Source organism: Haematobia irritans, chromosome 5, assembly GCF_050003625.1.
Source record: "Haematobia irritans isolate KBUSLIRL chromosome 5, ASM5000362v1, whole genome shotgun sequence".
Lineage (NCBI taxonomy): Eukaryota > Metazoa > Arthropoda > Insecta > Diptera > Muscidae > Haematobia > Haematobia irritans.
Window position 1 is genome coordinate 53,933,228 of NC_134401.1, and position 72,089 is coordinate 54,005,316.

Consider the following 72,089-nt stretch of genomic DNA (forward strand, 5'->3'; position numbering starts at 1 on the left):
TGAGAAATTGTTGAGAAAATCGCGATCTCAACAAAAAACAGACATTACCCTCAACAGTAAAATTCAACACAATAGCAATAATTTCTCAATTGTAATCCTCATTGTTGCGAATACTTTCAAACCACAATTTGTATGAAAGTCAATCCTAGTTCTAACTGAAAGTCAATACTAAATTACAAAATGTAAATTTTATTATTTTTTTCGTTAACAAATATAATAATCTTAAAAATAACATTAATAATATATAAAAATAATAATATAATACCAATCAAAATGTAATTATCTTATTAAACGTATTAATAAATAAAACTATGAATACAACTTTAAATATCTTAAACATTTTTACATGTATAATTCCATTTCCTCCATAATGTTGGTGTCAAATAACTATTAATTAATATGCTGGCAATTTGAAATAATTACTATCGAGGAACTTGCTGGCTTGTGTGTTAGAATAGATTCCAGCAAGAGGAAATCACAAAATATCAAACTGATGACGGGATGTAAATTGATGTAATGCACATTTTCATCCAGAAGTTCTTGATATAGGAATTGTTGCACTTTGTTTTAATTGGTTGAACTTTGTAAGTTTTCTGAAAACTTTTCTTTGTTGTTCCCTTCATAGGTTTTTCATCGGCCAACATCTTCCAAGAATATACCATCCAATGATTTTAGTTTTCTGCAAAACAATCGAGTTTTGTGATTTCCATTATGTTTTCATTTCACTTTTTATTTTGACTTACCAATGTGTATTTCTTCCAACTGACCACGTACTTCGTGATTTCCTCAAGAACGTTGGTGTTACAAAATTGTTGTTATTAAAATACTGGCAATTTTCAAGAACTTGATGACCAGATAATTGGAATAAATTTCTAGCAATTTCAATTCACAAAATAACAATTAAACCGATGATGCGATGTAAATTAAACTATCGATGTGATGTGAATTATCATCCAGTAGTTGTTGATATGGAAAAGCATAAATACCAAGTTTTTTTGGTTGCACTTTGATTTATGGAAACTTTCTCTTTCGATAAGCCACTATCATTTTTCATCGGCCAGCCTCTTAATGTGTCCAAGAATCGGCATCCAAATATTTTAGTTGTCTGCAAAGAGATTTGAGTTTAGTGACTTCCTTAAAGTTTTCATTTCGTGTTTTAGTTTTACTTACCAATTATTATAAGCAATTTCAATTGATTATTAAAAAATTTCCACATTTTGTATTTCTTCCACGAACTTTGTTGTCCAAAGTAGTATTGAAAACCATGTGGTTTTTTCGTTGCATTTCAGGGTAGTGTTTTGTCAAAGTTTTCTCCAATTATCTTCAACACATTTTCAAAGTTTTCGTCAACATTTTGCCAAATTGGTTGTAATTCGCAAACAATTTGAAGATGTATTGAAGATGAGCTGTTTCAAGTCAAGTTGAATTTATGTTGAAAATGATATTTACCCTCAAACTGAAAAGGTGTTGCATTTGAAAAACGCTCATCCTGTGTTTATTGGGCACTGTCATCAGCTGTTTAAAAACAATCACAGAAAAGAAGTGAAATCTTGCATTTTTAATGTATGCAATGCTTCAATTAGTAATAAATATTTACTGCTGCGATTATTTATGACACTGTATCACTTTGAATTTCATGTTTTTCGGTAAAATAGTCACAATAAATTGCTATTGTGAATCGAAGAAGCGTCACTTTATCCAACTACAATCTGGCAACATCGGCGCGAATTTCAGTGATGAGATGTTCTGGATAGAACACCAGTGCAACGATGTTCTGGATAGCCCTAATAAAGCAACTAAAAGTAGTTCCACACTTTTCCCAGCTAAAAATTGTGAGTTGTTCTAAAGGCATTACTTTTAAAGCACTTCTAAAACTGTCCTCACAAAGAAGTTAATTATTTTGCTTAACTACACAGGAAGTTTTTTACTTAATTTTTTTTTTATATTTTAATGTGTATTTTTTGTTTTCTTTTTTTTTCAAATAGTTTAAAAAAAGAGTAAGAATAAATAAAATGGTATAAATTATTCAATTTTTTTGCAGCATTATTAAGATATTAATTTATGAAAGAATATTTTTAACAGGTTGGCTGATAAGTCCCCGGTCTAACAAAGAAAAACACATTTTTTTGTCAAAATTCGTTTTTATTATTCAATGTAGTTCCCTTCAAGAGCGATACAACGATTATAACGAGCTTCCAATTTTTTGGTACCATTTTGGTAGATTCCTTCGATTTTGCCTCAAAATAGGCCTCAGTTTCGGTGATCACCTCTTCATTGCAGCCAAATTTTTTCCCTGCGAGCATCCTTTTGAGGTCTGAGAACAAGAAAAAGTCGCTTGGGCCAGATCTGGAGAATACGGTGGGTGGGGAAGCAATTCGAAGCCCAATTCATGAATTTTTGCCATCGTTCTCAATGACTTGTCTGTGCGTTGTCTTGGTGGAACAACACTTTTTTTTTCTTCATATGGGAAAGTTTTGCCGCGATTTCGACCTTCAAACGCTCTAATAACGCCCTATAACATAATAGTCTGTTGATGGTTTTTCCCTTCTCAAGATAATCGATAAAAATTATTCCATGCGCATCCCAAAAAACAGAGGCCATTACTTTGCCAGCGGACTTTTGAGTCTTTCCACGCTTCGGAGACGGTTCACCGGTCGCTGTCCACTCAGCCGACTGTCGATTGGACTCAGGAGAGTAGTGATGGAGCCATGTTTCATCCATTGTCACATGTCGACGGAAAAACTCGGGTGTATTACGAGTTGACAGCTGCAAACACCGCTCAGAATCATGAACACATTGTTGTTTTTGGTCAAATGTGAGCTCCCATTTTGCACAGAGCTTCCGCATATCCAAATATTGATGAATGATATGACCAACACGTTCCTTTGATATCTTTAAGGCCTCTGCTATCTCGATCAACTTCATTTTACGGTCATTCAAAATCATTTTGTGGATCTTGTTTTTTTTTGTTTTCGTCGGTAACCACCTCTTTCGGGCGTCCACTGCGTTCACCGTCCTCCGTGCTCATTTCACCACGCTTGAATTTTGCATACCAATCAATTATTGTTGATTTCTCCGGGGCAGAGTCCGGAAACTCAAGCCAAGTTTTTGCTTCCACCTTATTTTTCCCCTTCAGAAAACAGTATTTTATCAAAACACGAAATTCCATTTTTTCACAATAACAAAAGTTGCTTCACAAAAGACGCTCTATCTCACAAACTATTTTGCTTACAGACGTCAAATTTTGACACGAATCGTTTGAAGGTTGGTACTATATAAAAATAATATGCATTTAATACTAGCAACGCCATCTATGTGTCAGACCGGGGACTTATCAGCCAACCTGTCAACTGCATTACATTTTGAGAATAGTCATCACAAGTTACTGAGTAGTATTTACTATTGTCATTATAAGTTAGCCATTATAACTCATCGCAATGTGTAATGAGAGTTTTACTTTTGGTAATGCAAATTGTAATGAATTGTGGTTACTTAGTTTTTGCTGGGTTGTTCCGGAAACCATTGAGGCTGTGCGCCAAGAGATATTGCAAGATCGTCATGTGACCTATCGTAAGATTGCAACATACTTAGGCGTTAATAGGACCAGCATACACCAAAAAAATTTCACGAAAATTTTTCAATTTAAAGTCTTAATTGAGTTTATTTCATTTCATTTTTCATTTATTTTGGGTTCCTAATACACAAGATATATATCTTATAATGAGTATTGGAATCAATAATGCTATAATAAATATAATAAGTAGAAAGATATTTTAAGAAGTATAATAATAATAATTATGAATAGGAATTACATATAATATGGTTATGAAGTAGATATTAATATTAATATTTTTGTTTGTTATTTAATCGCCCTGAATTAGATATTTTGTTAGCTTCGTCTTGAACTGCGCTGTGTTGTATATACGTTGAAGTTGATTGGGTAACTGATTCCAGAGACGAGTCGCATATATATAAAACTGCCGCTCAGATAACTGACTGTCGAGTCTGTATCAAATTGTTACCACGGTTGGATCTAGAGAATGTTAATCGTTCGTAGAGGTATGATGGTTCCTTTGTGTGTATAATTTTTTGGAGGAATAACAGTTCTGAGTTGAACGTATTTGTCAAACGGGATACCAAAAATTTTGTTCGCAAAAAGTGTCACACTATCGTAACGTTTCAATCCGAAGACATAGCGGGCAATATTGTTGAACGTGGTTATTAGTCTTTTTAAGTCGGTGGTGTTACATCCATAGAAAATTTCACAACAATACAAAAAAGTAGGGAGGACATAGGATTTGGCCAACAGCAGTCTTATACGAAAAGGTGTAAACGCTTGAGTATACCAAAGATTACGCAACATACCGTATATTTTACCACAGTTAGCATTAATATGATCAGACCAAGTCAAATTCTCATTAAAAGTTACTCCAAGATTCTTCACAAGTTCTATTTGGCAGTTACCCAGAAATATGTTAACATTGCCCAGACTTGTGGATTTCTTATGAATCAAAATTGCCTTCGATTTATTGGGGTTCAGAGCTAGGCCATTTCCATTCGCCCAATCCAGGATCTTGTTGAGATCATTGTTAACATTCATTACGCACCTATCGATTGCATCAGTAGTGGTAGATGTATATAACTGGACATCATCAGCATACATTCTTATGTTCTAGCTGGTTCGGTAAATCATTCGAGTACATCGTATATAGCAAGGATCCAAGTATGGACCCCTGAGGAACGCCCCATTTTGTTGTCATCTGTGACGATGCATTGTTACCAGAAACGGTCAGTTGCTTTCTGTCTTCCAAGTAGCTAGACATTAATCGTACAGTAGATTCAGAGAATGAAAACAAGTGGATGAGTTTATAATACAAAGTCGGATAGTGGACAGTGTCAAAAGCTTTCGAATGATCTAACAGTACCAAAATAGAGACTTAATTTTTGTGAAGATTGTTACGTATCGATTCTACAACGTCAACTAAGAGTTTTAAAAAATATTCAATTAAAAATTTAATGTATTCAACAATTTTTTTAATTGAAACAAAAGTTAATAGTATCAATAAATTTTTAAATTGGATCAATTAATTTTTTAATTGACGTTCAAGATGAGCCAAATCCAACAAAATAATCGCGCGCGAGGCAACGAGAGCTCTCACACATCGGCTCAAACAACAGCATTTTTGAGCACTTATGATGGGTCATCCGCCGTATATTCCTGTCTTGGCAACGAATGACCATATTCTGTTTATTCTACACATTTACAATTTAAGGTATATTTAAACACCAAAAAATTGTCCCTAATAGGTGGGATCATTCGTTCATTCGAAAAAAATATTTTTCCCATACTAACTATAAATATTTGAACAAAAACTTCAAAATATAGTTTTTTTTTTTAATTTGGTAGATTGTGGTAACATTTTCTTAAAATTTTGGTAGATTAATTTTGGCACGAGTGGCAACCGTGCTCGAAACGCATTATCTGGAGTGATCTCGTGTCATTAATAGGAAAGACGTCAACTCAGGAATAAAGAACTACATCGAAATGTATAACTCGCAAAGGTTTAATACATCAACAAATTAATCAAAAAATGAACAATGTCAAATGAAAATACAACGCGAGTATTTTTGGTTGTCCTCATGGCTAAATTTTTTCAATTGATTTCATAATTAATCACAAATATGAAATTCTATTATTTGATATAGTGACTTTTTATATATGCAGTGACATCTAGTTAAAATTAATCAAGAAATGAACAATGTGAAATGAAAATACAACACAAGTATTTGTTGTCCTTTTAATGGCTAAATTTTTTCAATTGATTTCATAATTTATCACAAATATGAAATTCCATTATTCGATGTAGTGAGTTTTTATATTTGCAGTGACATCTAGTGCTTCAATTATACAACGGCAAAACAGTCTCTTGTTCGAAATTGTCTTTGATTCATATGAACAGTGTTGCCGCAGAAAACTTTCAAGAAAATGCTAAATGACATAAGAAATTATCTGTATAAACAATAGGAGAGGATGGTCAATACTAAAGGGTGATTTTCTAAGAGTTTGCTGATTTGAAATTAAAAAAAAAACATGCTAAACTATGAAAGGACAAAAAAATATGTTTATTTGCTTGAGAAGTTTTTGTCATTTAACATTTAAATATAATTTCGGGCCACATTTACATCGAATTTTGCTTGTTGACCTATCAATTCAACCAAAAATGGGCCACATCACGGAAGAGAATTTTGCGGTAAAAAAGCGGATCTTCCTGTAATTGATTAAGTGAACAAGCGACTGTGTTTGAAAATAAATTTCCACGATTTTATAAAAGTCATAAACAAAATGGATTGCGTTCCACTAAAGACTGTTATCCATAATCTAATTACTTGGAATGTGGTAATATTTACAGGTGGAAAGCTATAGTTTTATGCCTTAATATTGTCTTCTAAATTATACGTTAGTCAGTATGGAGTCCAGCGTTACCGTTGGGAATTTTAAAAAAGTGGCAAACGTCGAAAAAAGTGACACATTTTTTTTTGAAAAGTGGCGCAAAAAGTGGCACATTCTTTTTATTAGCTTATAAAAAACAAGTATATACGGCCGTAAGTTCGGTCAGGCCGAATCTTATGTACCCTCCACCATGGATTGCGTAGAAACTTCTACGAAAGGCTGTCATCCACAATCGAATTAATTGGGTTGTGGTATCTTAAAACTTCTTAACATCGTTTTCTAAATTGTGAGTTAGTCCATACGTGGTATATATTAGACAAAAAAGGTATGTATAGGTAAGTCTACAAATAATTACGAATCGATATGGACTTTTGCACGGTACGTAGAGAGCCAGAATTGAAATATGGGGGTCGCTTATATGTGGGCTATATACAATTATGAACTTGATATAGACCAATTTTTGTGTGATTGGGGATCTATTTATCTGAGGGCTATATAACTATAGACCGATATGGACCTATTTAGGCATGGTTGTTAGAGACCATATACTAACACCATGTACCAAATTTCAGCCGGATCGGATGAAATTTGCTTCTCTTAGAGGCTCCGCAAGCCAAATCTGGGGATAGGTTTATATGGGGGCTATATATAATTATTGACCGATGTGGACCAATTTTTGCATGGTTGTTAGAAACCATATACCAACACCATGTACCAAATTTAAGCCGGATCGGATGAAATTTGCTTCTCTTAGAGGCTGGGCAAGCCAAATAGAGGGATGGGTTTATGTGGGAGCTATATATAATTATTGACCGATGTGGACCAATTTTTGCATGGTTGTTAGAGACCATATACCAACACCATGTACCAAATTTCAGCCGGATCGGATGAAATTTGCTTCTCTTAGAGGATCGGAAAGCCAAATTTGGGGGTCCGTTTATATGGGGGCTATATGTTAAAGTGGACCGATATGGCCCATTTGGAATACCATCCGACCTACATCAATAACAACTACTTGTGCCAAGTTTCAAGTCGATAGCTTGTTTCGTTCGGAAGTTAGCGTGATTTCAAAAGACGGTCGGACGGTCATGCGCAGATCGACTCAGAATTTCACCACGACCCATAATATATATACTTTATGGGGTCTTAGAGCAATATTTCGATGTGTTACAAACGGAATGACAAAGTTAATATACCTCCATCCTATGGTGGAGGGTATAAAAATACTACTATGAGGTAAAGTTAAAATATATTTTGCGAATTCATACAAATTGGAACACAAATGCTCTTTAAAATTAATTTTTAAGCGTTTATAAAATCATCGGGCCTTTTGATTATATCTTTAAAATGATTTTCGATATCAAAATAATTCATAACATTATTGGTTGTTAAGTAATGCGGATTTAAGAATTTTGTATTATTGAATTTTTTGTTATATATGCCAATTCATGATAAAATTTGACCACAATTATAGGGTAAAATTTTAAAATATTAGTTTTAACTGTAGTAATACCAGTTCCAGGGATGCTTTCTGAAATAATTTGTGATTTAGCTTTGTGGCCTATGTATATCTTCGTATTTTCTTTAATATTAGAATTTAAGAATTATTATAGTCGGTATCTTGAAAATCACTAACTGCAATATAACTGTTTTTTTAATTAATGTATATTCCCTACGGGAAATTGATGCAAATTGCCACTGACTGACCTATCACAGGACTGGCACCGGCACTCCAGTTGGTCACAATTTTTAAATACTCATAATTTATTTATTTCCATTCATCAAATCTTATTGGATCTATACATTTAGTGGAATAGAATTATCAGAAAAACCTATTTTTAAAAGTATTTCAAAACTTTTTTTATTTCTGTTGCGATTCGGGTGCCCAAAATGAAATTAATTCCTAAGAGTTTGTCCAAGACATGTTTATGAGTATCTGTCTATGGCAGAGCTTCCCAACCCAATTTGCTTCGCACCCCTAAAAGTGACGAAAATGAATTCAAAATTTTTAAAATGTGTGAATACAAAAGTGGGTACTGGATCTGATATTTTAGCAAGAAATTTAGCCGTTGTAAATAAAGTGAACGACTAATAATGGAAAACCCACAACAAATTATAGAATATCATGTAACTTCTATTATTTTCTTACTGTGGTTATAAATGAACATTTCGCATTTTTATAGTATATTATTGATGTTTTGTTGAACTTAACAATTAGTGTTGTTTTAACACCGAAAAAAAGTGAACTGTTTTATAGGAAGAATGAACGCACGAAAATTGAACTAAATTTTACTCCACATTTTGAGATTTCCACAAAGCGTTGTTAAAACCAGGAAATTTTAATGCCCTGTTGTACTTTTTAACTGCAGTTCACGAAATTACATCATATCATAGAAGAAAAAATGAACTAAAAGTAAAGAAGAAAATCATTGGCGCCAAATCATGACCATTTTAACCATATACACCCTCAAAAAAAATCGCCTCTCTAACATATGTTCCAAACATATTTTGCAGGAAGCATATATATTATTGGATACTGCCGAAACATTAATATGTTTGTTTAATGTGAACATATTATATGTTTGGAAGCATTTTGAGCCCAAAAATATTATATGCTTAGAAGAATTTTCCCCAAGGAAGATTGTGCTCATTCCCTAACATAATTTTCACTTCCACGAAATTTTTTAGTTCTTGGCACCTTTTTCTGTAATACAAATAATGTTGAAGAAATTATTCAATTTTACAATTTTTTTAAATTTTACCTTTCGCCTGGACGGAGAATCGAACCGAGGACCATACAGTTTGTAAGCCAACACACTACCACTGAGCTACGTAGCTGTTATAGTCACCAGTAGACAATTATCGTTATAAGTTACATTTATATAGCATAGTTTGCAGCGCCCACGAGCCCATGCAAACATAACATTATTTAACAGAAACACACATGTGTTGGCAACGTGGAGCAGTGGTTAGCATGTCTGCCGTACATGCAAAGGGTCGTGGGTTCAATCCCTGCTCCGACCAAACACCAATTGTTTTTTTTCTTTAATTTACACATTTATATAAATTTTTATAATGAAATGTGGGTTATTAAAGATTTACAGTCAGAAACAGTGATTGATATAGACGAAATGCACTGAGATTTTGGATAAAATATTATTTTTTATTGCAAAAATAACAATTTTGTAATAAAAACTGTTTTTGGTATAAAAGTTTGAAATTTTGGAAGGGATTCAAAAACTCTAACAAAATAAGAACGAGTCGAGTATAAACATAAATAAATAATTTTATAATATACACATAAATTTATTTAGGCGTGAACAGTTTTTTACTAGCAATTAACACCATTTTAAATGCATTTAAAACTTATTATGTTTTGTACTTAATTTAATTTTTAACTTTAAGGCCGGTATTAAGTTGGCATTATCGCTCTAAAATGACCCTGTTTTGCCTTTTACTTTTCTTTAATAATTCATTCTAAAGAAAATAATTTTTTTCAAATGTTTTAGCTGCAAAACTCGAACTTAATGCCCTCTTTTATATTTGAAGGTGTCCGTCAACTCCTCTTGGACTACTTATTAATAAAGAGAAACTAAACTTTGTTCTTATACATTTTACTTTTTAATTTTTCACTATTTCCTCCTTTTTTCATTTTACTGTCCCAACTCTAAAAAGAGTATAATGCCCTTTCGTTATTTTTATGAATATCCCTTTGTAATTTGTGTATATTTTCCACCTTTTTTTTTTGTAATTTGCTTTGCCTGAATATTTTGACTTACCCCTCGTACGTTCCGGGTTCTTTTAACGAACCAAGAAAAATAGTGTACCCATAACGGCAAAATGATAAACAAAACACATGTCCACACATACGTAAAATGCTGCTTTCAAGACGAAGCAGCATTTGTCTATTCTCTTGGTTCTGAATCTCTATTCTCTTTATTCCGAATACTCATTCTAATGTTCAAATTAAATAATATTTAGACTTAAGCACATAAAATTTTTGGCCTTATCATAAAGCAGTTTCCGAAACAACATATAAGCGGTTTCACAGAAATTGCTCTCTTTTGATTCTCTCGCTGTGCTAATTTGATATCTATCGTCAACCCTCCCGGTTTCTATCTCTATTTGTCGCTCTCTGAATAAAATATCACAACATATATATGTTTACTCGAAATTTGTAAAATTATATATGTTTATATTCACACATATAATTTTTATGAGACATGTATGCCCCAAACATAATATATTCTAACATATTAACATATGTGTTCCAAACATTTAGTGTTAGTTTGGGAACATTACATGTTTGCACTTAAATATATTATGTTTAAAAATTGTGCCCGAAACACATTTTGTTTATATCGAAACATATGAAAAACATATTTTTCTAACAGTGTACGAGTAGTAGTTCATTCTTACTATTTTTGGGAATAGTACAAAAATGTTAATTTGTTTTAGTTCATATTGAACTTATGTGTACGGTTATTGAACTTTATACTCACGTTTAATTCATGAACATTTGACACATACTTAAAAAAGTAAGATTTCATTTAGCTGTAGAAAATTTCGATAAAAATAATAAAATTTAACTACAAGTAAATAATTTTTTTCCAATAAAAATAAGTTAAATTTAGCGTTAGTTTAACTATTTGTTTAGCTATTTGGAGCCACCGTGGTGCAATGGTTAGCATGCCCGCCTTGCATACACAAGGTCGTGGGTTCGATTCCTGCTACGACCGAACACTAAAAAGTTTTTCAGCGGTGGATTATCCCACCTCAGTAATGCTGGTGACATTTCTGAGGGTTTCAAAGCTTCTCTAAGTGGTTTCACTGCATTGTGGAACGCCGTTCGGACTCGGCTATAAAAAGGAGGTCCCTTGTCATTGAGCTTAACATGGAATCGGGCAGCACTCAGTGATAAGAGAGAAGTTCACCACTGTGGTATCACAATGGACTGAATAGTCTAAGTGAGCCTGATACATCGGGCTGCCACATAACCTAACCTAACCTAACCTAACTATTTGTTTCTGTGAACAAATTTAATGATACAAAACCTGCTCAACCAAAAAAGGCGCGCGCCCCCCATTTAGGAAGTTCTGGTCTATGGAAAGCTCTGGTCTATGGGGTGCTCCTATAAAATTGTCCCAGGACGTGGAATCAGTCCAAGACGTGTCCTAAAGTGTAAATTTAGCCCGTCAATGACAAACCCATGTTAAAGTGACCGGTCTCTTTTATAGGTTTTGACCAGAACTGGGACTGGTCCATACACACTAGGCACTTGTCTTGTACTGATCCTGTGGCTGATCCATTTCCCGTAGGGTTTGTTAAAGAATATTTTTTGTTAAATACTCGTATATTATATCAAAAGTCGCACTACAAACTTTAAACATTTCCATAATATAGAAACGATATTTAACGCTACAATAAATTTGACATAACCTAGATTGAATTGCATTAATGGACGATAGCAGTTTATCGTTGGTGCACAATATTCAATTATCTGAGTAATGCATCGCTTTTGATGTTAACTTCCCATAAAATTTAAACTTTTGAAAAAGTGGCACAAAATCGTAATAAGTATTAAATTTAGTGGCACAAGAAAAACGTGGCACAGAAGTGGCAACGGCCAAAAAAAGGCAATTTTGCCAATAAAGTGGCACAACGGTAACGCTGATGGAGTCTATAGTTTCTGTATGTCGAACGAGCTCTATCGATCGACTAAAATGCATAGAAACAGCTGATTTTTGGTTATAAATTCAGCTCTTTATTTCCATTTCTGTTGATCGATAGAGTTCGTTCGACATATAAAAACAGGCTGTAATAAGTCTCTTTGGTTTATATAGAACCCATAAATAATTATGAACCGATATGAACCAATTTTCGCATGGTAATTAGGGGGCCAAATTTCAACAGGATAGGCAAAAAATTTGTTCTGCGTGGGGCTTCAGAAATCAAACCTGGGGGCGGTTTATATTGGACCTCATTTAATTATGGGCCAACATGCACCAAAGAGGTCTCATATTTACAAAACGTACCAAATTTCAACCTCATCGGATGAAATTTGCTCTTCCAAAAGACTTCGGAAGGTAAATCTGGGAATCGGTCTATATGGGGGCTATACATAATTTTGGACCGTTATTGACCAATGTTTGCTTGGATGTTAGAGGGCATATACTTAGATCACGTACAAAACTTCAACCTTATCGGATGAAATTTACTCTTCCAAGATGCTTCAGAGGTCAAATAATTATGGAACGATATGGACCAATCTTTTCAGGGTTGTTCAACCAATCTTTTCAGGGTTGGAGACTCGCGAAGTCAAATCTGAGGATCGGTTTATATGGGAACTATATATAATTATGGACCGATATCGAAATTTTTGCACTATTGTTAGAAGGTGTATACTATATAAACTAATTGTAGCAAGTTTCAAGTCGATAGCTTGTTTCGTTCGGAAGTTAGTGTGATGTCATCAGACGGACGGACGGAGATCACTAGATCGACTCGGAGACCTATATTTCGATGTGTTGCAAACGAAATGACAAAGTTAGTATATTTATATATATTTTTTCAAATATGAACACTTGAGATATTTAAAGAGATTTTGGTGCTAAAAATTTAGTTTTCGTACCTGGGGTGAATTTTCGATTTTTTTTGTTAGTCGATCGATTTGGGTCACCATGAAAAGTGGATTTTAGCATAAATAACTAAGTAATAGATGACCCATCGCTCTCCGACCAGATTGCGGTTTTGGTCACAATTTTTTGTGCAAATATAAACTTTACAATATTTAATTTGATTATAAATCATCAGGGGTATCAAAAATGTTAAAATTGTGGATATAATAGAAAAATTGTAAAAACTAATCTCAGAGAGAATTTGTAATTCCCCCTATTTTCTTCGTTTATTCCTCATTTTGGGAACTGTCAGACGGCGTTTGACACCGATGGGTCATCTATTACTTAGTTATTTATGGATTTTAGCTATAGTAAAAGTGCGGTTAATCAATTTGCCCGATCCCTACCTGACGACAGGGTTGCATATTTTTGTTTTTACTTTTTTATCGATAAAAATCCCAACTAACATAATTTTTGATCTATTTTGATGAGTAAAAACAATAATTGAATAATACCATATGTTAGTCGTTGTTTTTTTTTTGATTTTTTATTGTTAAGTTGCTTTTGTTATTGTATTTTTGTATATAAAACTAAGTATATGCATGGCACTTCATCTTCTTTCTATATTATGTATTAATATTTTCACATAAATAATAGCAGTAATGATAGAAATTTTCTACTAAAGTTATGTATTAAGCATTACATAATGGTTGTCTGAGTGACGGTTTGTTTGTCTGTCTGTCTGTCTATATCCTTCCTCATACTTCCATAGATGTTGTACTTAATAGCTTAATTAAGTGTAAATGTAGCCAAATGTTGGTGGATTGTGTTGTATTGGTATTTTGTTGGTTATGGTGTTATTCTCAGGTTGTTGTTGTTGTTGTTTTGATTTTTTTTTGTTTTTTTCTATATAAAATTCTTTTAATTAAATTATATATATAAAGTATAAAAAAATGTTTGTATATATATATATATACATGTATATATATATAGAATAATTCGATATAATCGTTTCTAAATGTTCCTCAACAAGAAATATTTAAAAAAAAAGTAGAATAAAAATAAAATACATATGTATTGTAATATTTTCATATATATATATGATCTTATATATAAAAACGTTCGTAAGTTTAAGGGTCGTAACTTTCATATGTAAGTTTTGGTTTTGGGTGCGCGTAGATTTAGTTTTCCGCGGTTTTTTGTTTGTTTTGTTTACAATTGGGTTTCGTTTTCTTTGTTCGTTTGTGAATTCATCATCATTTTTGTTAAATCTACAAAGTTTCGTTTTGGTTTTTTATATTCGGTTTTGTCGTTGTAGTGGTAGTTTTCGTAGGCGATTGAAAAAAATAATGGAAATGTTTTTAAGCCATAGTCAAAGTACCAGCACCTAGACCGTAACCTACACCTTTGGGACCAAAGTTACGACCATAACAAGCCTTGCAATAGATATCACCATCGGGACCATCATTCAAATTGGTTGAATCCAGAGATTTGCGGCAATCGGCACAATGGAAGCAGCGTTTGTGCCAGATACGTGATTTGCTGATCATTTGTTCGGCAGCGAAGACAGCATAGCCACAACGGGGACAACCACCAGAGGAACGGGCACCGCAAAGGGGTTTGCCATCAGCACTACAATTATAGTAGAGAAATTTGGTAAAGAAATCGAGCATATGGTAAATACCCTTTATAAACACTTACTAGAGATTCGTAGATGTACCATCTCCAGTGGAAACCAAAGTGGGAGTGTGACCAAAACCGAAACCTTTTGGTCCATAATTCTTGCCATAGCAGGCCTTGCAGTAGATCTCCTTGTCGGGGGCATCACAAGCCAACATCGAATCAAGAGGACGATGGCATAGACAACAATTGTAACATTTCTTGTGCCACATACGGCCCTTGGAAAGTTGTTGTTCAGCGGCAAATACAGCACCACCACAACGGGGGCAACCCTCTCCTTCGGGAGCCAAAATTGATGTAGTACTTGGTGGAGCAAATGGACGAGCAGCAGCAATTTGTTCCTCACTAAATAGTGTAATAAAAAATCATTTATTTCTCGAATATTCACTATAGTTTTCAAATGTTTTTCACAAAGACTTACGTTAAACCATCGGTTTGAAGGAAACCAGAACCACAAGCAAATCCATAACCATGAGGTCCCCATTTCTTGCCATAGCAAGTTCTGCAATATACTTCCTTATCGGGACCATCACAAGCAATAATTGAGTCCAAAGTTTTGGTACAGTCACGGCACTTGAAACATTTCCTATGCCATTCACGGCCTTTGGACAAGACTTGTTCAGCTGCAAATACTACACCTCCACAACGGGGGCAACCTTCTCCTGGACGAGCTTGAATTTTGCTTACGTCAATGACAGCGGTGCGTGGAGCCATGTCACTGGAACATAAGGTTAATACACAGTTAATAATGTCATCCAAGATTGAAGAATACAACAACAATCCTATCTGAACGATTAACAATACAAGACGGGGATATAAATGCATAAGCAGAAAAATAAGACAAAAACTTTTGAACATTGGTGTTACAATAATAATCGGAACCTCTAATATTAACTCTGCCCTAAAAAATTGTCCGAGTCAATTTTTTAAAATACTGAAATCGAGCCTTGAATAATCGAACTTTTAACCAATGTTTCTTTAAACATCGAGCCAAGTGGATTAATCGAACTTTTAATCGATTTTTTCCCTTTTTTAAAATCGATTTGGCTCCAATTTTTTCCTTTGCCGATAGACTTTTGACGAAAAATCGACTTAAAATTGTAAGCGGAACGTTATTTAGATTTTTTTTTATCCTGACAATTGATAAAAAAAAAATCCGATGTCAAAACCCGAATTTTCAATAATCCTAAAATTTTACTTTTCCAACTTATGAAAAAGTCGATGTTTTTCTTCTCATTACAATAAGTCGGCTTCAGTAACATTTGTGGTGAAATAATTTCTCCTCTCTGATTTTCATAATTCACAATGACTGTTATGTCTTAAAGAATTTTCAATCTATACCAGGGTACAACACAAATTCCCCTTGTTAATATGTGTGCTTATGTGTGCATAGACCAAGAAAATATAGAGACATACTTTGATTATTAACCATGGTTTTGTTTATTTTCAGTGCGCAGTCGTTCCACTCAATTGCGCAGTCAAGTGACTCCATTTCTTTTTGGAAAACAAGAATTACCGTACAAATCAGTCAAATTGCATTACAAAAAAGGTGTGGATGTATAGAATTTTACATGTTTTTTTTTCAGAAAAGAAAGCCAAATTACAGACGAAAAAGAGCCCTCTACGGTGTGCAGACAAACTACAGCGCTGTGAATTCACTTGAGATGTCTATACCTTCCTTGGTCTATGATGTGTGCAGAGTACAGAGTACTGTTGACAGGAAGAATTCTGTTACAATAAAAAAATTGAAATCGTCTGGCTTTATGATTCTACCTTATATGTGTAGCCTGAGTTCACACTAGGGCTGTCGTTCGGGATCGATTTTTAAAAATCCCGGGATTCGGGATTTCAAAATATTGAATCCCGGGATCCCGGGATTTTTCGAGATTTTTTCCGGGATTCTTTAAATATTTTAATTAATTACAATTTACAGCGCCAAAAAATTGTTGTACATTAAACCAATTTATTTAATTAATTCAATTTTATTAACAACAAAAGAACATAAGAGTAAATTTAAAAGCAATTTTAAATTGCTATCATACTTAGCGAAAAAAAAAAATAAATGAAAAAAGCCATTTCTTATCGCAATCTTACTCAGCAAACATTTTAAGGATTAGGTTAGATTAGGCGTATTTTCGTATACTTGTGATAATCCTTTTGTACTTCGATTTAAGTAAAAATATCGCAGCATCCAAATTTTTGTCAGATAATCGCGATCTTGTCATATTTTCGACGGACCTTTTATCATTGCTTTTTATTTTATGTGGCACGAATTCCATTTCACATGAACTCATTATTCAAAGGTCCTTCTCGTTTATTTCGATTTTTGATGAAATTGTGCTCTTTAGTATACCTCATGTATAATAAATTCTTACTCAAGATGTTTATTAACTCAATTTGTCGGTTATGAAATCTAAGGGCCGTTTACACTGAGTGAAGACTCCAATTTATTAATAAACAATCTTAAAAAACCACATTTTTATCACATTGGTATTATTTTTTCGGGATCCCGAAAAATCCCGGGATTCAAAATAAAAAATCCCGGGATTCGGGATAAATCCCGTCCCGAAAATCCCGGGATTTCGGGACGGGATTTATCCCGAGTGACAGCCCTAGTTCACACAAAAAATTATCACCAAAATTTTTTCAATTAAACACTTAATTGAATTTGGAAACGGATTCAATTAATATGTTAATTGATTCAATTAATTATTTAATCAAATCCGAATAAAAACCAATTAAAAAAATGATTGATATTTGTTACGTTTCCAATTAAAATATTAATTGATTCAATCAATTTGTTAATCAATTCGGAAATAATTTTCAATTACAAACGTGATTGAAATTTTTTCCGTTTCCAATTACACATGTGATTGATCCAATCACCTTTGTGATTGAAAATGAATAATTTTGAGCATTGGAAAGAGCGAAAAGAGAACAAGAGAATGGGTATTTATTCAACAATGTATGATGGAGAGAGTAACTCATAACGAACGGTTGGGTTTTTGTTTTTCGCGTAAATTGAAAAACATGATTGGCGACATTCTGTCTGCTGCATTCAAAATGTGGGCATAAATTTTTTGAACGCAACAACAAATCATAGCAAAGGGTTGAAATAAATAAAGTGTGCAACAACAAATGGCCACGTGGTAAAGGTTTGAAAAAATATATGGGAGAACGCATTTGAAATTACCTGCGTTTGTGTTTTGTGGTATTGTAAAAATGGAAAACAGTCTACGTTTATTGAAGGCAAGAAATTGTGAAATGTGAATACCGTTTTCCATTGAAGCTTGTTTACATTAAACGGAGTAAACTTATATATTTTTTTATTCATTTCTTTTAGTGACCAATTTTATTTCGTGAAATTGACCAATCAATCCCATCAACTCGATCATTTTATCAAATATATAAGAATATGTTTGCAGTCAAAAGGTGGGTACCGTATTGATCTTTTAAAATTATAAATATTTTTCACTCCTAGTCTTCTTAACACCAAGAGCGGTATGGGTTCGTTGGAAGATTCACCTTGAAGTTGCGAAGTAGCGTTGGCATTAAATTGCATTTTTGTTTTACTTGCTTTTTTCAGTTTGAACCCAAATAGAGAGCAGTATATCTGATATATAAACTAATGAGCTGAATTATGTAATGGCAAAAAAGTTCTTTCTTTTGGATTTAAAAATATGAAAAATATCCGAAAATAATAAAAATATGTATTTTCCATTTATATTTTTTCTATTTCCAGAATTTGCAAAGTATCATCAATATAATACCAAATATTACATTGCTTTCCCATTATTTTTGCCTTTTATTGGTTCAAATTTTAATAGACGATTTCAATGTGTGGAAATTTTGGAAAGGAACTGTTACTAAAATTAAATTACCGAGCTCCTTAATACACCTTTTTAATCTAAAAGACTACAACTGCAAAAGAAGATTATAAATTTGCAATTTGGAACTAAGAATTGAACTTGATATTCTATGAAAGTAATGTTTAACAAAATTAACTTTTAATTGAACAAAATTAAATTCGAATTATTCTGCTGATTTATTGGAAATCTAGGCGCATCTACATATTAGAAGGAACATGCTAACATTGTTATTATTATAAGGAAGATAATGATTTATATAATTTACTTTTTCATCCTATAGTTGTTATTGATAGTAATTGTATTTGTAAGTTATGTTAGAACAAAACACACAAATGACAAGAACCAAATTTATTTGTGTATTGCATAATTCAAAAAATAATAAAATATTAAATATGTTTTATAAGAAACACATATTTTCTTTTATTTCAAATAAAACTAAATACGATTTTGGGGTCGCAATATATAAATTTCTTGATCGAAATTTATAGCCAATTTCAATTAATTATTTAATTGAATGAATCAAATAGTTGATTGATTTTTGTCACGAAATTAATTACAATTTTAATTGATTCAATTAAAACTGTGATTGAATTTTATGTGAAAAATCAATCACGTTTTTAATTGATTCAATCACACAATTAATTGATTCCGTGACAAAAGTCAATTAAATTTTTAATTGAAAATCGTGTTGGTTTTCAATCAAAATGGGTGATTGATACTATCATTTTCGTGATTGAAGACATTTCAATTAAAAAAATGATTGAATCCGCGATTTTCGTGATTGAAATCAAAAAATTTTTTTTGTGTGTTTATACCACGTTCATAATAAAAGTGAATACCATGATAAAACTACTAAAGGTACTACATCACAGTCAGCTGTTCACAGCTAAGTACATAGACCAAGGAAGGTATAGACATCTCAAGTGAATTCACAGCGCTGTAGTTTGTCTGCACACCGTAGATGGATCTTTTTCGTCTGCAATTGAGTGATTTTTTAATTTGGCTTTAATTCGTTTTCTTTCCTTTGTTCTTTCGTTGAAACACCAAATATTGTGAAAGTTTATAAAATACTATTCATCCACACCTTTTTTGTAATGCAAATTGACTAATTTATACGGTTATTCTCGTTTTCCAAAAATAAATTGAGTCACTTGACTGCGCAATTGAGTGGAATGACTGCGCACTGAAAATAAACAAAACCATGGTGAATTATCAAGGTATGTCTCTATATTTTCTTGGTCTATGCTAAGTACATCCAACTGTCAAAAACATGTCTTGTTACTATTGGTTACATTTTACATTCCACAGGTTACTATTGTCAAAAATAGGAATGGTTACTATTGGTTACATAGGTTACTATTGGTTACGAAGATTCTATTGGTTACGTTTTACATGCCACAGGTTATTATTGTCAAAAACATGTCTGGTTACTACTGGTTACATAGGTAACTATTGGTTACTTAGGTTACTATTGGTAACTAATATTAAAATGTAAACAAAACAAATTGAAAATATTTAATATCTTTTTTTTACTAACATTAAAATTATAAAAAAAAACTGACATTTGGATGTACTTGAATTCTGTTGTTTTTGTTTTTTTTTTTGTTATACTGCAACTACCTGGGAATTATTGTACCATGGTGAATACTATGTTCGGTTTTCGAGTTGAAATCACTTAATTTTCGTGATTACTTTTCCTGAAATAATTAAAATTATAAATGAAAACAACCATATTCCTGTAAAGTCTTGCAGAAATCTAGAGGAACAAGAAACTGCGCATCAATTGAGTTCATTTATCTGCTTTATATTGAAATGTAGTAAAGTAACCGCGAAAAAATTTCAGCGCGAAAACTGAACATAGTACTGGCCTTAAAAGGCTAACATTGGATAATATTTTTAATTGATACTGAAGGAGGTGATCTTATTTGGATATACTACTAAAATCTCTTCACAAATCTCAAGTGTTCATATAAGAAATAAATGAGATTTCATACATTTGCGGATGTGACAGCTGTTTTAAGTTTAAGGTGGGTATTAATATTCGAGTTCAGTCACTAAAATCGAAACTAAATCTGTAAAAGTATAACTTTTTAAAGCAAAATTTAGTACAACTTGATAGGGAATGATCCAATGCAACAATTAGAAAGGTATATTTTCTTTAGAATGAATTATTAAAGAAAAGTAACCATGAATAAATGGCTATTTTACTTATACCGGCCTTTACAAAGAATATATAGACTTCAGAGCTGCAAAAAGCAAAATTTTGGTAATAAAGCCACAGTTGAATAGTGGATTTTGAAAGATTTTATTCGATTTTTTTTGTTTGATTTGAAATTTATTGTACCATCAAGGTATCAGCAGTTTACCTTTCTTCAAACTGATGAGTACACTGGAAGAAGAGATTTCTTTTCTGAGGAACGAAATTTTAGACAAGCAAAGTTTTCTTTTGTCGGTAAAAAAATTCTTTTAAAGTAAATTAAAAATTTTAGAGACAAATCGAAACCTACACACAAAAAAATAAGCTATGAATTTGAATTTGAACTCTTTCATGAAATAGATGTATTTTTTTATTCGTAAATACTAGTTATAAAATTAAGCAATTTGTAATAATGCGCATGAATTCTTCCATAAAATTATTGGTTTTCTCTTAGCAGGAGAGAGCCACAACATAGAGTTACTCTCATATGTATACAATACAAGCATACAATACAAGACAAAAACCAAACATAACGTCTTTGAAGGCAACACGTGGCTTAGCTGTGTTTGGTTTTTTCAGTTCAGTTTGAGTCGCCGTAGCGATTCGAAGATTATTTATTGTTGAAAAAGGTTGACGAAATAAAACAATTTTATAAATTAACTGGAAGCATTGCTGCTCATATTTATAAGTAATAAAAAATATAAAATGTTTTTTACTCGCAGGACTTTAATGCGGTTTTTAATAAATGGGTTCGTACATTTTGACCAATTAAGAATTAGGGGAAAATCGAAAAAAAAGATAAGAAGAGCTATATTTAATGCATGACATTTTTAATATATATTATGTAAAAATGCATATTTTTCAATTTCGAAAATTATGTATACTTCATTTATAATATTACAAATTTCATTAATATTATGTATACATTCGTAGTCAATGAAAATATGTATTTTTTAATTTATGAACTTTTTTCATACAATTTATGAATTCCGTGTTTGGAAAATTTATGGGAACACTATTCATAAAATAAATGAATTATTTTTTGTGTGTATGTTATATTCTTCTAATTAAATCGATTTATTGGATTGAAGTAACGAAAAAGGTACTCAAAATATATCTATAGGCATGTTTTATGTGTATATTTTTTCCTCAAAAGATTTTTGTATACCTAACAAGAAATAAGTTTTATTTGGAGGTGATGAAAAATTGGATTTCTGGTAAAAATCATTACCACAAAAAAAGCATTAAACATCTAATTTCGTTGGAAAGTATAATAAAATCTACATAAGCAATAGTTTTCATTTTTTTTTGTTTATAATAACCAAGTGTCGATAATTTACCAATGGTTTTCTTCTCTTTATTCGATCATTTTTATACATGTCTGCTTGGGAAAATCTTTTTCAATCAAAAAAAGAAGAAACAAAAAAACAAGACATTTCTTCTAAAAATATATTTCTAGTCATACTGTATGCATAGATATATATCGCGTTATATTTATATATGCAAATGATATTACGTTAAGTTATATATGGATAGATACTTGGTGGTATGTATCTCCTCATATACGTATAGATGTTGCACAACACATTCTTGGATTTTTCACAACAAATGTGTGGAAAACATGAAAAGTCTCTTTTTTTTATTCACTACATTATGATCACGAATGAGAAAAAAACACACATTCTCTCTCCATCTCTAGGTGGTGGAGGAGGAGGAGGAGAGGACCAGACTAAATGACCACAACAAGGACGTATAAATGGTAGTCTATTTATATGTAGTATTTGTATGAGAAATTCGCAAATTATACAAAATATGGATAGATATAGAGACAAATTGTGAGACATACGGACAAACGTATAGAAAGTAAATACCTTTGCCATTCGATATCTTTAATATCGGACATTAGACCCAGTGATGACATACCTATGTGGCCATAACCTCTCGTACCAAACCTTTGTGCATAACACCCTTAAAGAATTAATTAATTTAGATCATTCATTTACATTATACAAAATAGCAGCAAATGCATATGAGTGATTGATGATTTTACGATTTGATATAGACGCACATAGAAACACAAAATACAGATACACTTTGTATAACGGAAATGTTACATTTATTTACATTCAATAGGAGTTGGCAACTCTCTTTGATAAACATAAACAGTGGGGGCACACAACCATAACGGTAGGCGAAACATTTTCCCATGACTATCAAATAAATATAATAGCAAAAATGTGCTATTTTATATTATTTGTTGAAATATTAGAATATAAGCCAATTCTTAAGTGGTCAGGCCCAAACAATGCCTATTGTTGAGTTTTAAAATTGTGTATGGTGTATGCTCTAAAGAGTAAGTATAATAAACGCCAAGCCGCTAGTCGTCGCATATTTCGACGATTCCCATAAAAAAAATTCTCGTTAATAACAGCCAATTTCTCATAACCGAAACGAACACTTTCCTTCGACTGAAATGCCAAAAACACTTTAGAAAATTAGCTGTTTTGGGCTTCCTAACATAGACCAATTAAATATAAGACATCGCAAGTGAATTCACAGCGCTGTAGTTTGTCTGCACACCGTAGATGGCTCTTTTCGCCTGCAATTGAGTGATTTTTTAATTTGGCTTTAATTTGTTTTATTTCCTTTGTTCTTTTGATGAAACACCATATATTTTAAAAGCTTATAAAATTCTATCCATCCACACCTTTTTTGTAATGCAAATTGACTGATTTGTACGGTTATTCTCGTTTTCCAAAAAGTATTTGAGTCACTTGACTGCGCAATTGAGTGGAATGACTGCGCACTGCAAATAAACAAAACCATGGTGAATTCACTTGAGATGTCTATACCTTAATTGGTCGATGCTTCCTAACATAGGCCAAGAAAATATAGAGACATACTTTGATAATTCACCATGGTTTTGTTTATTCGCAGTGCACAGTCATTCCACTTAATCGCGCAGTCAAGTGACTCAATTTCTTTTTGGAAAACGAGGATTACCGTACAAATCAGTCAATTTGCATTCCAAAATTGTGTGGATGTATAGAATTTTACATGTTTTTCCAATATTTAGTGTTTCATCAAATGAACAAATGAAAGAAAACAAATTAAAGCCAAATTAAAAAATCACTCAATTGCAGACGAAAAAGAGCCATCTACGGTGTGCGCTTAAACTACAGCGTTGTGAATTAACTTGAGATGTCTATACCTTCCTTGGTCTATGCTTCCTAGTCAAACGAAAGCATTCGTTTCGGATATGAGAAATTAGCTGTAAGTCTTCGACTATCGTAACATCGTTGTCCATTATGATCTATTAACCAGGTGGCATAACAGAATCATCTGGTATTAGTACTTGATACCGTCTCATTATTATTTTAACCATTCCAAGAAAAATCAAAATTTTTTACCCTTTTGGTTACTATTTTAAGGTAGGTACTATATTTGTTTTTTTTTTTTTTCGACAAAAACACTCAATTAATGCCGAACGCATTATATTACACACTTTAACCTTATGCTGACAATCTACCGATAAGCGAATAGCAATGATAGTTTATTAAAATCGCACCGTACGAAAATGATATATTCCGAGAAATATTTATTGCTGAGTTTAGTTGCCGTTTTTTTTAAAGGTTGCATTAAAAAAGGTATTCGTAATAGAAATTAAGGGGCAACAACCCCAGAGATGATCCGAAAGTGAAGTCCAGATTTAATGCCCGCCACAGTAGTAGAAAATTTGCTCGTGAGCTGAACACATCGTGAGAATAGAGTTCACCGATGCAAAACAAACACAAACAAAAAAAAAAAAACAAAGTTAGTCTGGAAGGAGCAAAGGAGTTGTTTCGCTTGCACGAAAGTGACCAGTTTTTTTATTTTCTCCGTTGAGAAGCCATTCTAAATTCGAGCAGAGTGTTTGTGAATGAACATATGATCGGGTTAACTGCTAAGAGGTCAACTGAAACTTTACACTTTCAATTGGCCACCAGAACTCAAGCGCCGCCGATGGTTAATGTGTGGGCCACAGTAATGGCCGATGGTCGCTCCCAGCTCGAATTCATCAAACATGGAGTCAAAATAAGTGCCGAAAATTATCGGGAAAATGTCCTAAAGACAGTACTGAAATCCGCGGTGAACTAAAATAAAACATAGTAGTCTTTTATCCCCATCATGTTCTAAAATATTCAACGCTAGCATCAGCTGTTTAAAAACAATCACAGAAATCAATCTACCATTTTTAATAAATAAAGTTCTCAAACGGGAACATATAATTACTGATGCGATTATGTATGACACTTTACAACTTTTAATTTAACAATTACTCACAATAAAAAGCTATCGTGAATTGAAAATACTGCCTAGATTTTGCAATAATGAGATATACTGGGTAAAACGCTAGTGTAACAATTCTCTAGATACCCTTCTCTAGATACCCTTGGGTCCAGTAACAAGAAAATAGCCCTATGCCACTTAAAATACTTTTTGAAACTTTTATTTTGAAATTCATATACACTATTGTGAATACTTACCCATTGGCATAGCAATCAGACTGAAGAGCACCACCACCTTGTCCATAACCATAACCTTTTGGACCGAATTTCTTGGCATAACAGGCTATTTAAATTACGATTAAAAACATATAAAAAACACATATAAACGAACAGACACAAAAAATGATAAATGTAAATATAACAATAATTAAATATACAAAGGCATATGAGTGGGGAATAAAACAACCCTATAGCATAGTGAGCATTGTTATATTTTACAAAAAAAAAAATGGTAGATCACAAAACAAAAATAAATACATCTGTAAATTGAAATTATTTCAGTTATTACAGCAAACAAATAAATATCCAATTAAAAGAGAAATTATTTCAATTAAATGGTGGAATTAATTTTTTAACACAAAAATTTGTGATATCAAGAAAATGTAATAACGAAAGTGCTCAATTTATGTCACAATGGTTTTTATGGTTTCCCAATATATGCCTTTCTATGTGTATTTATTGGAAACTCTAATGCGCTTTACAGACTATGAGTTATTCCGGACGGAATGTCGGTGTTTGTAAAGAATCTTACAGTGTGTCGGATCGATACGACTTGTCAGCGATGACTAAATAATCGGTAAATGTGTTATCGATCCCATAAACATGCAGCAGTATCGATTATGCCTTCGGACTTACTTAACTTATAATGTGCACAATATATGGGATATGTTCGACACTGTCGTCCGGACTGTCGTCCGGAATAACTGATAGTCTGTAAAGCTCATAAGTGTTTTACGAAAACACACACAACATAGAACGCAGATAACTTACCTTTGCAATAGATATTCCTGTCGGGAGCTTCACAGCAAAGAATGGAATCTAAACCCTTGGAACAGTTACCACATTTGAAGCATTCCTTATGCCACATCTATGAATTACAAAACATAACAAATAAAAAACATAGATCAAATACCTACAATAACATAAATACAAAACATAAAATCTGTTAGGAGAAGTTTTAGGGATTTAGGACACAGTTTCAATATAGGATCAAAAAAAAAACTTTAACATAAAGTAACAAAACATATTTTTATACAAATTGTAGTTTTCACAATCCTGGTCTAATTGAATTAAAATGACGTTTATAATTCACAATAGTCTGATATTGTGATTGAAAGAGTAAAGTTTGTATTAATCGCCTTTTTTGGAGATTATTTTTGTGTGTTGATATTGTACTATTCAATCAATTCAATACACAGAAAAGGATATTGAGTTTGAGTTTTAGCCTGCCTTCGAATTATCTATTGTGAATGTTTTTTTTTCAAGAAGAATAACATTTAAATAGATTTTATTAACATAGTTGACACAATTTCACATTAAACAAAAATCTAATGGCCATGAAGGAAGTGAATGTGAATATTTATCATCATTTAAATACCTCTGCAATAGATTTCCCTATCGGGGCCATCACAGTGCATTGTTGAATCCAATGTACGATTACAAAGTAAACATTTAAAACATCTCCGATGATAGCCCTATCATTATTTTAAGCATCAAGCATTATTGTAGATACAAGTTTGTAACTATAAAAAATACTCGAAATAATAAAAACAAATAATAACAAAGTCTTACCCTGCCACGGGCTAACATTTGTTCAGCAGCATAAACATAACCGCCACAACGTGGGCAGCCTTCGCCTTCGGGGGCCTTGGCAATTTTTTTGGGTTCCAAACGGGCTCCATTACGAATCTCATCTCTGTAAAGTAAAAAAAAATGAATGTAATTTTAATGCTTAGCCATTTTTAATTTGTCAGGAAAAGTAAACAAAAAAATCTCTGTCTATCATAATAGTAAATTTTAAACATCTGTGGTACATTCACAATAACTATATGAATTACATTTGCTATAATTAGAATAAATCTCAGTTCTTTGAGGTTTATATACTTAAAAGAAAATATTTTATGGGTCGTAAGTTATGGCAATTCAGATAAACATTTGTTGCTGCCGACCCACTTTTTGTCGGCGGCGGCTAAACTGATATAGAATATCTCTCATAAAATTTTCCTAAATTATTATAGCAAATCGATATTGAATGACCGTGGGTGTAGGGTTAAAAATTTTCGCAGAAAATAAAAAAAATTTAAATAATTTTTTCTAATTTAAATAAATATTTTTGATTAACTGTCGGCTAAATTTGGTTCGAGATCTGATTTCATAAGTTTAAAATTTTTTACACTTTTTGATACTATTTGAGTATGAAAAGTACCATGGTACTTCCGTGACACATTTGGTAGCTTTTTCAGCCTTTCCATAAATTATTGTATGAGCACGAGTCCAAATCAGTTTATACTTATAGACAATTGGAATATTTCCCTCAATTCAAACAGAAAATTCATTTTTGAACGACTAAAGTCTGTGGTATTGCTAATATTTTGGTAGAATGGAAAGATCAAAGTAATTATTTTACGTCTCTTGACCACGGTGGCTCCCTTTTGCACATTTAGTCAGTACTACAGAAAATTAGAGTAAGCCTAATTTGAGTAAGATCGGTGGATGATAAATAATGGATTTATAACCAAATTTGTTAAAATCGGGCAATACATATATATGGAAGCTAAAGCTAAATCTGAACCGATTTCGATGAGTTTCTGCACATATGGTAAGAACTATAGAAAACTAGATTTGGCCAACTTTGAGTAAGATAGGTTGATAAATAAGGAACTTACGGCCAAATTTGGGAAAATCGGGCGATACATATATATGGGCGATACATATATATCTAAATTTGAACCGATTACCATGAAATTTTGCACACTTAAAGGGTGGTCAATTAGATTACTTTGTGGCAAATTTGATGCCGATCGGTTTGTAAATGAACGCAATATGACCCCATTTATCGAAATCGGGCGATACATATATATGGGAGCTATATCTAAATTTGATCCGATTTTTCCCAAATTCAATAGCGTTCATCCTTGGTTCAGAAAAACGCCATATACTGAATTTAATCAAAATCCATTAATAATTGCTACCGGAATCCTGCCAACAACAAATACATGCACCGAAAAGAACAGTGAACTGTTTAATAGGAAGAATGAACTACCACGCACGAAAATTGAACTAAAGTTTAGTCCACATTTTGAGATTTCCACAAAGCGTTGTTAAAACCAGAAAATTTTAATGCCCTGTTGTACTTTTTAACTGCAGTTCACGAAATTACATCATCTCATAAAAGAAAAAATTAACTAAAAGTAAAGAAGAAATTCATTGGCGCCTAATCATGACCATTTTAACCATACAGTAGTTCATTCTTACTATTTTTGGGAATCGTACGAAAATTTTCATTTGCCTTAGTTCATATTGAACTTATGTGTACGGTCATTGAACTTTATACTCACTTTTAGTTCATAAAATTTTTGAGACATACTTAAAAAAAGTAAGATTTCATTAAGTTGTGGAAAGTTGTTCCATAAAAATAATAAAATTTAACTACAAACAAATAATTTTTTTCCAATAAAAATAAGTTAAATTTAGCATTAGTTTAACTACGGACATTTTTTTCTGTGTGGACGAACGGATACCAAGCACTAGATCGACTCAGGAGGTTATTCTGAGTCGATCGGTCTAAAATCAATATTTCTGGTAGGCACATTTTTTGGCAGATCAAAGTTATTATACCCTGAACACTATGTGGTTTAAGGTATAAAAATACGAAAAGACCTATACCAAAATGGTTTAAAAAAGTACTTCGCAGATGATTCAGTACAATTTCAATTCGATTTCGAGAGGAGTAGACATAATCGACGTCGACTGAAATGGGCAGCGGCCGCAGAGTCGGCGGCGCGACTCGAAAGCAGAGAATGAAGCCGACCCATTTTTGTCGGCCACGGCTAATACTAATTTTTTGCCTCCGGCGGCGGCGGACAATTATCCATAACAAAATCAATTTGATGTTATCCGAATGGTAATGAGATTAGTTGTACAACTTATCTTACAATCACATTTACACATAATGCGCTTTACAGATTATCAGTTATTCCGGACGACAGTGCTCGTGTCGAACATATCCCATATATTGTGCACATTATAAGTTAAGTCCGAAGGCATAATCGATACTGCTGCATGTTTATGGGATCGATAACACATTTACCGATTATTTAGTCATCGCCGACAAGTCGTATCGATCCGACACACTGTAAGATTCGTTACAAACACCGACATTCCGTCCGGAATAACTGATAGTCTGTAAAGCGCATAATTCAAATGTTCTGAGCCAAATTTTTGCAAAATTATTATAGCAACTTGAAACTGATGGACAGAGAATGAAGCCGCCGAGTCGCGCCGCCGATTTTAGCCGTCGCCGACCCGTTTTTAGTAGTCGACGCCGCCGCCGAATATGTCGACTCATCTCGACTCAAATTTAGCCGCCAATTAATCTAAAATATTGATTTATATCAGAAAAATTTAATAATATTTGTTATAGTTTTTGCCAAAATTTTAAACTTTCCACTTTCAATCAATTAGTATCAAGTTGCTATAATAGTTTTACAAAAATTTAGCTCAAAACATTTGAATGAAATGTAAATTTGATTGTAAGATTGGTTGTACAACTAATCTCATTACAATTCGGAAAACTTCAAATTGATTTTATAATAGATAATTTTGCGCCGCCGAACAGATAATTTTTTATCGGCTTAGCCGTCAAGCCGCCGCCGCCGGAGGCAAAAATTTAGTGTTAGCCGCCGCCGACAAAAATGGGTCGGCTTCATTCTCTGCTGATGGATTTTGGGTGGAAAGTTAAACATTTTGACAAAAAATGCAACCATTATTAATAATTTTTTCTGATTCAAATCAATATTTTTGATTAATTGGCGGCTAACTTTGAGTTGAGATGAGTCGACAAATTCGGCGACGGCTTCTACTGGTAAAAACTAGTCGGCGGCGGCTAAAATTCTCTGCTCGAAAGACAATGTTATTGAACGATTTGTTGTACGATCTATGGTACAATCATCTGGAAGCTACCGTTGTGCAATGGTTAGCATGCCCGGCTTGCATACAAAGGGACGTAGGTTCAATCCCTGCTTCGACCAAAACACTAAAAAACTTTTCAGCGATGGATTATCCCCCTCGGTAATGCTGGCGACATTTCTGAGTGTTCCAAAGCCGCAATGTTAAACGCCGTACGGACTGGGCTATAAAAAGGAGATTAATTGTCATTGAGGCAGACGCAGAATGGGGCAGCACTTATTGATAAGGGAGAGGTTCATCACTTGTGGTATCACAATGAACTGATTAGTCTAAGTTAGCCTGAAATAACGGGGAGACGATACCTAACCTAGTAAATACGTCTTGAATGACCCTGGGTACGACATGGGTTTGATGGATATGGATATTGTATAGATGTGTTATTAAACATTTTATGGGACTGAATAGAAGAAATTTTTATTAAGATAATCTACCGCTGCACAGTAGTGGTATTTGGTCGAAACTGGGATTGAACCCATGTTCCTTTGTATTCAAGGCGGGCATGTTAACCATTGTACCACGGTGGATATAATAAATCGTTGGACGGTGGATATAATATGCCGTTGAACCGGCATTTAATATCGTGACATGAGCCATATTAGAATTCAATTCCAACGCACATTGAATTCCAACCTTTTTTAACGTTTTTGTTTATGGATGGTTTTCCTCAATTAAAAAAGTTTATTTATAATTCGTAGGTAAGAAATTAAACGCGTATAAACAATATTTGAATATTTGATTATTTGTATATGATACGCCTGTTTTTCTCTCTCACAAGATTGAACTTCACAAGGTGATTTGGTTGTCAAAACATTGGAATTAATTTATGTGTTTATGTTTTTCAAAAAAAAAAAAAAAAAAAAACAATAAGTTTTGAAATTTACGCACGACACTATTTTTTTATCAAATTAACAGCGATAAGGGTGCAAGATCACAACGTAAATAAACTATTACGTGTTTTGACAAATAGCATGTGGATATATTTTAGTTTTTTTTATTATACTACATTTTTGGGGTTTTTGGTAAATTATTAGAAATACTGTAATATTTATGATAATATGCTATATGAATCATAAATTTAAAAAAAATGTTTAAAATATACTTTGTGTATTTAAAAAAATATTTTTATAATATTTACTACATATTGTCATTGTTTTAAATAAAGCCAACAATAAGTACACATTATAGAAAAAAAAACATAATATATATTTCAAACAATAATGTTTGTGGAAATTAAAAAAAAAAAAAAAACGTAATCTTTGAAATTAATTTAAAAATAATCGTACGTATATTATATTACAAGTGTCAGTGGCTTATAGAAGCCACCTGGCATTGTATTGAAATGAGGTCAAGGCCTTTTGAAACAACATTATTTAAAAGCCTGATGTTTTTTGTTCTATTAATAGCTGTAAGTGGAAAATGTGGGTCAAGGTTTTTTTTTCGAAGTTAATAGCTATATATGCAATACTATATATATTTATATTATTTGATTTTATTTGTTTTTTTTTTATAGCATTTTTAATATAAAAGAGTAAATTATGGTGCGAAAATAGATTATTTCTCACAGGGTTTACACATAATATAATATTCCCAAATTTTTATATTTTTTTATGTAGTACAACTTACACTCGAATTGTTAATTATCCATTTAAAACAACGTCTAACTTTAAAGTGTTTCAAATACAATTTCTGTATTTTTATATAGGGCTGTGCCGGCTTTTAAAAATAAAAGACAATTTTGCCTTAAAATTACCTCTTCAGTATTATTCTTGATATTAATGGGAATAAAATTGAATTGTATTTGGTAGAAGATTATTTCTCAATAGATTATAGATTCACATAGATAACCTGCTTGCTTCAACAAAAAAAAAAAATAATTAATTGTTCATGTATTCCATGCATTTTTTTCGTTTTTCGTAAAGAGCAAATTTACTTATTATATAAAATTTCGTATTTTCGCTATTTTTGGTGGCGACTTTTTGTGTAAATATACACAAACAAAAATGTAATTCTGCCCTCCGACACGTAATTTTAGACCAACGAATTTTTCGTTTATTGGTAAACTTGTTTCTTTAAATTTAAATAAATTTTTGTTTATGTCACACGTTTGTCTCTAACGAACTTTGTTTAGTCTAAAAAAAAACAACTGCAAGTAAAGGATGTTGATGAGTAATAGGTATCATAATTCCGAAACGGCCGTCCATACAACCATCTTGTAGTCTGAAGGTTTTTTCCCACATAAATTTGACAGACCTACACTCATAGAAAAAAGTCTGCTAAAAACAGCAGTCAATGTTTGCTGTTATATTTTTGCACTTCAGGGCCTAATGAACAACAATTTATAAAATGTTTAGGTTATAAATTTTCCCCCAAAGCATATTTAAGAACCAAAAGTAGTTTTTAGTATATTTTTGCACAGTAATACACTTACAAGCTCCTAAATACGATCAGCAAACATTTTGTTTGCTGTTGGCCTCAATCCGATAAATATTCAAATTTTTGGTCATATACTATAGATATTCAAAAAATATTGTTTTAATTATGTTAGGATAGCTCCTAAGTTGAATTTTTTAGCCAGAATAAAACATGTTTTAGTGTAATCGAGCTTAAAAAATAGCAGGAAATGTTTGCTGTTTTAGCAAACAGTGACTGCAGTCCCTTTTTCAGCTTTTCTTTCTGCTGTTTTAGCAGACTTTTCTGCTGTCCCTACTAACAAATTTCTTTGGGTGTACTTTTCCTTTGTTGGTTAAGCTACTCTTGTAGTTTAGTCAAGTTTAAGTAGAAATCAAAACGATGACTAAAAAATACAACTTAAAAAAAAGAAATTTTAGCTGGAAAATTTTCGTTTTCCAGAAAAGAAATTAATATTGTCAGGGTAAAATTTTAATTTGTTCGAATGTTATCTGATGCAAAATAAATGTTAAAATTTTCGGATAAAAATGATTTACTTAATATTTGGTCTCCCAATAAAAGAAAACAAATCGCTATCTTGCTATTTGTTATATTAGGTTAAAGTGGCAGCCCGATTTATTTTAGGCTCAATTAGACTATTCAGTCTAATTAACCAAAAATACCTATTACATACACGCACTTCCAGTTTTTGACGTTGAAGTCAACCGATTATGTTTTTTCTGTTGAACCTACCTGATTTTTCCAAAACCATTATCAGATTTCTTAAGTTAAAATTTGCCAGTAATCTAAAGTTATATGATCCTCCACAAAATGATGGACACTCACTCAAGATGTATTTATTTGATTCCTTTTCCTCACTCCCTTTAATCCAATAGTTTTTACAAACTTTACTATCAGGCAGCGACCCGTTATAGCAGATATCAGAAGTGATATCTGATGTTTTGAATACACTAGCATACCATAAGTTAAGTTTAATTAAATGAAATTCTAATCCGGTGCACAGTGCGTTGTGGCGTATAACCAATATTAATATAATTGATATAGCGTATACGCAACCATATTCTTAAGAAGAAAATCGTTAATTTATATGCAGCATTTAGAAATATCGCTATCGACTCTTAAAGAGCACGAGATTTGAAACAATATTTAGAAAATCTTAACAATAATATACCTTGTAGACCATCATATTGGGAAATCAGGAGCCATTATACTTTGGTGTACATTTTTCTCTGTGGTTGTGTTCAGTTAGGTTCTTGTAGCAATTGAATATTTTTTTCCTCTAAATGATCCAATTAAACAATTAATTTAATTTAATTGATAAATTTTTCAAATAGATCTAAAATTCTTTTTAAAAAATTTTGATGATAACCTGGATAATCTGGTTTCAATTTGTTTGCTTTGTTTGTTTATAATTGTTTGCATTATCGTAAGATATAATGTTCACGCATATGTTTGATCCATAATATTTTATCAGTGGAGTATAACAATACTGAATTAGGCCAAGGCCATGGGGCCATGATAATCCTTGCAGTAGATCTACTGAATTTTACAAGGTTGCTATCAAATTAAAAAAAAACAATCCGATACAGAGTACACCGCTGCATATAATTGATCTTGATATTATTCAGATAGCGTATACGCCACCATACGTATCAAAATATCACAAATCAGAAGACTGGCTATGAATTCGTTGAAATCCCAACATACAAAACTAGGCAATTGTCTTTAAATTTTGATGCAAATTGTTTTCTGCGGATGTAAGCAACCTAACTCACGTTGAGGCAATTAAACATGTTCCCCATTATAAATCCCCGCTAGTAAAACAATACCTATTAGATACCCAATTTTTATCTTTACCCCATGCAATGATATCCTAATGTTAAATCTTAAGTTTAAAACCTTCCAGGTCCACCAGTTATCTTAATGTTATTCTTGATAACTCATTGTCTTTATAGTTCTTTGGTATTTGGTCTAGTCTGACCACGACAATATAATATATAACATTATAGGCCAACTCCGAGATATTCTCAAAAGGTTTTTCGTTTGAGCCTCATTAAAATTGTCAGTAAATAGTAGTCGCTTAGTATTTATCTGAGTGTTTCAAAACTTCTCCAAAAAATATTTCTGGTCTTCAATCACGAAATTAATTAATCCAATTAATTTTTAATTGAAATGTCTTCAATCATAGCAATGATAGTATCAATTAAAAAATGAATTGAAAGTCAATTAAAAAATTAATTGATATTATTAATTTTTGTGATTAATTTTTATTTTAATTAAAAAATTTGTTAAATCAATTAAATTTTTAATTGAAAATTTTTCAAAACTCAAATAAGACTTTAATTGGAAAATTTTTCGTGATTTTTTTTATGTTACAGGGCTTCCTACAGAATTTCCTTATACCGCTTAACTCCCAAGTCCGGCTATTGGTTTTACTTTAGATCATGCAACATTTAAGGTTTTCTTAATATGTTCCAAAGCCATCATTTTGAATAAGATATCCTACTTCAAATCCCGCCCCTCGAACATCTCCTCATTTAGCTCTCTCTCTAGGTCAAGATTAGATCTAAATCCTACTGTACATTTCTAGTTACAGAAATTAGTTCACATCCCTAATTGCCTAAGCGTTATAATCATGAAACATACGTGAAACTGTGGTTTTTCAATTCACTATCCACTTTAGATAGATATAAATTTTCGATAACGATATGGTAACAGCCACTATTACACTTTTATTAGTGTAAATATAAGATTTCGTTATTTCAAATTTCGAATCACATTTCGAATTAGTTGTGCTGCTAAAATCTCTATTTTCCCAAGATTATCATCTATTAGCTTATACAAAGGCCTTTTGTGGTCATGTTGATTTTAGGCATTTGACAAAAGTGAGCAATGTTGTGTGGTTTTATTTTGCACCTCATTCAAAATGTATTCCCAATGTTCACTGGCTTTTTTTGGTTTTCGTAAATTTGATATCGACTCAATTTATTGCCTTTGGTTTAGAATCATCTAAGCTGGATTGGTTGCATCGAGTACATAAACAAAATGATAACCGCAATTGTAGTTTGTTTTTTTTCGTCTAAAAATCATTTTGTCATCTCAGTTACATTGGACTTTAGTCATTGTATACTTGTTTAAGAGTATTTACCAATATTAGTAGAATTTTTTAGATATTGCCAAAGCTTATAATAATATGTACGAGAATGATGACAAGAGAAACATAAGTCGTATGATGCGCATAAAGATAACAATTGAATTATTAAGAGTAAATTTTTCATAAAGAGTGAGAGAGAGAGAAAGATGTTGTGACGAACTCTCTATAGGTTCAGGCTATGTTCCATAGCCTTTAACAGAGATATGTTTAAAATATTTACAGTTAATATACAATTAGTGTTAGAAATAGAAAGAGAGAGAGATTTGTTTACATTTTCACTATAGGTCCCCATAGAGAAACACAGCTTTAAGCCATGCTCTCTTAGTAGGCTATACACATACAGTTAAGATAGAGTTAAAAGGCCTGTTCGCGTACATTGCCAGTAAAAATTATCCAGCAAGTTACAACAATAAATATATGCATTTTGATGCTTCTTGCTGGTCATTAATAATTTTGGATTATAAGTACGAGAACAGGCATATTGTTAGCATATTTATTTTAAGAAAATTTTTAGTGTTATTTAAAAGAAAGTAGTAGTAGATGAATATGTATGTATTTATATGTTTGAGTGGATGTTTTTAGTGTTACATGTATACATTTAGAAATGTTATGGTTTTTAATTATTTTTTTTACATTTTGGCTAAGCCATGCGATTCCATTTTTTATTCAATTACTTTTTAGTTGTTTTAGTTAAATTTTTAGTTTAGTAGTAGTAGTAGTATATATATTTTCTCACCGTTTATCTTTGTTTTACATTGGAGCAAATAAATTTGAATAGTTTACAACAAAATTATTTTGGTTTTGTGTGTGTGTTTTTTGTAGAATAGAATCTCTATTTTTTTATTTGACAATTTCATTTTATAACAAAAATATATATATGTATGTATGTAAAAAGTTCATTATTTATGTATATATAAAAAATATTAGACGCAACATATTAAATAATTATTACAAAATAATAACAAAAAAGAATACATAGTTGTTGGATTGTGAAACAAATTTCTTTTTGTATACAAAAAAACATAATAATTATTTATTTATAGACTTTTGGACAAAACAAACAAAAGGATAATAAATATATTTTTTTAGAAAAAATAAAATGAAAAATAATTGTTTAGGTGTTCTGTTGTTTTTTTAAGAGGTACTTTTCTAATCTGATCCTGACTGTTTTTAGAATAATATATACGTTCTTTTTTTTTTTTTAGGTTGTGTTTGTCTATACATTTAGGGAACGGTACACGGTTGGTAGAAGGTGCACTAGGTGGTAGTAGTACAGTAGAGAGCAGAGTAGTAGTAGTAGAGTAGGTGGTACACTAGTAGTAGTAAACAACAAATTGGACTAAACGGAAACATGACATTGAAACTCAAACAGATCGAATCCTGAATTCCATTGGGGTGCGTCTAGAATTCGTTCGCCAGTAAGTAATTTAGTTGCTGTGATAATACGAAACGAAATAACAACTTAGTATGTGTTTTCTTTTTTTTTAAGTGTATTTATAGAAGAAGATGTAGTAGAAAGGAGCTATTATTTCTTTTTTTTTCATATATAGCAGCGGCTGATGTAACGTAAGTAATAATGGTAATAACAACAAAAAACATATAATAACAGCATTTAAGGCTAATTCTATTAAGGAAAGAGTTAAAACCAAAACAAATAATAATAATAATAGTTATGAAATAAAATATAACAATAGCAACAATAATATACATATATAGTATAGTTGAATAGATTGATATAAAATTTACAAAAAACTTATTATCAAATTATTTTTTTTTCTGTTTCTTTTTTCTATTTTATGTTATTATACATATATAGAATATATATTTTTGTTGTTGTATAAAATGAAAAAGTGTGTACATGTTTTCAATTTTATTTGAAAGATTTTTTGATCTGCATTTTTGGTAGATTTTTTTTTTTTAAGAATAAATCGAGAGAGAAACAACGCAAAAATGTAATTAAAAATAAACGGTGACACAATTATATACATACATAACAACTTGCTTAGCTGTTATAGGTTCATGTGTAGGTGTGATAATGTGTATGTTTGTGTGTACATATGTTTGTTTTTGTCCATGTATGCGTATTGTTGTGTTTGTTTCTTTTTTTTTTGTAATATATTTGTATGTGTTAATTTAACAATTTTCTATACTCTATTTCTCTTTCTATTCATCTACATATGTATACATATATATATATATAAAAGATGTGTGAGTAGTGTATGCCATAAAATACGATAGGTAGGATAGGATAGAATAGTATAGTAAGATTTTATGTACTAGTATTTGTGTAGTCGATCTTCAGGGTAAGAATAAGGAATTTCTTAAAGTTTTCTTGGGATACATATATCGGAGGGATCAAAAAATATTACTTTGGTAAGGTGAGCTAATTAAAAAACTGAGTTTCTAAATATTGAGAAGCAAATACATACATACATAGTTCAACCCACATCATACGATGATATTCCGCTATATCTCTCTCTTGTTGAAGAAAGTATTTCTCTTCTATATTAGAATTCTCATTTACTCTCTCCCTCTTTTGTTCATAAATCTTGCATATAAACTTCAAATTTAATTTTGGTTTTCATTTAAGACTATTTTTTAAGACTATTATAGTAATTTTTCTATTTAATTGTTTTTTTTTTTTTATTTAATAGTTTTTTTATTTAATAGGTAGTTTATGTGTTTATTTTGCTTAACTTTCCTTTGTTTTAATTCACCAAAAAACTATCACCTCATATAAATTACATATGCAAGTATATATATTCTTCTATTTTCTTGTAATTACTTCTAAAATTGTCCAACAAATTACAATTACTTTCGATTTCTCTTGATTATTTCATACGTTTCTTGTTTTAGAATTTTCATTGTTAAAACGTTGTTGACGTATATATTTATATATTGAGATAATATTAAAACGTTTTATGGTCACGAATTTTAGGGATGCCATATATCGGAAGAAAATGATCTCAGAAGTATGGGACCTACATTCTATAGGTGATATCAATTGGCGAGCCCCACAGTGGTCGCCGCTTATAAAGACGAATTTACAAAGCTGAAATACTCCGAAATTTCACTACCCTTACAGAGGAGTTTAACCACTGTGTAAAAATGTATCATAATTCTCCAACTAGTAATTTAATTCAATTTAATTCCAAATTTATTCAAGCCAACAAATTTTAATATTTGTGATAAAAAAAACCCGAGCCGTCCTCTCTTTTTATAGAGTAAGTATGTTAATAGAATAGAATGATAGAATTATTCGTCCTTTGAAAGTTTGTTGAATTTAAATAAATTTCTCAAATCTTTCTTTTGATAGGCCAATACACAAATTAATTATTTTAAATTAGAAATACATATTTCGATAATGGTAGATAGTGGAGGGTTTCGCAAAAAAAAAAAGAAATTCATAAAAAATTGGCTACACTTTTTTAATGTAAGTTCCTCTTTCATTACAATTTGCTGAACACACATTTTAATAAATTTTAATTTCAAAATTATTATTAATTCGGAATTATCAAGTCCAGTTTAATTATTATGCATCCAATATTCAACCATTCAATTAGACTATTGTATGGAAAAGTGGGGAGTACCAGTATATTTTTTTAGTATTCATTTATAGTAATTTTTGTTTCTTTCAATAACCTATAAATTGATTTGCATATGGCAACACTATCAAAGCAAACGTTGGCAATGTTGTAACATTTTCAGAAAAATTAATTATGAATTCAATTCTTCATTCCTAAATTGGACAAGATATGTTATATTAATTTGACAACTTTGCAGCTGTTTAATAAAAATTGAATTCTTGTTCTGTGAGTTTCGTTTTTCGGTAGATGTTTTTTTTTCATTTCGTTTCACTTTTCTTTTAATAGAATGCACTGTATATGCACCACTGACATGCACACACACAAATACGTATGCAAAATATAACAAAAAACAACAACAGCAACAAATTTAAGAGATTTTGAAATAAAATGAGTATAGTTCAGGAAAAATATATGTGTATCTATCGTATCCATGCCTATATTTTATATATATATATATAGATGTGGGCAGTTATTCATGTATATATGTGGGTTGTAAGTATGCAAATGTGTGGGATTTCTACTTCTGAATTGGGGATATAAATATCCTTTGCAATAATGAAGTATATGGGATTTATCTAAAATCTATATAGGATTTGGAATTTTAATATAATGGTGTAACATTTTTTTTTCTTATGTCATTGTAAACTACCACAGAAAGACAGACAATACAAAAGCAGTTTTAATGTTGTTCTTGTATGTTTTTGTTATTGGCAACACTTACTCTTTGTTCAAATGGGCACCAGTGTCCATGGAAAGGCAGCCAGCACCACCACCGAAACCGTAACCCTTAGGTCCATATTTGCGGGCATGGCAGTTCTTGCAGTACAATTCCTTCTCGTGTTCTGTGCAGTTTGTGGAATCGAGGGCTTTGTTGCACATGCCTATGTGGGAATGAAGACAATCGTGTGCAGGATTTTTTCCGGTGTGGATAGGTTTTGGGTTTGGGTGGAAAAATGTGTAGAAGGAAGATGTAATTCAAACATTAGTTGAGGGTTTCAATTCACTTTTGATCATATAAAAATAAATATAGGAATTGTCCAAAGGGCTTATTTCTCCATATTAATATGTCTACATTGTTTTAGTTATAGTCATAAGGTTTAAGGCCCTTTGTTTGTTTATTTATTTTATAATAACAAGTTATTAAAGTACACATACCGCACTTGAAGCAGGTCTTGTGGAATTTGTATCCTCCGGCAACGCGTTCTTCGGCAGCGTATACGGATTTACCGCACTTGGGGCATTTGGGTGTTTCAACGGGAACGAAAGGCATGTTTGTTGGTTTTTTGTTTTAAATCTATTGAGATTGGATGAGGAATGGAAAGGATATTTTCTTGTTTAATTTAAATTCCAAAATAAAAATGTTTTTGTTTTTTCGGCTTGCTTTCGAAATTGTTTAATGCTGGCTGGGAAGTGGTATTTATTTTGGCTTTTTAATTTGCAATTTCTATAATATTTTTTTTTGTATGCACTTTACAATGTAATTTCAAGTTTCTTATTTTTTTTTTAATTTTTATTCCTTAAATCTTTATTTTAATTTTTTTTTTCAATTGTTATAAAGTATGCGATATAAGCAAGTATTTTTTAGTTTAAAGCATAGATGGGGAAATTGGAAAAAAAACAGCAAGAAAATAATAGAAAACCAATTTTATGTAGAGAAATTTTCACTTTACCGCGCTGAGGTGTACCACTACGTGAAAAATACCGATTTAAAATGAACTTCAGTGATGCTCAACGCAGGTAGTCTTTATTTCATACTGCACACGGCACAACACATATTAGAGACATTAGAAGAAGATAGAGATAACGTAGGCAAACAGGCGAGAATAATTTTCGCATTTCCCTAGCTGTCTATTGGCTCTCACACCTACGGTTTCTCTTCCACATGATCCCTCTCTCGCTCTCTCTGGATGCTTAAGCAATCCCACTTGGTATTTCATATGTGTTACTGTTATTCGCAGTGGTTATTGAAAAAAATGCATACACAAAACATGCTATACCAAATGGGAAGAGATAAAAAGAGAATAGAAAATCTTTATACTCTTTTTAGATACTCAGCTACATACTATAGGAGAATAAGAAACAACAAACATTTGTGAGAGATCATTTTATAACTTTACATATAGGCAAATCAAATATATACAGGCACACGTAAATACAAATGTATGCCAAGACAAATCCTCCTGTATTATTCCTCCTTTCTCCCCAATCCAAAAGCAAACCCATGGAAATAGACTTGGTGTGGCAATTTCCTCCATTATTATAATAATTTTTCCTAGCCAAGGGGTACATACATATGTGTTTGTAATACCAAATTTGCATGGGAGAACACCATCTACTTCTTCTTGTTCTTTTTCCTTATAGCTTTGTTTCACACATCATCCATCCAATCATTTGTTATTTTTTGGGGGTTTGTCATGTAAGATAACCAGAGTCCATAAGAAAAATCATCATAATGGTGACTAGAGTATTTTGAGATATACGAAAAATGTGGATGTTTACCCTCCCATAATGCGGAAGAATTTCAGAATTTATCTTGTAACAATTGTTTTCGATACATTTTTCAAAGATATTCTTCTTGAAAATTCCGTCTTCGTTTTTATTTCGTTTGTTGTTATTATAGTTGTTTTTGGTTTTAGTTTTTGTGTTTTTTTATGTTATTTTGTTTTACTTATTTATAGCACAATCTATTTTTAAAATTACACTCATATTTGTGTAGTTTTGAGAATTTAAGAAAAAAAAATATCAAACAAAAAAAAAATAAAATAATAAATAAATAAAATCAAAAGAACATCTACAAGTGTAGCGTCAAAAATAACGATAAAATTGTATGATGCATGGTTCTACACACACAGACACACACATACCTACACCCACATGGTTGTTGAATAAGTAGAAGTGATTGGTAATATGTATTAATAATATTGCTTTAGTTTTTTTTTTGCATTTTTTATTATATATTTTACTGTATTTTTTCTTGTTGTAGTCAATTATTCATAACTAAATTAAAATTATTGAAATTATATCAATGCCAATAATAGTGAGAAGAAACCAAAAAACACGATTCAAATGTACATATACAGCTGTATGAGATTGTAGATGTCAAGATGGATCAGATGAAAAATCTAATAACAGGTATACATCAAAAATAAAATTCGAAGTTGTTCCGCATCCGCATCTATCTATTTTCTTCCACATTCGATGAAGTTTTTTGAAGAAAAAAAACTTAAAATTTTGGCAATTAAATGTTGCAAACGAGAATAGAAAATCAATAAAAACCCCAGCAGAAATTTGAACGTTGAAATAATATATAAATATAAAATCTCACCCCGCCATATTTACACTAAAAACTATGGAAATTCGACTTAGCCAGCAATAAAACATGTTTATAGTCAGGCTTGTGGAGGTTGGTATCTCATATTTTCATAACATTTCACTAACTTAATAATACCAATACCTTAATCTTCATATCCTATAAGCTCGTATTAAAATTTGTAATAACATGCAAATATAAAATAACAAAATTAAAATTATTATTAGGGATAGTAATAAATTAACTTATCTGAAAAAAATATAATCATTATACAATAACACAAGTTCGGCCTGGGCTGAATCTTTAATACGTACCACCATAAATGAAATATAAACCTGATCGTTAACATCAGATTCTTGATTTATAAGAACAATTTTTGTTTGAATATTGAAGGATCTTAAACAACACGTGTAAGCGTGCAATAAAATAACACTTTAATTTACTATCTAAATTCTTTAAAGTTGTATCCCCATTATACGAATGAGTACAAGAAGTAAAATCGGGAAATTTTACTTTTAGTTTGAAGCAATTTCGATGACCAGTGCGCCTTCTATCCCCTCAAGAAGTCAAATTGGGAAATCGATTTATATGGAGGCTTTAACAATCACCATATAGGTATAGCTCTTTTCGGCTCTAAACCTGTAGATACCCTTTTCAGGAAAATCTTTTAAAAATACAGGCTTTTAGAAGCCCAAGAAGTCAAATCGGTAAATCGGTCTACATACACCCATATGCACCCCATTCGCCATGCCTAAATGACGTGGTCCTAAAATACCTCTAGATTTCTAATTTCAGAGAATATCTAATAAAAAATTAGGGCTTCTAAAAGCCCAAGAAGTCAAATACAGACATCGGTCTATATGGGTCCTATTGGGAGCCACCGTGGTGCAATGGTTAGCATGCCCACCTTGCATACACAAGGTCGTGGGTCCCATTCCTGCTTCGACCGAACACCAAAAAATTTTCAGCGGTGGATTATCCCTGGTGACATTTCTGAGGGTTTCAAAACTTCTCTAAGTGGTTTCACTGCAATGTGGAACGCCGTTCGGACTCGGCTACAAAAAGGAGGTCCCTTGTCATTGAGCTTAATATGGAATCGGGCAGCACTCAGTGATAAGAGAGAAGTTCACCAATGTGGTATCACAATGAACTGAATAATCTAAGTGAGCCTGATACATCGGGCTGCCACCTAACCTAACCTAACCTACATACACCCATACGCACCCCATTCGCCACGCCTAAATGGCGTGGTCCTAAAATACCTCTAGATTTCTAATTTCAGGGAAAATCTGATAAAAATTAGGGCTTCTAAAAGCCCAAGAAGTCAAATACAGACATCGGTCTATATGGGGCCTATACCACGCAAGACCGATACGTACCCCATTCGTCACACCTATTTGTGGCCCTAAAATACCAAAAAAGTAGAACATTGCTAACATTTGAATGAATTCTCAATCCAAAAATTTGTGAAATACTCATTTTTCATAATCAATGTATTCTTATACAAACGAAACTAATACATAAACCCAAATTGATTCGAATTCGAGTGACTGGTTTTCTTTGGACTGGGTTTTCGTTCAATATACCGAAACAAGGTTTAAATATACACGTCCACCTTACCACCGCTTAAAAATTCTGATATTAAATGTTCTACGAGTACAAATGAAATTTGAAATTTTTCTCCTCAGATAATGCGATGTTCGAAAATTCACCACGTTCCTACAGGCTCAAAAAACTTTTAACTTTTTTTGTTTTGGTATAAGAACGTGAGCCTTACAGCTTGAATTTGAGATTCTCGATTCTCTTGCCAATTGCAATGGGAGAAATTTATCTTTGGCTCTGACTGGATGTGCGTTATGTAAACATATACAAATAAACATAGATGCAACATACCTTGGTAGCGTATGATTACGATAAATTGGCTGATAATGTAACGTATACGCTACAATGTTTGAGTAAAACTACAATCTAGGCGTAGAATTATTCGAAGTTTGGGATTAACCATTATTGATGTTTGCAAATTTAACACTAATTGGAATTTTGGTCCGTTCATTAAAGAAAATTGAAAAATTAAAAAAAAAAATTAAAACACTTTTAATCGAGTACAAAGTTTAGATTAGGTGAAAAGTGTAATCGTCTTTGGATACTAATCGACATTTTGCCAAAAAGTAGAAAACTCGTTATTGGGTTAAAAGGGGAATATTATGCATGTATATCTCACAATATCTGTAGACGATATATTTATTTGAACAGACATACGGCGAGTATAAACGTATAAAATTATCCGGTTTAACCGCAGCTCAAAAATTTCAAAATTCCCAATTTTGAAAAAGTCGAAAACTCGAAAAATTTATAAAACTCGAAGAATCAAAATTTTCAAATTTTGAAGTTTGCGATATCCCACTTTTTGATTTTGATTCTAATAATTTTTGCATCAAAATTCAATAATGTTGTCTTCCAAAAAACAATATGTTATTATGTGAACATATAATATGTTTGGAAGCATTTTGCACCCAAAAATATTATATGCTTAAAAAAATTCTCCCAAACAATATTGTGCTCAAAATTTTATTTATTTATATATTTACAATCATAACGAATTATGAAAATAAACAGGTAATATAGGTGCTAACAACATAGGTTTTCGACCTGAATGCTCAAAATTTTGTTTCTGCCCAATTGTATATTCCCCCACATCTTTCTCACTTCCACGAGATTTTTTAGTTCTTAGCACCTTTTTCTGTAATACAAACATTGTAGAAGAAATTATTCAATTGTATGATTTTTTTTATTTTAATTTTACCTTTTGCCGGACGGGGATTCGAACAGCGGACCACACAGTTTGTAAGGATCAAAGAAGTAGCTGATCAATTGCCCAAGGAAAAATAAAATGTTAATTTTGTAATAACAAGCAATAACAACCAACTTAATTCAATATCGCTCCCTGTTAAATAGCGCTCCAAGCTACTAAACACATATATGTTTATAGGCTATTTCTAAATTAATATATGTTTGCATCCAAGCATATTATATTTACAAACATTTTATGTCTCAAACATAATATGTTCTAACATATTAACATATATGTCCCAAACATGTTATGCTAGTTTATGAACATTATATGCTTGCACTCAAAAATATTGTGTTTAAAAATTTGTGTTCCAAACATATAATGTTTATAGCCAAACATATGAAAAACAGTCTTTTTCATCCGTGCATTTAAATTTTTGTGTGAAATAATAAAATTTACTTGTTTCTGTAAAAAAAATCCTAAACTGAAAGCAGTTAGGAATAGTTCATTAACTAGAATAAAGCATGGAATTTTACAAATTCTGTTTTCTTCGCTGCGTATAAAAATTTTCTACTGAACAAGAATTTTTTTTTTCACTGATAACAAAGCATTCGTAAAAATAAACAAAAATCGAACTATAACCAAGTTTCCTCAAATTTAGTAAAATTTCTTATAAAATGACTTCTGACTTTTTTTATTATAGAAAGCTTATCATACATACGAATAACACTTGTCATAGAAAAATATTTTAGTCCATTCTTACTAAGAAGTATTCAATCCTTTCAAAACTTAAGGAAACACACTTGTTAGAATATAGGAAATTTTTCTATATTTCTTTTATCGATATGTTTGTATGGTGTTGTGTCATCGATATGTTTGTATGGTGTTGTTATGGTATACAGAGAGATTGTTAAAAAATAATTTAGTAAAATAATATAATAAGTAACAAATAAAATATATAAAATATTTGTTATTTTAAATTAGTGAAAAAAATTTAGCAAAGAAAATTCAAGAAAAGTTTCAACGGAATAGCGGGGAAATCTCTTTTATATACAGCACCATCTCTGATGCAACTCCAGGCAAAGAACAACTACTTTATTTTTCGACATTTGGTCGAGGAGGGGGCCTCCCCTTTGTCCGATATTTTTTTTTAAATACAGTGAAAAAACTAAAATTTATCGACTTACTGAAATTTTACCGAGAACTTGGGGGAAATTATGAAATTTTTATGAGGTATATGATTTTTCAATATTTGGATCTCAGGGAGACCTCATTTCTCCTCAAGTACATACCGTGAAACAATTAAACTTTTCCAATTTACTTGAAATGTACAGAGGATGTGGGGTAGGTTATATTATTATAATGGATATCTGATTTTGTGATATTCGGAAGGGAAGAGGGCCTCCCCTTGCCCTGCTGCAGCGTTGCCAGAATTGTTTCACAAAAACCCGCTAGATTTGTCCAAAAAACTAGACAAAAAAAGCTAAAAAATGATAAAAAATAGCTAGAAAAAAAGCTAAATTTATTTGTATCAAAAGTCACATTTTTGATTGAAATTTAACAAACTTAAAGGCTTTATTTCACCTAAAATGCATATTATTTTAATTGTATTCATTTTACTTCCATTTCTGTGAGACTGTAGGAAAATCTAAGTCATATTAGCTCTGTGTGCGTACTCGATACATTTTGATTACTATCACAAATTTTACTGGAATTCCTTCATTTATATTTCCTAGTAAAAATTTTTTTCCGGTAAACTTGCAATTATCAGCTGGTTAATCATCAACAAGTCCAATGTCTCATAGAACTGCATTAGAAATATCAATATATTTCGTTTTAACTGAATTAATGATAAATTCGTGAACGTGTACACTTCTCCTAATATTATTAAGAGAATAAAACCCATTCTGTCTTGCAAGTTTATACTGAATAACTTTTATTGGAAAACTTCCCATACAAACCTATTGTTGTCCAATTTTCGTAAATGTAAATCCATTCCATTAATAAATAGCAGATTTGTTTTGATCCTATCACTACGATTTTTTCCATTGCATTTTTTTATGTTAAAAAAATAATACCACATTCAAAACTTTATTTCTTTAATTATTTCTATGTTCGGTTCCAAATATTTTGTACACTAATGATTTTGGTATTAGGTTAGGTTAGGTTAAAGTGGCAGCCCGATTAAGATTCAGGCTCACTTAGACTATTCAGTCCATTGTGATACCACATTAACTAAAAGTACCTATTACATATGGGCACTTCTAGTTTTAACCGCTGAACCTTCTTGATTATTTTTCTTTGTTGAACCAACCAGATTGTTCCAAAAATATTAGCAGACTGCTTAAGTTAACGTTTTCCAGATCCGCCAGTAATCTGAAGCTATATGCTCCTAAAAGTTGCTTGCGCTTTACACAAAATGCAGGACACTCACACAAGAGGTGTTTAATTGATTCTTTTTCCTCCGCATCATGACAGCTCATACAATAGTCATTATACTTCGCGCCAATAGTTTTTGCAAAATCTCCTATCAGGCAGCGACCCGTTATAGCAGATATCAGGAGTGATATCTGACGTCTCGAGAACATTAGCATATCTAGTGTGCGGTTTAAGTTGAAATGGGGCCATATTTGCTTGGTGTCGTTACAACCCTTGCAATTCTCCCATCGAACATTTGCCATCATAACAGCCTTCTCACGCAGCATGAACTTGCAGGTAGCTAGGGGCATACCAACAAATTCTAGTTCCCCTGGAATATGTAAGGTAGTCCCTAGCCTTGCCAACTCATCCGCTTCGCAGTTCCCCGGTATGTTCCTATGGCCAGGCACCCATATTAGGTGAATATTGTACTGCTCAGCCATCTCATTGAGAGATTTGCGGCAATCGATGGCCGTTTTCGAGTTGAGGAACACAGAGTCCAAGGATTTTATTGCAGGTTGACTGTCTGAGTATATATTAATGCCCACATTTTTTGGAACATTACTTCTCAGCCAATTCGCCACCTCTCTTATTGCTAATATTTCAGCCTGAAAAACACTACAGTGATCAGGTAATCTTTTCGCTATTCGAAGTTCCAGATCTTTAGAATATACTCCGAAACCCACTTGGCCATCCAATTTGGAGCCATCAGTGTAGAAATCTATATATCTTTTATTCCCCGGGGTCCGTGTACACCACGCCTCACTGTTGGGAATTAGAGTCTCAAACTTTTTGTCGAAAAGTGGACTCGCCAAAGTGTAATCCACTACGTTAGGCACATCTGGCATTATTTTGAGGACCGAACTGTGACCGTAACTTTTTTCCGACCACAGCGATAGCTCGCGCAACCGCACAGCCGTTGTTGCAGCTGACTGTTTGGCCAAAATGTCTAAAGGCAATAGATGCAGTATGACATTAAGGGAGTTTGTTCCTGTCTTGCTGAATGCACCTGAGATACACAAGCACGCCATACGCTGAACTTTATCTAAACCTGTCGGTTGCTGAAGTGCCGGCCACCAGACTACAACACCATATAGCATTATAGGTCTAACCACTGCCGTGTATAGCCAATGTACAATTTTTGGTTTCAGTCCCCACTTTTTCCCTATTGCCTTTTTGCACGAGTATAAAGCTACCGTTGCTTTCCTCGCCCTTTCTTCAATATTAAGCTTAAAGTTCAGCTTCCTGTCCAAAATAACGCCAAGGTATTTTGCACACTCCCTAAAGGGAATTTCAATACCCCCTAAGGAAATGGGCCTAACTGTGGGAGTTTTGCGATCTTTGCAGTACATGACTATTTCTGTCTTTGCAGGATTTACCCCAAGACCATTATCTTTCGCCCATTTCTCAGTCATCCGGAGGGCTCTCTGTATAATATCTCTAATTGTTGATGGGAATTTTCCCCTGACTGCTAGCGCCACATCATCTGCGTATGCCACCACTTGTATCCTTTCTTTTTCTAGGGAAACCAGAAGGTCGTTTATAGCAACATTCCAAAGAAGAGGTGATAGAACTCCTCCTTGAGGAGTGCCTCTGTTCACATACTTTTGTATGTTTGCTTGTCCTATTGTGGCTGAAATACGTCTCTTCATTAGCAGTTCGTCTAACAGCCTGAGTATACATGGATCAACATTCAGAGTTGTCAGTCCATTTAATATCGAGCTCGGATGGACATTATTGAACGCCCCTTCGATGTCTAGAAACGCCACGATTGTGTATTCTTTGACAGATAGTGAGCTTTCAATAAAGCTGACTAGTTCATGTAGTGCGGTCTCAGTAGACCTGCCCTTCGAGTATGCATGCTGTCGTTTCGAGAACAAACTTGAATCGATGCTAGTTCTAAGATAAATATCTATCATCCTCTCCAGAGTCTTAAGTAGGAATGAGGATAAGCTGATTGGTCGGAAATCCTTCGCCCTCGAGTGAGAGGCTTTTCCCGCTTTAGGTATGAAAACGACTTTTGTTTCCCTCCACTTTCCTGGGATATATGATAAGTTGATACATCCTTTATATTTCACCGACAACCAGGGGATAATTTTGTCAGTTACAGCTTGTAACTCCGCCGGAGTAATTCCATCAGGTCCAGGGGATTTGAATGGTCCAAAGCTATTTAGCGCCCATCTTATTCTAGTTTCCGATACAATTTCCTCGACAGGAAACGACCGCTGAGCAACTGTGGCACCGCCAGTACATGGTTCAACCGTCTGATTTCCAGGAAAATGTGTGTCCAATAGTACCTCCAGCGTCTCCTCACTGGACGTTGTCCAATTGCCCTCCGATGTTTTAATGAAACCTGGAGCGGAGTTGGTGGATGCTAGAACCTTCCGTAGTCTGGAAGCCTCGGACGTATTCTCAATACTGCTGCAGTAAGCATTCCAAGAGTTATGCTGAGCCTTTCTCAGTTCTCGCTTGTATCCTCTCAGATTCTTCTTGTAAGCGTCCCAGTCCTCAGGGGCTCTGGTGGACTTTGCCTTGTTAAAGAGCTTCCTGCAGGATTTCCTCATATTACTTAATTCCGTAGACCACCATGGTGGTCGATGTTTCCCCCTTGGCTTTCCTCTAGGGCATGCAGCTTTCAGTGAGATGTTGAAGGCCTTAGTAATCCGCTCCACTGCGTGTTCGATATCTTGCACATTTCTCATAGTTGTCTCTGTTATTTCCGGTATCATCATATTGAACGATTCCCTATACCTATTCCAGTCAGCTTTCCTAACATTTGGCGGAAATATGATCTTGGTGATATGAACATCAAATTTGAAACTGATGTAGCGATGATCTGAGAAGCTGTGTTCACTTAAAACCTGCCACTCAGATATCATTTCATTCAGTTCTTGCGAGGCCAAGGTGATGTCCAAAACCTCTTGCCTGTTTTTAGTGACAAAGGTTGGGACATCTCCCTTGTTGCAAACTACCAGATTAGTACGCAAAATAAACTCTATTAGCGACTCTCCCCTTGCATTAGTATCACTACTTCCCCATATACTATGATGTGCATTCGCATCGCATCCCATAATGAGTTTCGTCTTTGTTTTCCGTGACTCCTCCACTAAGGTCTTAACGGCATATGGAGGCATCTCCCTGTCATGTCCCATGTAGACCGAAGATACCCAATATTTGCATTTGGCTATTTCTAAACTGGCAACGACAGTGTCTGTATTGCACATTGAAGGAAGCAGAAACAAGTTGAGCTCGTTTTTAGCAATTATACAGGCTCGATTTACATCATTACCACTATACTGCAATAGTTTGAACCCCGGAGTACTTAATTCACATATTTTGTTTTTATAAACATATGGTTCTTGAATAAGAACTATATCTATGTCCCCTTTCATCAGGAGAACTTTTAAGGCAGCACATGCAGCCTTACAATGATGAAGATTTATCTGGAGGATCCGTAGGACCATCGAGATTTTCAACAACCGTCACATCAGCCGCTTCAATCGAGTCATCAAGAATGTCCTCTTCAGAGATATCGGTGACTCTCGCAATAACCATAGGTTCAACTTTGGTGAGTTCTGAGGCAGTAGAAGCCTCCTCACGCATACGGTATCTATCCATGTCTTCAAATGTCTTGGTATCCCCCTCGACTTCGCAAGAGGATCCGCTTACTTCTGATTCAGACAGAGGCTTGTCCATTTCTGAATCCTTTAGCTGATCGTTTTTATACACCTTCATTTGGATATAATGAAAGCCATAACATACACGGCCCTGGGACTTTGCTAGATGTGGCAAAGACTGAGTGTTCAATATAAACACTGCATGCCGTCTTGGCCCATCCACTTCATCCAAACGGCCAACCTTCCAATCAGCTGTTGGAAGATCTGGATTGCATTGTTTCAGTCTATTTAAAATAGATTCAGGGTCAGGAGGGTTTGCAGGTATCCACGCATGTGCTCTTGGTCTAGCCGGTATGTCTTTTTTCTCGACTAACTCTAGAGCAGCTCCTTCCCAAACTTCACCAATTAGTATCAGAGCAGCTTTAAAACATTCTATAGACCTCTGGTCCTCAAATGCGACTAGCTTAAATCGTCCTTGATACCAACCAGCCTCTTGGTGTCGAGGATCTGGACCGGGAAACTTTTCCAGCACCTGTGAGTAGACGCCAGACAAAGCATTCTCAATTTCCCCCCATTTTTGCTTTGGAACCATACCGTCCAATGCTCCTTTATTTATGATAGCCATCACAAGGCTGTCTTTAGCAACTGAGGCAAACGATCGTTGATCCCTTTTGGAGGATGGCAGCTCATCCGGTGATCGTTCCCTTTTTCCAGCGCCAAGAATTCCTTGAGCCAATTTTAAGGAATCGCTTTGTTTAGCCGACAACGTGCTTGGGTCGACTGATCCTAATTTCTTTAGGATAAACAAAGCATTTCTGCGTTCTTTGAATCTCTTTCGTGAGGGATTACCTCCTTTTGATGCCGTTACCTTGGAAAAGGTCCGACTTGTCAAATTGTCGCCACCTGTCGACCCGTCTACAGGTCGACTAATTGGGCCTAACTCTTGGTCATTGCCCAAATTTATAACTTCAGTCGATACCCGTCCACTGGGCCCTGAAGTTAGCAACCCAGTGGATGTCTTTGAATTTCTCTGCATGGTGGCCTAATATCCCACCACACTTGAAATTCGTAGTAGGTACTTATTACGATGATTTTATCCGCTATTAAAAAACACGTCCGTTCCGTTCGACGGTTGAATTTTAAGATTTTGGTATTGATTCCGAGTCAAATTTGAATTTATTTGTTTTTTTCAGCTTTTTCTTCATGAGCTATCACAGTGCTTTAACAACGTGCTAACGACAACTTAAATTTCCAAATTCCGACTCGACTTTAAGTAGAAATTATTCTGTGTATACGTTTTCAAAATAAAATGAAAAACCTCTTCTATTTTTGAACGCTATTTTGGTTTGTGGTCAACATACAAAAACTCCACAAATTTAAAGACTATTTAATTAATTTTAAGAATTTTGTAGAATTGACCCTAGCCTTCTTTCATGAAAAGATACCCATTTTTAAGTTGAATCACTTAACTAAAAGGACAAAACAATTTTATCGGCTTATGGACAAGGAAAACAGTTTATATAAGAGAAATTCACAAATGCTATTATAACCAAAATTCGCATCCGTATTATAATAACATAAAAAGGATAAACGAGCCAAATGCTATTATTCCTAATAATTTACTGACAGTTTATATAAGCAATTTGTATGGTAATAGTAGATTTAAAGTTTACGATAACGAGGAAAAAACTTTACAAGAAGGTGTATTTGCTGCAAAAATGTCCGCATAATGGCTGGAATAATTATTAAGGCTTCAATTGAGCTTTGAAATATGTGGAAAACCTTATTCTGGCAGCAAGACTTAGACAAAAAACGAAGTTTTATCCATATTTCTATAGGAACATGTCGAAAATAAAAAAGCCAAAAATATCTAAAAGGGTCATGAAAAAAAGCCAGAAAAAAAGCTAAAAGCTAAATAAATTTTTTCCCCGCTAAACGTCTTCAAAAAAGCCAAATCTAGCGGGAAAAAAGCTAAATTGGCAACGCTGCCTTGCTGTTTACAAATTGGGCTTATAATTTGCTTGAGATTTTCTCGGACGTCTACACAATATACGCTATATCATTTTTCGATATTGCGACGGGGAGGGAGACCTCCTCTAAAACTGAAAAAAAACTAGAATGAAATTTACAAAGGCCGCAGGGGAATGTTATGAATTCAATATGGCGAACTTAATTTTTGGGTATTTAGACGGGAACCTTCTCTTGTCCCACACTATGAAACTTGAAGGAAAGTTTACAGATTTTCTTGGAATTTGCCGAGAAAGTGGCGTCCCTTTACAAAAAAAGAGCAAAATCCAACCTTCTCCGATTAACTTGAAATTGGGAGAAATTTATACAGGGTACATGATTTTTCGATGTATACTGAAAAAAATATTGACCTAATATGGAAGATTATGCCACTTAAATTTTAGGAGTCAAAATTTACACAATGCTAAGGACAAAATTCTTTAAAACAATGACATTTTAATTAAAAGAAAGTTTATAATCCTTGCTTCAACATTTTTTTCAGTAAATATAGGACACAAATCTTGAATTTTTGCGTCTCTCTGCTGAAGTTGTAGATTTTTGAAGTAAGGCAATTTTCCTTAAAATAAAGAAAAACATTTTTAATTTAAAGAAATCGTCTTTAACTCAATTGACATATTGATTTTTTAAATTTAAGATAAAAACGCTTCAAATATAGGCTAAGACTTATTTTACGGATTTGCATCTTTGGTTTAAAATTTTGTTAGCATTAAGAAACTGGTTTTACTTTGAAGTACCTGACGATTTAAAGATTTTGAAATTGGAATTTGTTTTTACATAAATACCTTTATTAATATATCGCTAAAAGAAAATAAAAACTCGATGAATGAGATCTGTATCCAATTTTAATTTTATTGATCCTAGATTTAAAGCCAGGGAGGTCCGTCAAAAAATGTCTTTATTTTCAAGAAGCCGCATCTTTGGCTCGGAATCAATACCAAAATCCTTAAGGGAAGGTCAAAATCTTTCGATCCAAGAAAACTTTTTTTGAGTGTATGTTTGGGGAAGGGGAATAGTGAAGTTTGGTAGTTTGTGAAATGAATATAGGGCACATGAATTTACGATATCTCGTCGGAGAGGAGAGAAGGAGGGGAGTTCCCTTTTGAACGATGTTTTGAAAATAGAAAGTAGAGGATTGTCGATAAATGGAAGCTCGGTACATAATTTTATGATTTTTCCACAGGCTTCTGTCAGACTTGTTTAAGTAAAAAACTTAAATTTACATGAAATTGACAATGTAGAGGGTGCTTCATTTTCCGGAATATATTTGGGAAAGGAACATGCCTTTCCCAAATATATACCGGTCCGTGTCCAACACTTTAACAAATGTTAATATGGTCAATTTTTAAGTACTTTTACTTTTTCCGATTTATTGGACGGTATGTTGAGGAGAAGTATACCCCTCTTGACAAAGCACGCTTGAAATTCAGAGAAAATGTAGAAGATTGTCCAACAATTTGAATACAGAACAATTAAAAAACAAAAATTTGGTTGAAAGGGAACACACCCTACCCGACGTTTGTTAAGCCGGTCCGTTTTACACCTGCATAACCGCCCTATTTCTGTATACAAACGAAAAGGCAAGTAGTTTGATTTTTTTTAAATGTACGGGACACGTGTGTGGAAACCATGAAGTGATTACACTGATAGAAAAAGTTTCGTTATATTAACGAAATGTTTCATTAAAAGTGAGCCAATGAAACAAATTCGTTAATACAATGAAATTTTTCGTTATTATAACGAATTTTCTGTTAATCAACGTAACGTTTCGAACTATTAACGATTTATTTATGAAAATTTTTCGTTATATCAATGAAACATTTTCGTTGGCTCAATTTTAATGAAATTTTCTTTGTGTGTAATCAGTACTTCAGTTTTTGTGCCAGACTTCCCCAGACCCTACTCTTTAAAAGAGTTCAAATCTTTTCGAATTTGTTTTCAGATCGAAGGATATGGTTGACTAAGCTAACGAAAATATGATTCGGGAGGCGCAGCGAAGCGGTCCGGGTTACCCTAGTTAATAAATAAAATTGTAAGCAGTTCTCATTTTGGAGTAAAAGATTTACCACAAACATGTAAGATTTGTGCAAATTAATGAAAAAAGTTGAATAAAATCATTCCATATATGAATTCAATTCAGTTAAATTTTTTTCATTCTGTAGTATAGTGGTACATAAATATAGGAACATTTTAACTAATGTAATTTCTACGAAAATCACATCGTTCAAACAAATAAAAATGTCTTTGGCGCTATACGAAGTTCAACTTCCTTCACAATGAGTTCATTATACCCTGCGCCACACTGTGGAATAGGGTATTATAAGTTAGTGCATATGTTTGCAACACCCAGAAGGAGATGAGATACACATGGTGTCTTTGGCAAAAATGCTCAGGTTGGGCTCCTGAGTCGATATAGCCATGTCCGTCTGTCCGTGAACACATTTTTGTAATCAATGTCTAGGCACAAGTATGTGTGTTTGGCTCAGAATAACCCCTATTGATTTTGGAAGAAATCGGTTCAGATTTAGATATAGCTCCCATATATATATTTCGGCCGATATGGACTTAAATGGCCCCAGAAACAAGAGTTTTACCCTAATTTGCTTAAAATTTTGCACAAGGAGAACAATTAGTACTATAGTCAAGTGTGCCAAATTTTATTGAAATTGGTCCAGATTTAGATATAGCTCCCATATATATCTTTCGCCCGATATGGACTAATACGGTCCCAGAAGCCAGAGTTTTACCCCAATTTGGTTGAAATTTTGCACTAGGCGTACTATACTATACTACTATAGTCAAGTGTGCCAAATTTTATTGAAATCGGTTCAGATTTAGATTTAGCTCCCATATATATCGTTCGCCCGATTTACACTCATATGACCACAGTGGCCAATCTTTTACTCCGATTTAATTGAAATTTTGCACAAGGAGTAGAATTAGCATTGCAGCTATGCGTGCCAAATTTGGTATCGAAAATTTAGATCTACAAAGTGGTGCAGGGTATAATATAGTCGGCCCCGCCCGACTTTAGACTTTCCTTACTTGTTTTAACTTAAAGAAAGGGTCATTTTTTTCTGGGTGTTAGCTAACCACCAGCGACACTAATGGATAATAGTGGTGAGACTCCAAACAACGCCATTTACATTTTACACATTTTAGTCGAGCCGTCGACTCATCTCGACTCAAACATAGCCGCCAATTAATCAAAATAATTGGTTTAAGTCAGTATGTTTTGCCAAAATTATTTATTTATTTATTTATTGTTTATTTTAATCATACAGTAAATGTATGATAAAAAAAGAAAAGTAGCATTTTTGCCAAAATTTTGAGCTTTCGGCTGCGATGAAACCGGAGCGAAGTCAAAGTCATGAACTTAAGAATTCTCATATCAGCTTCTTCAAGCTGCTACAGAAACAACAACTTTTTAATGGGTAAGGCGATAGAATTTAGTCTAGTCGGTAGAGGCGAACATTACGAAATGGTTTGTGAACGAGTATACAATTAGTTGAACAACAAATCGTAAAATTTGAATTGTCAATAAATCATTCCGTTTAATTATGACAATTATTATCAATATTCCCATCGTGTCTAGTAGTAGCTAGTAGTTGATAATTTGTTTCCAGTACTCAGGTTTTATAATTCTAGTATCTTTGCTACAATTAGGAATTTTAAATTGTATTAAATTATAACTATTTTGCAATTTGATTGGAGCTATATCAAAATACTAGCTCAGACATATAAGTCAATATATCCGACATCAATTACATGATTTAATGTTAATTATTAACTCAGTTTATTTTAATTAATTTTTTATTTAATATATTAAAAGTATCCAGCAAAAAAAATTGGAAGTTCTTCTAAAGGCACAACTTTAGAAGCACTTCCAAAATTTTTCTCCCAAAGATGTTCTTTATTTTAACTGCAGAGGAAGTTCCTTTGAGTCAATTTTTTATAACTCGTTTTTTCATATTTTTAATGGGAAATTTAATTTTTTTTTACTTTAAATAGGTTAAAAACATATTATGAATTAATAAAATGGTAAAAATTATATAAATGTTGCCGATAAAAATGCTAAATCCGTTCTAGAAAACTTGCTTGTTTTTAATAATATTTGATGTCAAACGTTCCAGAGAAGCGTTAGAATGCATTCAAAATCATAAACAATTTTAAAAATTATTTATTTATCAAAATATCACAAAAATTCTTAATTCACATACAAAACATTGAATTCGAATCACACCTTAAGAAGTGATGCAAATTCAGTGCAACGACTTTTGAAATGGTGGACTTCCGTCCTATGACAATCCCATGTTAAATTCATCGCTTCTGCGCCAATTTTGCACCACATCCGTTTCCAAAAAGAACATTATTACTATTTTTTGGCGACGCTTTTTTTGCTGGGTAATTATATAAAAATATGAACTCATGGTAATCGCCTATAGGTGTACCCAGGGTACACCTATAAGGTAGAATCAGTAAAATAAAAACAATTTTTTTCTTGCTTGTGTGTGTGCATGACCGAAATCCTTCTGACAAATTTTGGTTGTGTGTTTGTGTGATAAAATAAAAAAATGGTATTCAACTGGCTTATGCTTCTACCTAGATACCTAGCATCCCCTCACTATGGTGTCATATAAATTTCATCATGGTATTCTGTTTAATATAGTATTAATAAACTAATCATTTAATTTATATTTAATTTAAGTTATATTAAAATAAAATTAATTATATTAAAACTAATTGCAGTGAAACCTAATTATTATAAAATAAATGTAAAAATTAAATTAGTTTAGATTTATTTTATTACATTTACTTATCTTTATCAATTACATGACTTTAACATAACATTTGTATACCCTCCTACCGTTTGTAACACATCGAAATATTGCTCTAGACCCCATAAAGTATATATTCTTGGTCGTGGTGAAATTCTGAGTCGATCTGAGCATGTCCGTCCGCCCGTCTGTTGAAATCACGCTAACTTTCGAACGAAACAAACTATCGACTTGAAACTTGGCACAAGTAGTTGTTATTGATGTAGGTCGGATGGTATTGCAAATGGGCCATATCGGTCCACTTTTACGTATAGCCCCCATATAAACGGACCTCCAAATTTGGCTTGCAGAACCACTAGGAGAAGCAAATTTCATCCGATCCGGCTGAAATTTGGTACATGGTGTTAGTATATGATCCTTAGCAACCATGCAAAAATTGGTCCACATCGGCGCATAAATATATATAGCCCCCATATAAACCTATCACCAGATTTGACCTCAGGAGCCTCTTGGAAGACCAAAATTCATCTGATTCAGTTGATATTTTGTACGTGGTGTTAATATATGGCCTCAAACACCCTTGAAAAAATTGGTCCACATCGGTCCATAATTATATATAGCCCCCATATAAACCGATCCCCAGATTTGACCTCCGGAGCCCCTTGGAGAAGCAAAATTCATCCGATCTGGTTGAAATTTGGTACGTGGTGGTACTATATCATATTTAACAACCATGCCAAAAGTGGTCCATATCAGTCCATAGTCATATATAGCTCCCATATAAACCGATCCCGAGATTTGGTTTTGGAGCCTCTTGGAGGAGCAAATTTCATCCGAGTCAGTTGAAATTTGGTACATTGTGCTAGTATATGGTCGTTAGCAACCATGCCTAAATAGGTCCATATCGGTCTATAGCCCTCAGATAAATCGATACCCAATCACACAAAAATTGGTCCATATCAAGTTCATAATTGTATATAGCCCCCATATAAGCGACCCCCATATTTCAATTCCGGCTCTCTACGTATCGTGTAAAAAGTTCATTTCGATTCGTAATTATACCCTGCTCCACACTGTGGAACAGGGTATTATAAGTTAGTGCATATGTTTGCAACACCTAGAAGGAGACGAGATAGACACATGGTGTCTTTGGCAAAAATTCTCAGGGTGGGCTCTTGAGTCGATATAGCGATGTCCGTCTGTCCGTGAACACATTTTTGTAATCATAGTCTAGGTCGCAGTTTTAGTCCAATCGACTTCAAATTTGGCATAAGTATGTGTTTTGGCTCATAATAGATCCCTATTGATTTTGGAAGAAATCGGTTCAGATTTAGATATAGCTCCCATATATATATTTCGCCCGATATGGACTTATATGGCCCCACAAGCCATAGTTTTACCCTAATTTGCTTAAAATTTTGCACAAGAAGAACAATTAGTACTATGGGTGCCAAATTTGGTTGAAATCGGTTCAGATTTAGATATAGCTCCAATATATAGCCTTCGGCCGATTTACACTCATATGACCACAGAGGCCAATTTTTTGCTCCGATTTGGTTGAAATTTTGCACAGGGAGTAGAATTAGCACTGTAGCTATGCGTGCCAAATTTGGTTGAAGTCGGTTCAGATTTAGATATAGCTCCCATATATAGCTTTCGCCCGATTTACACTCATATGACCACAGAGGCCAATTTTTAACTCCGATTTAGTTGAAATTTTGCACAGGGAGTAGAATTAGTATTGTAGCTATGCGTGCTAAATTTGGTTGAAATCGGTTCAGATTTAGATATAGCTCCCATATATATGGTTTTCTGATTTCGACAAAAATTGTCAAAATACCAACATTTTCCTTGTAAAATCGCCACTGCTTAGTCGAAAAGTTGTAAAAATGACTCTAATTTTCCTAAACTTCTAATACATATATACCGAGCGATAAATCATAAATAAAATTTTTCGAAGTTTCCTTAAAATTGCTTCAGATTTAAACGTTTCCCATATTTTTTTACTAACATTGTGTTCCACCCTAGTGCATTAGCCGACTTAAATTTTGAGTCTATAGATTTTGTAGAAGTCTATCAAATTCTGTCCAGATCGAGTGATATTTAAATATATGTATTTGGGACAAATCTTTATATATAGCCCAAACACATTTGACGGATATGATAAATATGGTATCGAAAATTTAGATCTACAAAGTGGTGCGGGGTATAATATAGTCGGCCCCGCCCGACTTTAGACTTTCCTTACTTGTTATTTGTAGACTTACCTATACATAACTTTTTGTCTAATATATACCACGTATGGACTAACTCACAATTTAGAAAACGGTGTTAAGAAGGTTTAAGATACCACAACCCAAGTAATTCGATTGTGGATGACAGTCTTTCGTAGAAGTTTCTACGCAATCCATGGTGGAGGGTACATAAGATTCGGCCTGGCCGAACTTATGGCCGTATATATTTGTTTCAATTAATTTTTTAATTTAATATATTATATATAGTTATTTAAAAATATGAGCCCATGGGAATCCCCATACTAAACGGCTTCTAAATTCTTCCAAAGAAAAATCTCAATTAAATTATATTGAAATTAATTTTAGTGAAACTTAATTATTTAAAAATTAAATTAATTTTAGTTTATTACATTAATTTAACTTTATTCTAATGATTTAAACTTTAATTAAATTTAGCTTTTTAGTACTATACATAAATTAATTACATTATTTATTTTTCCACAATTTTCCTCCTAGCGATGTTAATTGTTCGAAATTCATCCACGTAAGAAAATATTCTATTTGTTCCCTTGGGAATGTTCGCCAGAAAAAAATCTATGATGTATAAATAAATACATTTATATTAACCATGAAATCTTTCGAATATTGATTTTTATAGAAATTTTCCATGCAAAAATAATTTCAATGACTTATTCACCCATAACAAAAGACATTTTAATGAATATGGTGCTATAGGTCTTTTGATGTTTGCCAACAAATATACCATACATACAGAAGATCTCAGTGAACTTTCCCCCCTTTGCGTATGATTGTCATAGAACTCATACGTCAATATGGTCAAACGTTTACGTTTAGAGCAAAAAAAAAAATGTTGTTAATGATGCAGTTTCGTCAGAATATTTAAATTTGAGAAACTCAGCAATTAGAAAAATAATTAAAATATTATTAAATAAAATAAACAAACATGTGTAAATACAAATATATACACACATATATGTACATGTTATAATACATTTACATATACATAGTTACGGTATGTAAGAGAAATAAATTGATAATTTACAATTTTTTTTTACATTTATTTGTAGCATTTTAAGTTACATAAGAATTTAATTGTTCGTATTATTTTTTATCTTATACGATAATATTTACAAATTGGTACATAAATATTTATAGGAATTATATTTTATTGTAGCTTATTATAGATTTTCTCTTTGGGAGGATAAGGGGACGGGACTTAAAAAAACAATAATTCCATTTTTATACAATTTGTTCATATACATATATATCTATATATATCTGACAATTACTTAGTCTAGTAGCATCCTTCCTGAGCTGATGTGTATGTTATATTTATTTCCGAGCATGTTTCTTTTAAATTTTCGTTTTTGTCTTAAACAATTGCTTTATAGGAGGATGTTTGTAGCGTGCAAAAATTTCCTTTTTAAATATTTCAAAACGTTTGCTATTGAAGGTGTTTTGTTGTTCACGCCATGACGGGCGAGCATTTTTCTTCTGCAGACCCCAGTGGCAGGTGAAGACAGGAGTTAAGACATGAAACGAATAGCCAGCTATGTACATTTCATAAACCTGTTGCATGGCAAATAAAACAAAATTAAAAAAAAACAGCATTGAATACCAAAAATAGATATAGAAACATAGATAAGTGGAAATATACAGCAAAGAAAATTGATGAAAAATTAATGCTAAAAATATATAAATTTATACACATTGAAAGGCATATGTTTATAAATTGTTTCGAATGATGAGTTATTTTTTATTTTTGCTTTATTAGTCGGTGTAAGAAAATGTCAAAAAATTAAAGGTTTCTTAAGGTCTTTCAACACATCACTCAAAATGTTCCATTTCGAAATTCCAATTTAAGAATTCATCAAAATTTGACATTTCCTATACATATTGTGTCAAAATTTCATAGAGAGAAGAAGTGGTGGAAGAACATTTTCTTTACAAATGAAATATTGTTAAAATTTCCTATTTAAATGTAATGAATTTAACAAAATTTCCTAATGAAATGATATTTTGAAGAAAAAAAATCTTTTTGAAATGAAATTTTGATTAAATTTCGTATAGAAATGAATTTTGCACAAAATTTCTTATCGAAATGAAATTTTGACAAAATGAAATTTTTCCGATAGAAATGAATTTTTTCAAAGCTTCTCTAAATGGTTTGTGAAACGCCGTTCGGACTAGGCTATAAGAAGAAGGTCAGCACTCATTGATAAGAGAGAAGTCCACTACCTGTGGTTTCACAATGGATTGAAGCCTATGTGAGCCTGACATATCGGGCTTCTACTATACCTAACCTAATCTTCCCTATAGAGAAGAAATTTTAACAAAATTAAAAAAAATCGTTTGAAAAAATTTTGACAAAAATATCCTATAGAAATTAAATTTTTACAAATTTCCTATAGAAATGAAATTTTGAAAATTTCTTATAGACAAGAAATTTTGATAAAATAAAAATTTTGACGAAAATTTCCTCTAGAAATGAAATTTTCACAAAATTTCAGATAGGAATAAAATATTGACAAAACTTTCTATAAAAGTGAAATAAAAAAACAACAAATCGTGTAAAAAAGAAATATTGACAAAATTTACTATAGAAATGAAATGTTGACGAAAATGTCCCACATTAATGAAATTTAGACAAAAAATGATCTATAGAAATGAAATTTCGACAAAATTTTCTATTGAAATGAAATTTTGACAAAATTTCCAATAGAAATTAAATTTTTAAAAAATTACTATAGAAATAAAATTTTGACAATATTTCCTTTAAAAATTTGGACAAAATTTTCTATGAAAATTAAATTTGTTGTTGTTTTTTATTTCAGCTTAAAACCATACATTGACTAAACTACAAGTGTAGCTTAACCAACAGAGGAAAAGAATGTTTGTCAAATTTATTTGGGCAAAGCCCTATAGACTGCAAGATGGTTGGATGGACGCACGTTTCGGAATTACTGATGAGGAATGTGGTAATTCCGAAACGTGCGTCCATCCAACCATCTTGCAGTCTATAGGGCTTTGCCCAAATAAATTTGACAAACATTCTTTTCCTCTGTTGGTTAAGCTACACTTGTAGTTTAGTCAATGTATGGTTTTAAGCAAAAATAAAAAAACCACAACAATGCTTAAAAGAACAAAACCAACAATAACAAAACAAAACGAATGGAAAATTAAATTTTTAAGAAATTCCTATAGAAATGAAATTTTGACAAAATTTTCTATAGAAATTAAATTTTGAAAATTTCTTATACACAAAAAAAAAAAGTTCACGAAAATTTTTCCAATTAAAATTTTAATTGAGTTTTAAAAAATATTCAATTAAAAATTTAAAAAATAAAATAAAAAATAACGAAAAATAATTGTATAATTAGATATAATGCATTTGGATGTCAATTGCCTGTTTCATTATCAGGCTAACATGAAATATAAAAATTTAATTGATTCAACAAATTTTTTAATTGAAACAAAAATCAATCACAAAAATAATAGTATCAATTAATTTTTTAATTGGATCAATTAACTTTTTAATTGACCTTCAATTAATTTTTTAATTGATACTATCATTTCTGTGATTGAAGACATTTCAATTAAAAATTAATTGGATCAATTAATTTCGTGATTGAATCAGAAAAAAATTTTTTTGTGTGTAGACAAGAAATTTTGATAAAATTTCATATAGAAATGTAATTTTGACGAAAATGTCCTATAGAAATGAAATTTTGACGAAAATTTCCTCTAGAAATTAAATTTTCACAAAATTTCCGATAGAAATAAAATTTTGACAAAACTTTCTATAAAGGTGTAATTAAAAAAATCTATAAACAAGAAATATTGACAAAATTTACTATAGAAATGAAATGGCCCACATAAATTAAATTTAGACAAAAATTTCCTACAAAAAAGAAATTTCGACAAAATCTCTTATAGAAATGAAACTTTGACAACATTTTCTATAGAAATGAAATTTTGACAAAATTTCCAATAGAAATAAAATTTTAAAAAATTACTATAAAATTGTTGACAAAATTTCCTATGAAAATTAAATTTTTGAAAAATTCCTATAGAAATGAAATATTGACGAAAAAATCCTGTACAAACGAAATTTTGACGAAAATTTCCTATGGAAATGAAATTTTCACAAAATTTCTTACAGGCAAGAAATTTTGACAAAATTTCGTGTAGAAATTATTTTGACGAAGTTTATTAAAGAAAAGAAATTTTGAGGAAATTTCCTACAGAGATGAAATGAAAATGAGATCGTAACTTAACGTAGACGTATGCCTTTTTGAAAAAAAAAAAAACAGAAAATGATGCGCGAAAATCATACACTATACAAACCTGTGAATTCCTAGTGAATCCATAACCCACAAAACGTTCATCATGAGGTGGTGCATTATCCATGGCAACATAAAATGGTTCATAAAAAAATTCATAATTGGTCACCTGATGACTAATCGAAATACGATCATCCGTCTGGGTATTGGCCAGCCAGCTGTAGGGGGGAGGAAACAAACAAACAAACGGACACAAGTGGTGGGTGAGTAGATTGAGATAGAGAATTGATGGGACAAATGTAGTACAGAACAGGTAAAAGAAAATCAAGAAAGAAATGAACAGAACACAAAAATCATCCCAAACATCATTATCTACTTTAACATCATCAACGCGCCACATCATCGCAATCACCACTAACATTGTCTGCCAGTGATTCATTTTTCATAAAAAAAAAATATTTTTTTATTTTTAGCCAAAATATTCATGCAACGACAAAGGAGGGAGATTAGTGGAGATAAAGATCCCAATACAAAGTTTTTCACACTCAACCATACACACACACGCACCTTGAGAAATTCGTAGCGTATTGATTATAGATGAACACTTTTTCATGGAAAGGCCTTGCCAAACCCCTTTTGATTAGTCGCAGTAATTCACTCTTGTGCGTTGGAAAACGTACTCGCTCATCTATCTCAAGTGTGGGTATGACGTAAGCACACAATCCCGTTGAACACCTGGCCGATGCTGTTGCGAGAAACTCGTTGAGCAGCGGCACAATGTTGGCACTCGGTATTATGTCGACATCGGTGAGGAATACATATTTCGTCTGACAACCCTTGCGGGCAAAGTTACGCAAATGATTCTGAGGATAGAGATTTCGAAGACGCCAGCGTTTCGTTTCGCTCGTACGCAATTGGGCTATCCGCAGGAAGGTCTTCAGCGGATAACGACAATCGAACATTTGCAACAGTTTATAACTATCGGCTGTTTCATGTTGTGGCTTCCTTTCGTGCGGATAGGCCAAGTGGAATGTAACATTGGTACGGACAAAATCGAAACATAGACGCAAATAGGTCACATAATATTGAAGCATGGTGAATTCATCACTGCCTGCCACAAAAACCGCTATGGAAATGGGTCCAGCAAATTGTCGAGCCACCTCGGCCAAAGAGTGTAGGCGTTCCACAGATGTCTGGGTGGCCAGGCATATTAGACTATTGGCTGATGATTCTTCATATGTATCGCCTACTAGGGCAAAATCGAATAATTTGTATAAACGTTGATTATCCCAACGTCCCAAATTAAGCGATACATTTTGAAATGCCAATGAGAATGATTCCAAGTTGAGGCTTTTTATGTGCTCGGCCATACTTGAGGATGCCGATGCCGAAGACGACGATGATAATGATGATGCTGATTTATCGCGATAGGGACTTTCAGCATTGCTGGCCATTCGTCGACTGTGGTTGTTGTTGTTATTAAGCAAGGCGAAATTTCTTGTTGAAAAACTTTGCAAATTCGATAGATTTTGGCTAACAAAGCACAAGCGTATTGTCCATATCACATTGCAAAATAGTAGAATTATTGATGTAATCTTAACGGAAAAATATTTCTTGTGCATCTGAAAAGAGAAGAAGCAAATAATTGCACATTTTAAAAATTATGTTTGACTTATGTGTGAAAAATAGCAGGTGTTTTGCCACATAGAATAGAATTCAATGCCTTTTTATGGTATCATAAAAATACACGCTAAATTATTTGTATAATATATATAGAGGCGAATGTTTTTGTTTTTAACCACAATTATGAAAACATATATTTAGATGATTTTTAATTATTCTATTTGTAATAAAAAAATACCAATTTATTCCATTTTTCATTCATACATATTGCAAACAAATCAAAAGGATAAGGGTAGGAATTTATGGGAAAAAATCACACCCAATGTGACTTTTACAATGTTTCTTCATAGGAAATATAATATTAGACATTGAACTGTCAAAAAAGTTATAGTTCAAGGTTAGGTTAAAGTGACAGCCCGATTTAATTCAGGCTCATTTAGACTGTTTAGTCCATTGTCATATTTTTAGCCTTGGTACAAGAACAAAAGTTATTGAATTTCGAAAAAATTTTGGTTAAAAATCCAGTAAACATGAAATGCTCGATTTTTATAATTATGGCTATGTAAGCTCATTTATTGGGAGCCACCGTGGTGCAATGGTTAGCATACCCGCCTTGCATAAACAAGGTCGTGGGTTCGATTCCTGCTACGACCGAACACCAAAAAGTTTTGCAGCGGTGGATTATCCCACCTCAGTAATGTTGGTGACATTTCTGAGGGTTTCAAAGCTTCTCTGAGTGGTTTCACTGGAATGTGGAACGCCGTTCGGAATCGGCTATAAAAAGGAGGTCCCTTGTCATTGAGCTTGACATGGAATCGGGCAGCACTCAGTGATAAGAGAGAAGTTCACCACTGTGGTATCACAATGGACTGAATAGTCTAAGTGAGCCTGATACATCGGGCTGCCATAACCTAACCTAAGCTCATTTATTAATCGATCTTAATGCTAATTTAATACAAAATAATTATCTTTAAGCCTGTCAAATGTTGGTTAAGACCAGCGTTGCCAATTTAGCTTTTTTCCCGCTAGATTTGGCTTTTTTTGAAGACGTTTAGCGGGGAGAAAATGCATTTAGCTTTTAGCTTTTTTTCTGGCTTTTTTTCATGACCCTTTTAGCTATTTTTGGCTTTTTTTATTTTCGACATGTTCCTATTGTAATACGAATAAAACTTCGTTTTTATCTAAGTCTTGCTGCCAGAATAAGGGTTTCCGCATATTTCAAAGCTCAATTGAAGCCGTAATAATTATTCCAGCCATTATGCGGGCATTTTTGCAGCAAATACACCTTGATGTAAAGTTTTGTTCCTCGTATTCATAAAAGTTATCGTAAACTTTAAATCTACTATTACCATACAAATTCCTTATATAAACTGTCAGTAAATTATTAGGAATAATAGCATTTGACTCGTTTATCCTTTTTATGTTATTTTAATACGTATTCTAAAGTTATTATGATATTACTAAATTAAAATAGTGGATGTGAATTGCTTTGTGCACTGAAAAAATATTGTCATGAGGCCAAAGATTTCATGTCTTTAAAATACGAACGCGAATTTTGGTTATAATAGCATTTGTGAATTTCTCTTATATGTTATAAACTGTTTTCCTTGTCCAAAAGCCAATAAAATCGTTTTGTCCTTATAGTTAAGTGATTCAACTTAAAAATGGGTATCTTTTCATGAAAGAAGGCTAGGGTCAATTCTAAAAAATTCTTAAAATTAATTAAATAGTCTTTAAATTTGTGGAGTTTTTGTATCTTGACCACAAACCAAAATAGCGTTCAAAAATAGAAGAGGTTTTTCAACATTTTATACACAGAATAATTTCTACTTAAAGTCGAGTCTGAATTTGGAAATTTAAGTTGTCGTTAGCACATTTTTAAAGCACTGTGATAGCTCATGAAGAAAAAGCTGAAAAAACGAATAAATTCAAATTTGACTCTGAATCAATACCAAAATCATTAGTGTACAAAATCTTTGGAACAGAACATAGAAATAATTAAGGAAATAAAGTTTTGAATGTGGTATTATTTTCTTAACATCAAAAAAATGCAATAAAAAATTCGTAGTGATAGGATCAAAATAAATCTGCTATTTATTAATGGAATGGATTTACATTTACGAAAATTGGACAATAGGTTTGTATGGGAAATTTTCGAATAAAAGTTATTCAGTATAAACTTGCAAGACAGTTAGAATGGGTTTTATTCTCTTGGGTAATAAAGGGTGATTTGTTAAGAGCTTGATAACTTTTAAAAAAAAAAAAAACGCATAAAATTTGCAAAATCTCATCGGTTCTTTATTTGAAACGTTAGATTGGTCCATGACATTTACTTTTTGAAGATAATTTCATTTAAATGTTGACCGCGGCTGCGTCTTAGGTGGTCCATTCGGAAAGTCCAATTTTGGGCAACTTTTTCGAGCATTTCGGCCGGAATAGCCCGAATTTCTTCGGAAATGTTGTCTTCCAAAGCTGGAATAGTTGCTGGCTTATTTCTGTAGACTTTAGACTTGACGTAGCCCCACAAAAAATAGTCTAAAGGCGTCAAATCGCATGATCTTGGTGGCCAACTTACCGGTCCATTTCTTGAGATGAATTGTTCTCCGAAGTTTTCCCTCAAAATGGCCATAGAATCGCGAGCTGTGTGGCATGTAGCGCCATCTTGTTGAAACCACATGTCAACCAAGTTCAGTTCTTCCATTTTTGGCAACAAAAAGTTTGTTAGCATCGAACGCACCGTAACGTTGCGTCCAACAGCATCTTTGAAAAAATACGGTCCAATGATTCCACCAGCGTACAAACCACACCAAACAGTGCATTTTTCGGGATGCATGGGCAGTTCTTGAACGGCTTCTGGTTGCTCTTCACTCCAAATGCGGCAATTTTGCTTATTTACGTAGCCATTCAACCAGAAATGAGCCTCATCGCTGAACAAAATTTGTCGATAAAAAAGCGGATTTTCTGCCACTGATTTTGGTAATAAAATTCAATGATTTGCAAGCGTTGCTCGTTAGCAAGTCTATTCATGATGAAATGTCAAAGCATACTGAGCATCTTTCTCTTTGACACCATGTCTGAAATCCCACGTGATCTGTCAAATACTAATGCATGAAAATCCTAACCTCAAAAGAATCACCCTTTATTAGGTGAAGTGTACACGTTCACGAATTTATCATTAATTCAGTTAAAACGAAATATATTGATATTTTCTAATGCAGTTCTATGCGACATTGGACTTGTTGACGATTAACCAGCTGATAATTGCAAGTTTACCGGGAAAAAAGTTTTTTACTAGGAAATATAAATGAAGGACTTGTGATAGTAATCAAAATGTATCGAGTATGCAAACAGAGCTAATATGACATACAGTCTCACAGAAATGGAAATAAAATGAATACAATTAAAATAATATGCATTTTAAGAGAAATAAAGCCTTTAAGTTTGTTAAATTTCAATCAAAAATGTGACTTTTGATACAAAAAAATTTAGCTTTTTTTCTAGCTATTTTTTAACATTTTTTAGCTTTTTTTGGCTAGTTTTTTGGACAAATCTAGCGGTTTTTGGTGAAACAATTCTGGCAACGCTGGTTAAGACTTAGCTTCCATATACCTTCAGAAAAAAGTTAAATTTTGTCATGTTTCTTTTTTTGCTTACTTTAATGAAAATGGCTAAAAATGAGAGAAAAAAGTACACAATTTAAAGGGTGCGCAAATTAGTAACGCGGCGGTATTGACAATAGATGGAGTAACTCAGTACGTGTCTACAACACGGTTGCCACACCAAAATTTTACCAGAAAATTACCAAAGAAACAAATCTTATTTTGCAAAATCTTATCTCTATAGTAAAATTTTGAAAAATTTTATATCTATAGAAAAATTTGTCAACATTTTTTTCTATAGAAAATGTTGTCAAAAGTTTATTTCTATAGAAAATTTTGTAAGTACCTCTTAGTTGGAGAGGTATATATTGCAAAATCTACCAAACCATCAAGAATTCTACCAAACAATAAAAAAAAATCTACCATTTTACGTAGAATTCTACCAACTGTGACAAGCGTGGTCTACGGAGTATCAGAGAGAATAAAAACACAAGAGGACGAAATTTTCTCTTCTACAAAAACAACAAATGTCGCACAATGCCTGCAGCGTTGGTATTACCGACGTTGCGGTCGAAGCGCTGTTTTGATAAAAAAAATTATGGAATGAAAACATTTATAAAAAATAACATTTGTTACTACAAAGTAGGTTTTAAATCCAATTTTCTTTACGTTTCGTAAAGTCGGCAGATAACTAAAGGGTGATACGGTCAAAATTTGGTCAAGGGAAAACGCGTGTAAATCGGTGAAATCGTTTATTTAAAAAATCAAATTAAATTTCTTTTTCAAGTTCAATTAGTATAAAATTCAGGAAAAATATTCAGTTAGGCTTTCGCTTTTCCAAATCCGAATTGCCGGGCCTCACGCTTGACTCCTGCCATCAGATTTTGTACAGCCACCTTGTCAACCTTCTTCGCCGCAGAGAGCCAGTTTGTAGAGGTGTGCACGTGAGTAATATTTTACTCACGCTCACGCACACTCACGACGGAAATATCTTACTCACGCACACTCACGCACGAAAATATCGTGACTCACGAATAATTTTATGAGTAATTTACCTGAGGGACGTGCCTGAAATCATGAGCACGATTAAAATCGAGAGCTTTATTAAATTCTTAACATCCTAGGTGTCACTAAAATTGCAAATGAATTTAACTTTTAAACGTTTTACGTTGGAGAGCGGGATAATTTTCGTGAGCGTAATTCGTTACTCACACACACTCACGAAGATATTATTTTCGTGACTCACGCTCACGCACGACATTTTGGTTTCTTAATCACGCACACTCACGCCGTTGACAGGAGCGCGACTCACGACTCACGCGTGAGTCACGACAATTTCGTGTCACGAGCACACCTCTACCAGTTTGCCTTGAACTGCTGCTCGTCCTTAGCAGTTTTTTTGGTCTTCTTTAGGTTCCGCTTGACAATAGCCCAGTAATTCTCAATTGGGCGGAGCTCTGGCGTGTTGGGAGGGTTCTTGTCCTTGGGAACCACCTGCACGTTGTTGGCGGCGTACCACTCCATGGCCTTTTTACCGTAATGGCAAGATGGCAAATCCGGCCAAAACAGTACGGAACAACCGTGTTTCTTCAGGAAAGGCAGCAGACGTTTATTCAAACACTCTTTCACGTAAATTTCTTGGCTGACAGTCCCGGAAGCTATGAAAATGCTGCTTTTCAAGCCACAGGTACAGATGGCTTGCCAAACCAGATATTTCTTTGCGAACTTTGACAGTTTTATGTGCTTGAAAATATCTGCTACCTTTCCCCTTCCTTTTGCCGTATAAAACTCCTGTCCCGAAAGCTGCTTGTAGTCGGTTTGACGTAGGTTTCGTCGTCCATTACCACGCAATCAAACTTCGTCAGCATCGTCGTGTGCAGCCTCCGGGATCGCGCTTTGGCCATCGTATTT

The 72,089-nt window shown here is 32.8% G+C and overlaps 2 protein-coding genes and 1 long non-coding RNA gene across 5 annotated transcripts in view; all 3 read right to left on the minus strand.

Moving 5' to 3' along the window:
- Positions 1 to 230: 230 nt before the first annotated feature.
- On the minus strand, positions 231 to 1,478 carry LOC142240449 (uncharacterized). Its single transcript, XR_012723280.1, has 3 exons — positions 1,171 to 1,478; positions 744 to 1,105; positions 231 to 679 (listed from the first exon to the last, which is right to left on the minus strand). It is a non-coding gene; the product is annotated as an uncharacterized LOC142240449 (long non-coding RNA).
- A 12,118-nt stretch (positions 1,479 to 13,596) lies between these two features.
- Mlp60A (Muscle LIM protein at 60A) lies at positions 13,597 to 41,302 on the minus strand. Of its 2 annotated transcripts, none has more exons than XM_075311884.1 (9): positions 41,150 to 41,302; positions 40,635 to 40,773; positions 40,201 to 40,360; positions 26,934 to 27,057; positions 26,133 to 26,229; positions 25,341 to 25,425; positions 15,170 to 15,466; positions 14,770 to 15,093; positions 13,597 to 14,700 (listed from the first exon to the last, which is right to left on the minus strand). In XM_075311884.1, exons 2-9 carry the CDS (start codon positions 40,747 to 40,749, stop codon positions 14,430 to 14,432), a joined length of 1,473 nt encoding a protein of 490 aa, XP_075167999.1. In that variant the 5' UTR covers positions 40,750 to 40,773; positions 41,150 to 41,302; the 3' UTR covers positions 13,597 to 14,429. The 2 variants fall into 2 exon arrangements, with proteins under 2 accessions (XP_075167999.1, XP_075167998.1); XM_075311883.1 differs by lacking the exons at positions 25,341 to 25,425; positions 26,133 to 26,229 and adding exons at positions 22,686 to 22,782; positions 26,740 to 26,836.
- A 20,497-nt stretch (positions 41,303 to 61,799) lies between these two features.
- Positions 61,800 to 72,089, minus strand: part of LOC142240782 (beta-1,4-glucuronyltransferase 1) — a 23,938-nt gene continuing 13,648 nt past the window's right edge. For both annotated transcript variants that reach the window (XM_075312510.1, XM_075312509.1), the window contains 3 exons: positions 65,524 to 66,578; positions 65,021 to 65,174; positions 61,800 to 62,242 (listed from right to left, as the gene is read on the minus strand). In XM_075312510.1, coding sequence (XP_075168625.1) covers positions 62,027 to 62,242; positions 65,021 to 65,174; positions 65,524 to 66,578 — 1,425 coding nt within the window. In that variant the 3' untranslated portion in view covers positions 61,800 to 62,026. The remainder of the gene's footprint in view (positions 62,243 to 65,020; positions 65,175 to 65,523; positions 66,579 to 72,089) is intronic.

Coding starts and splice junctions, on each gene's coding strand:
- Mlp60A (XM_075311883.1), bottom strand. CDS start 40,749: ATGCCTTTCGTTCCCGTTGAAACACCCAAATGCCCCAAGTGCGGTAAA. Junction 15,094..15,169: donor CTTCAAACCGATGGTTTAAC/GTAAGTCTTTGT, acceptor TACACTATTTAG/TGAGGAACAAATTGCTGCTG. Junction 14,701..14,769: donor GGTACATCTACGAATCTCTA/GTAAGTGTTTAT, acceptor CTATAATTGTAG/TGCTGATGGCAAACCCCTTT.